The sequence below is a fragment of the Equus przewalskii genome, chromosome 19 (assembly GCF_037783145.1).
Source record: "Equus przewalskii isolate Varuska chromosome 19, EquPr2, whole genome shotgun sequence".
NCBI lineage: Eukaryota > Metazoa > Chordata > Mammalia > Perissodactyla > Equidae > Equus > Equus przewalskii.
The window spans coordinates 40,746,894-40,807,841 of record NC_091849.1 but is presented as its reverse complement, the minus strand read 5'-3'; the positions used below and the strand labels follow the sequence as shown (position 1 = coordinate 40,807,841).

Genomic DNA, 60,948 nt, shown 5'->3' with positions numbered 1-60,948 from the left:
TACTATTCTTTAGTTCTACAATACCTAATAAATTAATGCTGTTTAAAGGGCTATTTTACTCATGGAATTACTTCATCGCATTCTGATTAACACTTCCAGTAAGACCAGATATGTGATCAGCCCATAGATGACAGAAAAGATCTCCTCAGCAGGGTGGGAGGGCCAAAAGGGAAGGAAAAGAGACACCTGGACATTGCAAGTGTGACACTGTCCACAGAGATCACAATTTCAACATTATAAACACAACCTAGAACCCAGGGGATTCTAGACTCCTCAATATCCAAATCACTTTTTAGTGTTTTTATAAATTTATTTTAAAAAATAGTAATTGCAATGACATCAATGATCGATCACTTTGTACTCCCCCTACTGCTGGGGGAAAAGCCTTCTACATAGTTGAGTCCCAAAGGAAAATCAAAACATTATCATCAGGCACCCAATAGCCAGAAAATGCTGTGTTGGTCCAGTGGTATAAGACACTGACATGTTCCATGTATCAGTGCAATTAAAATATATACATTTACAATTATCCTGCAAAAAAAAAGCACTCAAGAAGTGAAAAAACGATGCATTAAACCAATTATTCACTCATCCATTCACTCTTTCTGCATCTGTGAAGTCATCACTTACAGTCACAATGACAAATGAATAAAAGAACTGGTAAAAATAAAGAAAAATTCCAAACCTCAACCACTCACTTTGTGTATTATGGTGTGCTAAAAGGGCCATAAGCTATCTGAAATGCAATGACAAAACGACAACTGAAGCATATCATTTCAAACAAAACAAAACTCAAACCTGATAAAAAAAAAAATCAACAATATGAGGTTGGTAATACTATGTACAAACTTACAGACACAAATAAATAACATTTTAGAACTGTTGTTGGCTTAAGTATTAGAAATTAGGTCTGAGGATTTCTTTCTGAACTCTGCATCTTAAAGACTTCTGAACGAAACAAGCGATATAAATTCCTTATTGTTTTTAGTAATCTATCATCTGAAAAATTTGGGGCTTACTGAATAAAACTAATATCTGAAACTCATGCAAAGAGCCAGAAGTTTCTAGTGAGCCTATCAAAGAGTCAGCCCCTCCTGACATCTGGAAGCCAAGACAGACAACTAGATTCCAGAGACTCAGGAGACACTTCACTTCCTTACACAGCTCTGTCCCTCTATTTCTAACATTACAATGATTTCCCTTTGTGATGTTTTTTTTTAGAAGGTTTAATTTCTTTTCCCTCTTAATACAATTAGAATGAAATCAAAGAAAGAGCCAATCTTTTCTCTTGGTATTTAAATGAAACGCAAATGTTCTTCAGAAGAATTAGGTTTTCCTTCTTTGTTTCCAGAGAAGGCAGCAACTCCTCCAAAATATCATCTTAGTTTTCCCAGGTTTAACATCTAGAAAAGAGAGAGATTTCTGAGGCACAACCCATTCTGGGAACTGTGGCCCAGTTCCTGACCCTGCAGGCATCTCTATTTCCAGTCTGCAATTTATCCCAGAACATGGATGCAATGTGAAAAGCCTTCTGCACAAGGCCTGTGGAGAAAAGGGGAAACAAATGGAAACTGGCACCAAAGAATCAGCTGCCATGGGAAGAATGAGAAAGTTTACTCTCTGGGGCCAGCACAAAGCGCTGCAAGATGAAGCCAACATCCTCCTCAGCTTCTAGCCAGTAACTTGGAATATGTCCAAGATAGCGTGAATGAACAGTGCTTTCCAGAAATTGTCGAGGACCAAATCTCAGGCTTCTCCCTTTCCATGCTTGTTTAAAGGTTATAGTATAAATGTAAATTATTCTCTTTTTCTTAATGATCCATCCCAGGCATCCGTCCACTGGAGAATCATGCTATATGACAACACATGGGTATGTATGTCACTCTCTCTCTTCTTCTAGACTGAAACACATATGAACCCTTCTATTGCCCAAATGCTGTCACAAAGCCTATGACTGAAGCTTTCTAGTTTAGCTCTCTTTAGGAGTTACTACAAATGTCCTCAGCACTTCAGCATAGAAATTGTTGTATAGTTTTGTTCTCTACTCAGGAAAGGCAGTTTCAAGGTTCAACACCCTCTACATTGTCTTAAAAGTAGCCACAGCAAGAACTATGGTCCAGATGACCTGTCAACAGATGGACAAGCAGACCACAACTTGTCAAGCTAAAAACAAGACTGAGCAATTTAAATTTTTAGTGCTTGAGTCTTTTATCATTCTATCCCCAGGGTTAGCTTTTCTTGGCCGGAGTCCAAAAATACCAACCTATCATCTGGGCAGACAGAGATTCTTCTCATTACCACAGATTAGATGAAAGTATCTCAGAGAATTTATTGTTTCCATATTGTGAGAGGGAACTTCCTTGCCTGGAAGCCATCTCTGAATACAAAGTGTCCATTCAGTTCCTCAGCCTGAGACCTCCCTTCAGAGGGATGGATGCTGCTTAGATTCCTCGGGAAGGAGTGGGCTGCGGCTTCCCTGATTGCAGTTTAGGTCGAGGAGGTTGTTCTCCCCTGCTGAGATGGCTGGCTGGCTTCACCAGTCAACATAAGTGCTGTGTGTGGTACTGCTAGGCTGGCATCGCTCCCTTGCATCATCCCAATCCATGAAATGTCATTGTCATCAACAGTCAGAAATAGGTCCTGACTGAAAGGGTGAGACAAAGGCTTGCAACTTCAGTTTGCCAGACATTGCTGCAATTATAATACTGAGCCACTTATTAAAAACGTAAGTGGTTTCTGTCCTGTAGAAAAGGGCAGAATGTGATCATCAGTGTCCCATCGGAAGAGTTGATCAATCTCCTGGAACAGTGGTGAGGAACATGACCTTGATCAGCTCCATCACATGGCCTGGGGTTAGGACACTCGGATGATTTGTGTCATTGCTTCTTCATCTGCTTGGTTTGGATCCTAGAGACAAAGAAAGCATAATAATGATTAACGTCCTTTGCAAAAGCAACAGGGACTTCTCACTACTTATCACCAAGGGAATACACACAACTTTGCTAAGTAAACCAAAGGCCTGTAATGCATCAAAGTCTGCATAAAAGGATTGAAGTGCAGCTCCATTACGGAAGAAGAGACAATAAACCTCATTCGTCAAAAGATTCCAAGTCTGGCTTGGCACTCCACAGTTGACAGTGTATCTCTCTCCTAAGAACCTGTAATGTGCTCTACCTTAAGGTTTAAGGGTCCCTAGGTGGCTAAGAAAAAGACCCAGAGAACTATGTCAGGCTATATTGTGTGGTATTATTTTCTGATCATATTTAAAATACTGAGCACTTAGCAGGGCTGGAAAGGGCACTGGAATTTATTTACTTTAATGCATTCATTTTGTAGAGAAACCTGAAGTATAGTGGGTAAAGTGATTTGCCTGGATTAGAGTTAAAAAAGTTAGTCAGGAGCCCAGCAAGGACTAACTGCTAAATCTCTTGGCTCCCATTTAATCTTTTCAATAAACTCCCCTGCTGCCTGTCACTTAAAATCTGCAGAGTAAAGACTAGGATCAGTCCTCGGAAGCTTTTTACAACACTCCACAATAAACTCCTTCAGTGCCTCCACACCAGGCCATGAAGCCTCAAATGGTGTGATCCAAAAGAAAAAGCTGAAAGATTTCTGGAGGTGGCAGGAGGGGAGCTGGGTCTTTTTTTTTTTTTTTTTGAGGAAGATTAGCCCTGAGCTAACTGCTGCCAATCCTCCTCTTTCTGCTGAGGAAGACTGGCTCTGAGCTAACATCCATGCCCATCTTCCTCCACTTTATATGTGGGACACCTCCCACAGCATGGCTTGCCAAGTGGTGCCATGTCCGTACCCAACTGGCGAACCCCGGGCTGCTGAAGTGGAACGTGTGCACTTAACCACTGTGCCACCGGGCCGGCCCTGGGAGCTGGGTCTTAATCAATGAGCAAAGACAATAACCAGCATTTACTGAGCTCTCACTAGGTACTAGGTACTGTGCTAAGTAGGTACCTAATGTGGCTTACTGCATGAAATCCCTACAGCATTCCTGTGAAGTATCAATAGCACCTCACTTTACAAGTGAAGAAACTGAGGCTAAAAGAGGCTAAGTAACTAGACATAGGGCTATCATTAGCACACAGAATTAGGAGTTCCTGGCACAATGCCCATAGATGGCACTCTACATCTATACACTGCATGGATAATGAGGAATATGAGAATAATGAGAAAGGAAGGGTTCTCAGACTACAAGGAGGAATAGCATTAAAGGAGGAGTTAGTGCTCACGTGTGAGGAAATCTACTCTGACTGTTGAGACGCGTGATGAGGCAAAGGTGCTTAGACAGTAAGAGATGAGGAACTAGCACGCCTCTTTGAGCAGGGGACTGATGTGATTGAAAAAGCATTATAGGGGCTGGTCTGGTGGCACAGCGGTTAAGCTCATGCGCTCTGCTTCGGCAACCCAGGCTTCACGTGTTCAGATCCCCGGGTGTGGACCTATGCACCACTATTGGGCCATGCTGTGGCAGGCATCCCACATATAAAGTAGAGGAAGATGGACACGGATATTGGCTCAGGGCCAAACTTCCTCAGCAAAAAGAGGAGGACTGGCGGTGGATGTTAACTCAGGGCTAATCTTCCTCCAAAAAAAGCATTATCTCATAAAGATCGATTTGGCAACAGTTCAGGTGGAATGTAATGGTCACACAGAATAAACTACCAGTAAATGGAAGGAATACATTAATTCAACAAACATTTACCGAGTGCTTGCTCTGGACTGGCATTACATTAAGTCCAATAAATACAATGGAAAACAAAACAATCCTCTACTGTCTACAAAGCTTAGGGTCTAGTGAAGGAGAGAAATACTGCACAATTACACAAATAAAACAATTCAATTATTATTGCACTCAAAAGAAAAGGAAGATGGGAGAAAATAATGGGGTAGAAGAGACCTACTCTAGATCCGGCTTCTCAGATTTAAACCAAGACCTAAAAGATAAGGAGATAGCTACGCAAAAAAGATGGAGTGAAAAGCTTTACAGATTGGCTATTTTAAAGACAAAGGTCCTATGGCAGAAGACAAACCAATGAACAGTATAGCAAGAGCATAAAGACCAAGGAGGAGGAAATGAAACAAGAGGGTGACAGGAGCTAGACCATGTGGAACCTTGCTGGCCATGGTAAACAATTTGGATTTTAGTCTAAGTGCAAATGAGAAAGGGTGCGGGTGGAAGGGGTTAAAGCAGGATGGTGATATGCCATGATATACATTTTTAAAAGATTACACAAAGATGTGGGGAATGGATGAGAGGGGCACAAGAATGAAAGAAGGGAGACCAGTAGACAGCTGTTAGATTAAGTGAAGCAAAAGAAGAGAGGATTAGACCAGGCTGACAGCAGTTGGGAGGGAAAAATGTAAACTGATTCAGATTATATTTTAGAGGTAAAACCAAGAGGATTTCTTCAGGAATTGAACAATTCCAGCTTTAATAACTGGGTGGATGGGCATGTCACTTGTTGCGATAAATGAATGGTCTATGTATAAAAAAATAAAATAAAAACCAAGTTTTATTTTGGATATATTGATTCAGAAATGCCGACAAGATACAATCAGTGGAATTGTATGTCCTAAGAACCACAGTAATATAGTAGTTAGAGTAAGTTCTGGAATTATACTGCCTGGGTTTGAATTTCAGTTGCACCATTTTATTAAGTATTCTACCTTAGGCAAACTACTTAACCTCTCTAAACCTCAGATTCAACTGTAAAATGGAAACAATAAATCTTAACTCATGGGGCTTGAGGCTGCTGTAAAGATTCAATGAAAAAAAAAAAGCTTATAAAAGTGCTAACATAATGGCCAGCACACAGCAGTTAGTGTTAGCTGCTGCTGCTAATATTATACTAAGAGACAATAAAATGTGTTCTTTGAAGATCAAGAAAAGCGAGAATTTCAAAGAATTAATAGGAATGAACTGGCAAACATCAGGAAGAGAAAAACGGCCACTGTATTAAAGACCTTTAGTGCTTGTAAGATGAAAGGGAATCTAAGAGACACAATGTCACACATTTCAGAGAATGTGATTGGTCCCTAGTGTGAAAATAGCAAGCCTTAGGTGAAGGCTTCCACCCAAGAAAATACAAGGCAATAAAGAGAAGAATGAAAGGTACAAGTCTTCTCACCTGCATGTGGGGACTATCCTTCTCCTTTGGAGAGAAAAATCGTCCACCTTCACCACGCTTCCGTGCCATGGCATGACGGTGCCGAGACTCATGCAGGTATTTCTAAAAGAAGAGAAATAAAACTACTAGGTAACTAGACAGTTATCTAATGCACAAATTCCATCCTCACAAGTTTGGGAAAACTGTGATCAAAGCCACCAGGGGTAATTATGACCTTGAGTTATGGAGAAAACACTAGATAGCAGCTAATCATAAGAATGTGAATGCTAAATGAATAATAAATAAAAAAAGATTCCCTGAAGGTATAGCAGAGATCACTACCTACCTCTCAATATACAGCCTCTCCTTCCCTTTAATAACAGACGAAATTTTAGTTGGCTAAATGGTTGTTCTGTAAATAAAATGCACTTCCTAGCCTTATTTCCAGGTTAAGTGTGGCCACATAATTCAATTTTAGCTAACGAGGTGTTTGGAACTTCTTGAAAGTTTCGTTAAAGCAGAGGTTCCCTTTGTTTCTACGCTGGAGCTCAAGCAGCCATATGGACTATAATAGCATTCGAAGAAAATTACAATAGTAAGACAGGAGGAGAATGAGTGCTGAGGATTGTGGAAATGTGCTACTAGCCCAGGCCAAATAATCTCTGAATTCCTTTTATGTAAAAAAAAAAAAAAAAAAGAGAAAAAGGAAATCTTATTTAAGCCACTGTTATTTTTTTGTTAGTGTAGTTGCAGCTGCATATAGCAATAACAAATGCTTACTTTTACAAAAGATTAGCAGCTATATAACTTCAATTCTTTGCAAGGTACTTAAGGAAACAAACCATATAAATAAAAAGTAACTTCAAAAGCAGAACCCTGCCCTTCTCTTCCTATATCCTTCCCGCTGTGTTTATACACACCCTTCTTTCCTTTGGAATTTTCCCTTCTGCCTCTAGTTTAGCCCGGGCTTGTCTCCTCTTAAGTATGCGGTGGTACTGCTTGGCATTCACATAGAGAGGCTCTTCTTCAAGCATCTCTGCCCCAGGCAGAGGGATTCTTTGGATAGCTGGCACAGACCCAGCACCAGGCACCATCTGTGTGAAGAGAACATCAGAGCATATGAAATATGAAATAGTGGCAATGAAGTCTGACATAGGAAACAGTTTCTTGGTCCCTGTTAATCTATTTTATTTTGAATGCTACAAAGAGTTAACTTTTACAGGGCATTTAGTTAATTTACACTGTAGGTGTGCATTTCAAACAAACATTCCAGATGATTATGTCATAGGGGTCCCAGAAGCCACTCTGAGAAACGACACAACCATGTCCAAATTCTTGTCCAGCCACAGCTCCATTTTCTAGGAATGTCTGCTGCCATCTAATGGTCAGGAACAGTAATCATAAGACAGTAAAACAGTACAGAGATAGGTACAGATTGACCAAGTGATTCCAAATGCCTATAGTCGCACAAATAATTTAATCAAATAGTTAACTTACTATATAATTCAATCCTAATTTTTCTAAACAAACAAAAACAAAGCGCGGTACTAAATGTACAAGGAAACAACAGGTTCCTGTGCCCCTCTCCCTTCCCAACTCTAACAACTATGAACGGCTATGTTGTTTCTTTTGGGAGCTTCCTCCACCTCTGCAGAAGCTTCTACTACTCATTCTTCCTTCATCCATCTTAGGTACTGTATACGGACATCCAATTTTGACTTTCACTCACACCACTCAACTCTCCTTCCCTATCATCCCTACATATTTATATCACACATTTTTTCGTTTCTCTATTGATTACAATCTTTCTGATTTTTAGCTTATTTTTTCTTTCATTCACTGTGGGTAACACATTTTCCATTTCCCAAAGATTAGTCTATCCCTCCCTTTGTTATTTGAATTCTAAGTAAGATCACGTAAAAGCACATATTTATGTCTGTTTATCCTCTGCTGTATCTCCAGCACCTAGAATAGTCCCTGGCACATAGTAGGTGCTTAGAATGAACTATGGTTCGTTGTAATGTTTATTGTAAAAGTAGATCTCTGTCAGTGCCCTAAGGATCAATCTCAATCCCATGAAGTCACTATTTATAATGAGAGATATCAAATTGCAAGTTTAAGAAATTTTCAAAGACAAAGAGATATATGGAAAAATAAATTACAGATAAGAACACTGAAGTGAAGAATCAATTTTCTTACCATGACCATCCCTCCTGAATTGACCACATTGCCTGCCACTGGTAGTGTCACAGTGACAGTCCCTTGCCCACTGCTGGTTGTGTTGGTGTTGGCTCCTGTCTGAACAATCTGTGCTCCTGCCAAACTGGCTGCTGGGATGGTGATCATGCCTGAAACAGGGACTGTAACTTTAAGAAAATAAAATATAAAACAAACAAAACACAGGTATACAGAAAGAAGGGAACACAGTTAGTCCCTCTTCCATCGGGCACACACTCATTCACCCTGGAAAAACATACTAAACAGCACAAGGGGAGAAAAAGCACTCTCCCACTCTCTGCCTGGTTTGCTGCATATAATTCAAGTAATCACAATCTTTGAAATTCCATTCACTGTCCGGGTTCCAGTTCTGAATAAATCTATCCTTGAAATGGACTTCCCTCGGCAATCCAGTGACAGTTTTCAACGGGTGGTGAGAAAATTCGGAGTCCTCCCCTTCTATGGATCAGTCTGACTATGACTATACCCACTGTTCCTCTACCTATGAACACCCTGCTTCGGGATGGAGACTTTATAAACTTATAATTTGTTTATCCCAAACTGACAATGAGTCAGCCAGCTTCAGGACTAAAACTTAAAACTAAATCAAGCATCCCGAGTCCCCAAACTATCAACAGCAGCACTTGAGGCTTTGTTTACCGCTCTCTGTTTGAGCTCCTGCCAGGGCTCAATCCACTTCAGGCCCTCTCCTGAGTCATGTGAGAGCATAGTTACTGCACTCACCGCATCGTGTATACTGCTAAATTTTCACCACAAGCCAAAACTTTAGTCAGGGAAACTAACTGAGATGTCCTTTCTAGATTTAACTGACAAATGCTTGCAAAAGCTCTCAAGTTCAGTTTGAGCCATCTCCTCCTCTCTGAAGTCCATTCTCCGCCCAAGCTAAACAGATCTCCTCTCTCCCTTGTTTATGCGAGATCTATTCCTAGAACATACCTCTATAAGGGGTCTGCACTGTATTTATTTGTTCACACGTGTCTCCCTTGTTATACCAGAGGCTCTCTGAGAAGAAAACACTTCTTTCTTAGCAAACTGCTACATACATAGTAGGCATGTAATAAGTCTTTTTATGATGATAGTGATAATAAATAATGAAGTGGCTCAGGAAAAAAACATAAGCAGCAACAACACTCCAAATGCCAACTTGACTTCTGATCTATTTCTCCTTTTAGCAATAAACTCACTCCATATTTCCAATCTTCTATTTAGAAACATTTCTTCCCAGAAAGGATTAAAATCTTTATAATCCCTAGCACTAGTCTTTTAACCACCACAGTAGGAACTCCTACAGATAGAATCAAAGTTGATCATGTACTGGTGACAAGGAACCATCAACGAAGACTTAGAAGAAATCTTTTTTGTTGTTCAAAAATATGTCATATAGAGGTGACTGCAAAATTTCTAAAGCAGTCATTTGCCCAAGAGATGAAAAAGATGCCCCCAAGTCCCACAGAAACGAACGGGCACACTTACCTTGCTGGAGAATGGTCCCGTCTGCATTAACTGGCTGATAGACAATGGTCTGCCCTTCAGCAGTCTGTGCCACTTGCTGCCCCTGAACAGCAATCTGCTGCTGTGTCTGCAGGAAATATATCATGACAAAAAAACTTAACAGATTCCAAAGACACCACAAAGAACAAGACCATGTAGGTTTTTTTAAAAAAAAACATTTTTCATGGCTTTCTTCCCCATTTCTACCACATGTGAAATATTTGGCTCAGCTGTCTGACCCTTCCAAGTCAGTTGTGTTGTGTTGTGTTATGTGTGTGTGTGTGTGTGGACAGAGGTAGTGGTTACCTGGGTCTGGCCAGCGGTGACAGCTGTCTGGGGCTGCTGGATGATGATCTGCTGGGTCTGGCCCTGCTGGCCCTGCACCTGCACAGCCTGCCCACCCTGGATCTGGATCTGTCCAGGTGGGACCAACTGTATCTGGGGGAGAGAGCACAGAGAAAGGTTAGTACCCTGCTGACACTGGTCTCTTTTGGCTCTGGACTGTTAGTTGCAAAATTCCTCTAGAAAGCAGGAGATGCTCTAATGAGGAAAAAAGACAGAAATTCTATTATGAATTAGAGATAACTTGTTTTCCATTTATGAAACAATGGAGGAATTTAATTTGACCACTAATAATATGAGCATACAATATCTGGATATTGGATGGTATTAAGGAATCAATGTCAGTTTTTTAAAAGATAGTGCTGGCATAGTTATCTATTTTTAAAAGCATGTTCATTTAAAAATACACTCAAGTGTTTTTTACTGATGAAATGATATAATATATATTCAAGACAATCCTTGACAGAGTAGGGGAATACAGATGAAACTATAAAGAAGACTGATAATGTGCCGATAACTGTTGAAGCTGAGTTATGGGGATTCATCATATCATTCTCTGTTTTTGTCTATGCTTGAACTTTTCTATATTAAAGTATTGAAAAAATTAAGTTATTTCTAATTTTTCTAAGCTGGGATTCTATAAATATGTATATATGGGATCCTTAAAACATACAGAAAAGTTGAAACTATCATATTAGACACCCCTGCAGTCACCATTTAGATTTAACAAATTAACTTTCTGCCCCATTTGCTTCATTTAACATTCTCTTCCTATCTAATAGGTAATCATTATAACTAAAACCATAACTTCCATCTTGTCAACTTCTCACCCTCTCTCACTCCCTCTGAGAGAAGACAGCTACCATGTTGTGAGCCACCCCATGGAGAAGCCCACATGACAAGGAACTGATGTCTCCAGCCAAGAGTCAGCAAGGACCTAAGGCCCACCAAGAGCCATGAAAGTGAGCTTGGAAATAGATCCTCCCCCAAAGAATCTTGCATTGACTGCAGCCCACAATGGCGTCAAGGGAGAACTGAGTCACATTCTTTAGCCATGCTGTGCCAGGATTCCGGACCCCCGAGGAAATGTTTATTGTTTTAAGCCATTAACTTTTGGGGTAATTTGTTATGCAGCAACAGATAACTAATACAATGTGTCAAATGATATTCCCCATAGGTTTTCCAACATCCTCACCAAAACCCAGTACTGTCATTAATGTTTCCTAGTCTTTTGTTGATTTAATTTGCATTTTCTTTTTGGTTCCTGGGTCTAGACAGCTAAACCTCAGACAGTAATTTTGAACAGAGAGTGATCCTGTGCTTTCCAAATCTATTTTCTTTCTTTTCTCTCGTTTAACAGCTATGGCTATTAGGAGGACCATCATAAACCTAACAAGAAACTTCAGAAAAATTTCTTAGAAATCTTCTGTAATTAAAAAAACTGCAACAACACTAACTGCTGGGTATACAGAATTCTCTTTTTTCATACAACAGCTACTGGACACGTTTTTTAAGATCAAAAGAGACAGCTTTTATAGGAACGTCCCACAGTTCAAAATTGCTATTATTTTATATACAAGTACACTCTCAAATACACAGCTACTAAACAGTTTTCCCTGACACCTCCCTCAATAGCTCTTTAATCAGTCATTCATTCATTTCATCACGAGACAATTTTGATCTGGGCATTGTTTCAACAGAACAGGGCGTTTGGAAGCAGAGAGGGTACTCTCACAGAGATGGATTTCTATAGCCAGGTTGCTTTCCACCCATGATTTCAACCTGGGAAGCCACTGGTCTGAAGAGAAGAGGACGTTACCACGGAGCTTACCAGCTGATAGGAAAAAGGCCTGCTGATGGAAGCGCAGGAATCAGGCCAGCGTGTTCCATGTCTCAGAGACACTCATGGATCCTCCTTTGTTAGGGGATAGTTTGCCTAAGTCTTTTTTTTTAAATTGTGGTAAAATACACAACACAAAATTTAGCATGTTAACCATTTTTAAGTGTTCAGTTCAGTGGTATTAAATACATTCATAATGTTGTACAATCATCACCAATATCCATCTCCATAACTCTCTTCATCTTGTGAAACTGAAACTCCATAGCCTTTGAACAGTACTCCCCCATTCGCTACCCTCTCCAGCCCCTGACAACCATAAGTCTACCCACTGTCTCTGATTTTGATTACTCTGCCTACCTTATATAAGTGGAATCACATAGTATGTCTTTTTGTAACTAGCTTATTTCATTTAGCATAATGTCCTCAAGGTTCATCAATGTTGTAGCATAGGTCAGGATTCCCTTCCTTTTAAAGGCTGAATTATATTCCATTGTATGTGTATCCACATATCTGTCAGGTTGCTTCCAAGTTTTAGCTATTGTGACTAATTCTGCTATAAACACAGGTGTAGAAATCTCTCTTCGAGATCCTGTTTTCAATTCTCTTGTGTATACCCAGAGTGGAACTGCTAGATCATAAGGTAATTTTGATTTTAATTTTTTGAGGAACTACCATATTGTTTTCCACAGTAGCTGCACAATTTTACATTCCCACCAACAGTGCAGAAGGTTCCAACTTCTCCACATCCTCTCCAACATTTGTTATTTTCTGTCTTTTTGTTAGTAGCCATCCTAATGGGTGTGAAGTGGTATCTCTATTATAGTTCTGATTTGCACTTCCCTGATGATTAGCAACGCTGAGCATCTTTTCATTTACTTATTGGCCATTTGTACATCATCTTTGGGGAAATAATCTGTTTAAGTCCTTTACCCATTTTTTTAAATTGGGTTGTTTGCTTTTTGTTGCTCAATTTCAGAAGTTCTCTATTATTTTTGATATTAACTCTATATCAGATACATGACTAGCAAATATTTCTCCCATTGTGTGGGTTGCCTTTACTCTGTTGATAGTATCTTTTGATGCACAAAATTTTTAAATTTTCATGAAGTCCAATTTACCTATCTTTTTCTTTTGTTGTCTGTGCCTTTAGGTGTCATATACAAGAAATCACTGCCAAATCCAATGTTGTGAAGCTTTTGCCCTATGTTTTCTTCTAAGACTTTTATAGTTTTAGGTCTTACATTTAAGCCTCAATCCATTCAGTTAATTTTTGTATATGGTGTTAGATAAGGATCCGATTTCATTCCTTTGCATGTGGGCTTTGGGTAGTACTTCTTTTTAAAATTGAGGTATAACTGACATAACACTATATTAGTTCCACGTATACAACATAATGATTCAATATTTGTATATATTGCAAAATGATCGCCACAGTAAGTCTAGTTAACATCTGTCACTATCCACAGTTACAAATTTTTTTTCTTGTGATGAGAACTCTTTCTGTGATAACTTTCAAGATCCACTCTTCTAGCTACTTTCAAAATATACAATACAGTATGATTAACTACAGTTACCATGCTTTACGTTACATTCCCATGACTTATTCCTTTTACAACTGGAAATTTGTAACTTTTGACCCCCCTCACCCATTTCACCCACCACCCCGCTCCTTGAGCAACCACCAATCTATTTTCTGTGAGCTTGGTTTTTGTTTTAGAGTCCACATATAAATTAGATCATTTGGTATTTATCTTTTTCCGACTTATTTCACTTAGCATAGTACCCTCAGGTCCATCCCATGTTGTCACAAATGGCAAGATTTCATTTTTTTTATGGCTGAATAACATTCCACTGTGTGTGTGTGTGCATGCACACAAGCCACATTTTCTTTATCCATTCATCCATCGATGGACATTTAGGTTGTTTCCATGTGTTGGAAACATTATTTACAATGCCACAATAAACAGGGGGGTGCACATATCTTTTCCAATTAGAGTTTTCATTTTCTTTGTATAAATACCCAGAAGTGGAATTGCTGAATGATACAGCAGTCCTATTTTTAAATTTTTGAGGAACCTCCATACTGTTGTCCATAGCGGCTGCACCAATTTACATTCCCACCAACAGTGCACAGTATTGACATATTAACAATATAAAGTTTACCAACCAACGAACATGGGATGTGTTTCTACTTACTTATGTCTTTAGTTTCTCTCAGTAAGGTTTTGTAGTTTTTATTATACCGGTCTTTCACCAACTTGGTTAATTTCTGAATATTTAATTCTTTTTGAGGCTATTATAAATGGAATTTTCTAAATTTCCTTTTCAGATTGTGGTTAATGTAGAGAAATGCAACTGATTTTTTGTTGACTTTTGTATCCTCCCAATTTGCTGAATTCATTTATTAGTTCTAAAAGGTTTTCTTGTGGAATCCTTAGGATTTTCTACATTTAAGATCATACCATCTGTGAACAGATATAATTTTACTTCTTCCTTTCCAATTTGGACGCTTATTATTTCTCATTCTTGCCTAACTGCTCTGGCTTGAACTTCCAGTACTATCTTGAATAGAAGTGGTAGAAGCAGACATCCTTGCCATGTTTCTGATGTTAGAGGAAACACTTTCAATCTTTCACCATTGAGTATGATGTTTGTTGCAGGTTCTTCATAAACAGCTTTTACTATGTTGAGGCAGTTCCCCTCTACTCCTAGTTTGCTGAGTGTTTTTATCATGAAATGGTATTAAATTTTGCCAGATGCTTTTTCTGCATCAATTCAGATAATCATGTGGTTTCCCTCCTTCATTTTGTTAATGCAGTGTATTACACGGTAGACTGATTTTTGTATGTTGAACAATCCTTGTAGTCCAGGAGTAAATCCCACTTGATCATGGGGTATAATCTTTTTAATATATAGTCTGAACTCAGTTTGCTAGTATTTTGTTGAGGATTTTTACATCAATGTCCTTAAAGGATATTGTAGTAGTTTTTTGTCTAGTTTTTTTTTCTTGTAGTATCTTTGCCTTGCTTTGGTATCAGGGTAATGCTGGCCTCAGAGAATGAGTTAGGAAGTGCTCCCTCTTTAATTTTTGGGAAAAGTTTGAGAAAGACTGGCATTAGTTCTTTAAACGTTTGATAAAACTGACAAGGGAAACCATGAGGGCTTTTATTTGATTACTGATTCAATCTCCCTCGTAGTTATAGGTCTATTCAGATCTTCTATTTCTTCCTGGGAGGTTTTGTGTTTCTTGGAATGTGTCCACTCATTTAGGTTATCCAATTTGTTGATATACAGTTGTTCAAAATACTCTCATAATCTTTTTTTATTTCTGTAGGATCAGTAGTAATGTCCCCATTTTCATTTCTCATTTTAGTAATTTGAGTCTTCTCTTTTTTTCTTAGTCCATGTAGCTAAGGGTTTGTCAATTTTGTTGCTCTTTTCAAAGACCAACTTTCAGTTTCTCTGACTTTTTCTCTATTGTTTTTCTATTTGTCTCTTCTCTAATTTTTATTACTTCCTTCCTTCAGCTAGCTTTGGGTTTAGTAGGTTCCTTTTCTAATTCTTCAAGTTGTAAAGTTAGGTTGTTGATTTGCAGTCTCTCTTGTTTTTTAATGTAAAAGCCTTCAGAGATATAAATTTCCCCCTTAACACTATTTATGCAGCATCCCATAAGTTCTGGTAGGTTGTTTACGTTTTAATTCATCTATAGGTATTTTTAAATTTCTCTTGTGATTTCTTCTTTGATCCACTGGTTATTTAAGAATGTGTTGTTTAATTTCCACAAGTTTGTGAACTTTCCAGTTTCATTCCTGTTGTTGATTTCTAACTTCATCCCATTGTGGTCAGAGAAGATACTTTATATGACATCTATCTTTTAAAGTCTATCGGGACTTAATTTGTACCTAAACATATGGTCTTATCCTGGAAAATGTGCCATGTGCACTTGGGAAGAAAACGTACGCTGTTGTTAGGTTGAGTATTCTGTACACCTGTGTCATATTTAACTGGTCTATTGTGCTGTTTAAGCCCTCTACTTCCTTACTTCTGTCCATTTATTGAGGGGGGGTACTGAAGTCTGCAACTACTGTTGTAGAGCTATTTCTCCCTTCAATTTCATCAGTTTTTGCTTTATATATTTTGCTGGTCTGTTATTAGGTGATAAAAGTTTATAACTGTGTATCTTCTTGTTGTATTGAACCTTTTATTAATACATAATGTCCTTCTTTGTCTCTTGTAAGCCTTTTTGATTTAAAGTCTCTTTTGTCAGATACCAGTACAGCCACCCCTGCTCTCTTTGTGCTGAGGAAGCCTGGCCCTGAGCTAACATCCGTGCCCATCCTCCTCTACTTTATATGTGGGACGCCTACCACAGCATGGCGTGCCAAGCGGTGCCATGTCCGCACCTGGGATCTGAACTGGCGAACCCTGGGCCACCGAGAAGGGGAATGTGCAAACTTAACCACTGCGCCACCAGGCCAGTCCCTATCCTTTCCCTTTCAATGTTTGTGTCTTTGGATCTAAAGTGAGTCTTTTGTAGACAGCAAATAGGTGGATCATATGTTTTCATCCTTTTTGTCAATCTCTGTCTTTTGATAGGAGAGTTTTAACCCATTTAATCTATTAAAGTAATTACTGATAAGGAAGGACTTACTTCTGACATTTTTCTATTTGTTTTCTATTATGCTTTACAGCTCTTTTGCCCCTCATTTCCTGCATTACTACATCTCTTTGTGTTTAGTTGATTTTTTGGTACTGAAAGTGTTTAAATTACTTTTTCATTTCCTTTTGTGATTATTCTATAGCTATTTTGTTAGTGATTATCATTAAGATTACATTTAACATCCTAAAGTTGTAACACTCTAATTTGAATTTATACCAGCCTAACTTCAATGATATACAAAACCTCTGCTCCTTTATAGCTTCGTCCTCACTCTTTTTGGTTGTTGTTGTCACAAAATTACATCTTTATACATTATGTGTCCCCAAACATAAATAATTCTTTCAGATGTCTTAGTGTCTTTAATATTGTATACAAAACAACATGTAGAGTTACAAGTCAACATTCCAATATTACTAGCTTTTAGACTAATAATTAAAAAAAATATTAGTCTCTTAAATCATGTATAAAAAAAGTGGAGTTAAAAACCATTGTTTACAATAACACTAGTTTTATGATTGCCCATGCGTTTACCTTTTGAGATTTTTATGCCTTCAGATGGCTTCAAGTTACCATCTAGTGTCCTTTTATCTCACTCAGAGGGACTCCCTCCAGCATTTCTCTCAGGGCAGATCTAGTCATAATAGCCTCTCTTAGCTTTTGTTTGTCTGGGAATCTCTTAATCTCTCCCTCACTCTTGAAGGACATTTTTGGTGAATATCGGATTCTTGGTTGACAATTATTTTCTATAAGCATCTTGAATATATCAGCCCACTGCCTTCTGGCCTCCAAAGCTTTCTGGTGAGCAATCCGCTGACATTAAGGATCTGTTGTAGGTGACAAGTTGCTTCTCTCTTGCTGCTTTCAAGATTCTCTGTTTAGTTCTGGCTTCTGAAAGTGTGATTATAATGTTTCCCGGTGTGGGTCTCTTTGAGTTCATTTTACCTGCAGTTTGTTGAGCTTCTTGGATGTTTATATTCATGTCTGTCATCAAATTTGGGAAGTTTTCAGCCATTATTTCTTCAAATATTCTCTCTGCCCCTTTCTCTCTTTCTTCTTATGGGACTCCCACAAATGCACATGGTGATCACTTGATGGTGTCCCACAGGTCCATTAGGCTCTGTTCACTTTTATTTAGTCTTTTTACTTTCTGTTCCTCAGTTTCCATAATTTCCATTGTCTTATCTTCAAGCTTGCTGATTCCTCCTTCTGTGTGCTCAAATTTGTCTGCCTTTGAATCCTTCTAGGCAGTTATTGTACTTTCCGGCTGTGGAATTTCGTTTTGGTTTCCTATCTCTTTATAGGTATTTCCACTTTGTTTGTACATTGCTTTCTTGACTTTTTCCACAATTTCCTTTAGTTCTTTGAGCATGTTTCTTTAGGACAGTTATCTTAAAGTGCTTGTCTAGTATATCTGTCTTTTTCAAGGACAGTTTCTGTTGATTAATTTTTCCTTTGAATGGGCTGTACTTCCCTGTTTCTTTGTTATGCCTTGTGATATTTGGTTGAAAACTAGACATTTGAATCAAATAATGTGGTAACTGTGGAAATCAGATTCTCCTCCTTCCCAGGATTTTCTCTTTTTTGGTTATTGTTCTAATTGTTGTAGGCTGTCTCTGTACCAAGAATCAGCCTGAGGTATAAACTTAGTATCTTCTCAGGTCTTTTCAGAGCCCACACCTTTCCCTGGACATGTACAGTCACTTTCTAATTTTCCCCATATATGCAGTTGCTTTTGAACATCCTTGTCTTTAGTATCTGGCTCCCAAAAGAGGAAAAAGAGAAAAAGATAGAAAGTGGGCTGGGGGAGGGGGAAGGGTACTGGCCTTTTAAATGCTCTGGAAGTCACTTTAGTTGGAGGTGGAGGAGCTTACAGTAACGGGGGAAGTGCAACAATGGTGGCTGCCCACCTCTGTCTACATCTCTGTGATCAGAAGCAGCAATCAGTGATCTCTGATATTTGGAGGACAGGGTTCATTTTGCCCACCCCAGTCCCTATAAGCTATGTGCAAGCTGTTCCAGGAACCACTGCACAGCTGCCTACCCAGGAGCTGGGTAGCTGCTACTGCGCTACCCATTGAAAATGACTGAAACTGACCTCAATTTCACATACAAGCTTTCTCGCAGAAGTTGCAAGCCTTCAATAGATTCTAGAGTTCCAAAACAGTTACATCAGATTCTGCCAGTGCAATTGTTGTCTAAGTGGGGAGACAGACTCCTGGGGATTCCTCATCCACAATCTTCCCCCGCATCCTCTGCCTCAGTCTTCTTAACTACTTTTTCCAAATACTAAGCTCATAGTTAGAAAGGTTTGGTACTTAGAAAGTGTTGGTAAATGAAGAAATAAGTAAATTTACTTGCTGATCTGAATCCATTTTCTTTTTGTGTTCTGGATAGCAAGGAATACCTATTACTGGTCATTAGGGTTTCCTCTTCCATCTATACATATTCTTTGCCCATTTTTCTACTGGACTGTTATTTTCACACCAACATATAAAAGTCCCTTCTGTATTCTGGATACAAACCCAGTTATGTGTGTTAAAAATATCTCTCCAAGTCTGCATCTTGTCTTTTACAAAACTTCATTTATGACACATTTTGATGTATACAAGTTTTTATTTTAAAGTAGTCAAATAAATTTGCTTTTTATGTCTTTAAGAAATCCTTCTCTACCCCACTGCATAAAGAAAATTCTATAAAGAGAATCTAAAAGTTTCCAAGTATGGTTTTTTACATTTAGATCTTTAATCTATCTAGCAAGTATTTTTGTATATAGTAAAAAGGTAGAGATCAATTTTCTTTATCATTCTTAAACCATTTCTTCACTGATATTTTATATTATATTTGTTATAGATCAACTTCCAATACTCTTGTATTTATGCCTGCACTCTCTAATCCAGTTCCACTATCTATATTAAACCAAGGATCTTAACCTAAAATTGTATGCAAGATTTTGCACATATCTGGACATCTGCACCTTTTCTAAGAAGAGGGCATAGGTTTCACTGGAATTCTAAAACAGGGAATGCAACTCAAAAAAGGTGAACAAGTACTGTTCTAAATGAAATAGTTATTCAAAAAACACTAATGAGAAGCCAACTCTTACAAAAAGGGGTTGAAATTTCAGCATGCTAAGGGAGGCTATGGAATCTTACCTAGAGGCTTTGTTATGTACGTTGACAAAAAATAGTTTTACCAGGATGGTTTGATTAGTTACAGTGCTACTTGGAAAGGAGGGAATAAAATAACCGTTTCAAACTCTCTTAAAGCCAAACAAAGAAACCTCCATAAAATCACAGAATTTAGAGCTGGAACAAACCCTATAAATCACCTGATATAAACTGGGTTTGTGGATGAGAAAACTACCAATTAAACGACTTAGCCAAGATCAGAAAGCTTGTTTAATGGCAAACCAGGGAATGAAAGTCACAGCACACTGTTCCTAGCACTATAGCCCACTGAGAGTGGAGAGGAAGGCGTGGCAAGGGGGGCTGGAGAGGAGGCAATGAGAGGATGGGCAGAAATGGAATAGCAGTGTGGAAGTGAAGAGAGCACACACTGAAAATGTATTTAAAGCCTCATACATTTATGCATGGAGAACTGTGGAAACTATTTTTAATCCTAACTACAACTCCATCTTGGCAAAAATATGCCAAGAGCCTTAAAAATGCTCTTACCTTTTGCTCAAGCAATCACTCTAGTCCAAAGAAATTACCCTAAGAATTAACTCAACTGAAAAATAAAGCTACCACACTCAAATACATTAAGTAATCTTACCTATAAAAGCAAAAAAACAAAACAAAACCAACACAACCCTAAATACACTTTGTAAAGTGTAAATTCTGATTCATCAAATTGATGATTATGTAGGAATTAAAAATAATAAAATCATGTGGAAATAAGTTAAATTTTAAAAAAAGAAAAGCAAAAAGAAAGTACATGCACGGCACAATTGTGCTCAAAAAGTACTCATAAAAATCACAAGGGAATAAGCAAGAATTAAAAATTTGATTTATCAAACAGTATGATATGGCTGATTTATTTCAACTGATATTAAATTCTTCCTGAAAAACTAAGACATTCATGTGATCATTCTAACTCTTAAAACAAAATATACATACATAGTAAAAAGTTAATAGTTCTTTCTCATCCCGATTTCCATGCTCATAAACATATACCCATGGGGGTTTGGCTATTAATTATGAAGAGGGAATCACACTTTACATATTTTTCTGCAATTTATTTTTCACCATTAACCGCCCCCATGGTTACTGTTCACCCTTTCCATCAATGACATAATACTCCATACATGAATATAGTATGACTTATTCAACCATTTCCTTATTCTTTTCTTATTAATAGACATTCAGGTTACAAAATATTTTTTTGTTAGTACAGTCCTGCAATAAATGTCTCTGTACATTTCTCCCTATGTATTGATGCTTTTCTTCCTATAGGAGAGAGTCTCAGAAATGAGCCAGGTAGATTGAAGGTTTATGTACTCAATAGTGAGATGGCTTTCCAAAATGACTTCAGAATCTGCAATTACCGAAATTAATGAGTGTTTCCTTTTCTCCAGACCCATTCTAGCACTGGATATAATCACTCAATTAAGTTTTTGCCAATTTATCCCTCTAATCCTAAAATTTGATGCCAAAGAGTTGTACATACTTTTAATCTCTTCTACATCTTTGTCTTGTTTACCTTTGTTTTATGTTTCTGAATCAGTCTTTCTAGTAGATTTATCTACCTACTTTACTGGTCTGTTTCAAGAATCAGCTTTTATTTACCCTATCTACATTTTTATTAGTTTTCTACTTCATTAATTTTAACATACTTTTTGTTCATTTTGTTCTTGTCCTAACTTCCTCAGGGAAATATCATTTATTTATTTTCAGTTCTTTTAAAATAAAGTATTTCAGGTTACAAATTTTACTCTAAAGTATAGCTTTTAGGTGTGTGCGATGGGTTTGGACTCAAATATTTTCTTTTTCATCACTTGCTAGATAATTCAAATTATAAATGACACAGAAAGAAATGAAAAGGATGACATTTCTGACCAAAAACAACAATCTCCAAAGCAGATTGTAAATTCCCTTCCCCTGTGCCTAAAAGTGCCACCCAAGGTCACACTAATGAAATACTTCTATGAAACAGATTTTCATCTCTATATATAATCTTTACATTGTTTCAAGATCTTGCCTAGTATCTCAGTCCTTACCAGAGATGTCCAATTTCTGTACAGTTCTGCTTTATATCACTGGTACTACAAAGGTGGAATATCAACTAAATGCAAATAGAGGGCAGGAAGCAATTAAATGCAATATCAATTGTCAAACAGTTTGTGACAAACTATTCTTTAAAATCTCTGTTCTGATATTCTGTCTAAACATTTTTTTTTTTTAATACTACTCACCTGCTGCAAACCCTGTGTCCCAGATACAGGTACTTGCATGATGGTTTGACCTTGTCCACCAGGGACAGCCTGGACCATGATGGGTTGGCCAGTTGATGTGATTAACTGGCCTCCACTGACCTGTACCATTAATGGCTGCCCCTGCACCTAGAATGAAATAAAATAAGAACAATGAAATAACATAATACATAACGTGTTTTTACCAAAAGACAATCACTGGAAGTATTATGCTGCCTCGCTAGAAGGGGAAAAGGTAGGAGAGACCCTAAGAAAATAAGTCTAGAGTCCTTGTCCTCAAGTTATCTTCTTCGAATATCTCTGATATCTTTAACTAAATGCCTGTTGAATACTTTAAGGTCAGATACAATGGCGTATACCCAGAGTCTTTGGGAAGTCTCAATATATATAAGGCATTTATCACCAAATACAGGCGATATCCATGAGAAGCATTTAATCAAAACATCAAGGCTATTTGCCTTTTTAGATCAATATCCAGGAATGAGCTCTAGTGAGGGCTGGAGAAGAGGCATGAGAGGGATAGGTGACGGTGGTTGAGCGCAAATTCTAAATAACCTGGAAGGAGTAAATCAAACTGTACTCAGCAAGGACTCCAGGAGGCTGGGCAGCAAATAGCTCTGGAAGCTTATGTAGAAGACCCTTTCACTCCAGTCTCTCAAGCATAAATGAAATGTACATCTTTTAGCCTCTTCACCTTACACTGGGAATTCTAGTCTCATGGTTGTTTAAAGAGCCCACTAGTAAAAACACCTAGAAATATTTTCTGGTCAGTTTGCAATCTCCATAGAGTAATTCCTCATACTGGACCCTGCAATATCTGTACAATTATTTTAAATTTAACAGAAGCAATGACAAATATGGAAATTACACAGAGCACTCAACTGTACCAAAAAACTCCCAACTTTCAAGCTACTATGAGTAAACAGAATACTCTAAAAGCCAGGACATTGTAAGTACTCTGTAACACCTTGAGTCGCAATACAAAAATATTTAGCTAACAGAATGCTTTCTGGAAGCAAAAACCCAAGCCACTTTAGAAGCGAAATGGAATGTTCAACAGAACAGCTACAAATCTGAAACTTTCACTTTCAGATTCTATCTTTGTTTTGGGGAATTATTTGTAACAGAACAAAAGAATATTTTTATGACTAAAATATTCATTTTTAATGACAGAGAAAATATCTTCAAATAATGGTAATTAGTTAAAATAAAAGATCAGTATGTCCTAGATGAGCATATTAGATATTAAGACTCCCTCCTTTCACCACCAACACCAATCTATCAGAATCTTCAGGAATATTCAAATCCTAGGCTTTGTTAAACTGTTCATTGAGAAATTCCACTTTACTTTTAAGGACTGTACAATCTCCCTTTCTCACGCTTTCTCCTTTCCTTACATGCCCATCCCAAATCAAATTCCGTTTGCTACACCAACGCTGGCATGTACTCTATCAGGAAAGATTTTTTAGAATCTTTATTGCATGAATAACTGAAAGAACTATTTTAAAATTCTCCAAAATAATGAGACCCCTAGAGGAAACGTTTCCATTATTTCCATAAAGTGTTTCTATTTCTTTTAAATAAAATCTCCCTAAGTGGGAAACATAAGTTTTAAGGCACAACTATTAATAATTTTCTGGCTATCCATCATCTTAACTTCTCCCCTCACTGACATGCTGTATGTGCACGTAATAAGCCATCTGAGACTCTAAGGAGCCCACTGTGTTTATAACATATGAATGATCACAAGGACACATGCATCAGACAAGAAGCCATACAGTTAAGAGCATGTTACATTCCCATTCCACAAGTGGTTAATGACAATACTGTTTTACATACCAATAAGATGAAGCAAGCATGTAAAACATGAATAACAAACTATTGAACTCTGAGATTTGAATATGGTTTGGGAGTACCTACAGGCTCAGCTTCTTTCAGCCTAATTTATCTTCAGAATTTGCTTTATAACATCATCAAACACTATGGGTGGCAGGTGTAGGGGTGGAGCTGAAAGGGTGAAGTGAAATGATTATAATAAAGGGTAGTTAACTGCAGGATGCTTAGAGCACTAGTAATAAAGTGAGATGCCAATTCTACATTCTACGTCCTACTTTGAGTCCTTTCCATTCAATGGAAGGAGAAAAAGGCACTCAAATCTTGCCAAGTTCTCAAAAATATGGTCATTTGAGTCAAAGTAACGTATAGACAGAGAAAAGACTAATGTTCCTACTCCTATTTTTATATAGGAACTGGCCAAAACACAACCCTAATTTAGGCTGTTTAAGCTCACGATACATAATGTTAGGGAACTGCATTAGTTAACTAAGAATTCCTATGGTTACTATAACACCTAAGGCTTAGAGAAGGCATATCCCACCTCTGTCCAACCAAGAGGTATGGGGTAATCTTTGCAGATTTAGTAATAAAACAGGTCACGGATTTCCAAGGAAAAGGTAGTGAAAAGGCAGCAGTTAAGAGACTGACAGATTCAGAGATTAGATAAACTTTGCCAAGGACAATGACTATTTTGCAGCTGAGCTGCCTTTTTAATAAAAATAAAACACAATCTAGCCTAGTTAACGTGCATATATTTTATTCATTATAATACAAATTTATGAAATTTTACCATGCAATCTGATTACAGAGTTTGAGCTCTAAAAAGGTTCTAATGCCACTTGTAAGAATTTCTTCCTGTCACTCATACCATTTCTTCCCCAGGCACTCCCAAAGAAACACACGAGCCAAATGAAGCTTTCAGAAAATTGATTCTGGGGTCACTATACAACTTGTCATGAAACATTAGAAACTGGCAGCTTATAAGCCTCAAAGACAAGTTAGCAGCATCAAAGACATGCAACTGACTTTGCCATTCCTCCTTGAGATCCTACTACAAACAGCACCAGACATGAGGAGAGGAGAAGTTCATGCAGTGCTTACAGAGAATCAGAGAGGGCACCACTACCTGGAGGGTCTGGACTTGCTGGCCTGAGGCGGATGCCACCTGGGCCTCAGTCTGCAACTGGACAGCAGTGACACCACCCTGCTGCTGAGAACAGGAACAGGAAGAGCTTGAAATGTGTCAGGAAGGAAATGTATAGTTCAAGACATGAGATCACCTTACCTCTTGTGGGACAGGGAGGGAGTCTTCTTTCAACAGTCCCACCCTACACAGGACTTTCAACCTGTACCGACTCCCTATACTGAAGCTGTTTTGTTGAAGGTAGTAGGACTAAAGATATTAGCCCTTTGTCCCCAGGTGGAACTCAAAACATTTCTATGACTCAAAAAACATCAAAATAGTTGTCATCATTAACACAAAAATTTTTAACGCAGTCCAACTCTCCAGAAATAGGCATTTGATCCTTCTGCTTATACAGTTATTTTAATGTTCTTTTTGTTTCCTCAAATGAGTTCACAAGAACAAAGTTATCAGGTTTTAACAGCCTTGAAGCTACAACGAAGAATTTCTGGGACTTAATGCAATCAGCAGAAAGAAAGAACAAGCAATCACTGTGAACCAAAATCATCTTCATGAGGTCACTGCGCTTCTACCTCAAATCTAAGATTACTTCTACTCAACTAGACTACTTTAGAAGCAACGTTTTCAGAGATTCAACCTAATTTTTCTATCTTCTAATGTTAAGTTCTGACAGACAAGACCACCCAGCAGGGCACTGGTGAATGGGCCCTTGTGGAGTCCTCTCTTCTAAGGCAGCTGAAGGGAGCTGCCAGAGCCGCGGCAGCTGCGTGGAAGGAAAAGTTAGCAAAGGAATTTAAGTCATTGATCTCGTTTACTCAAGAGTAGCTCCTTCCTTTGATTATTAGCTAGGAACAACCTGGCATCCAAACTTCCTTTGCCCTCCCTACTAACTACTTTTCTACATTATGTAAATTCCATTTTGGAAACAAAACATTCCCAACCTTGGCCTAAGGTCAGATTGATGCATAATAAATTTCTTTTCTTCTAGGGAAAAAAATAAGTGAAGTTTTACTAAAATAAAGCCAGGCAGAGAACATCAGAAAATGTAATCTGTGTATAACTCAGGAAACCAACCTATCTTAATTAAGAATAAACCAGCAGCAGGGAATTCCTTTCTAATACGCGCTTATCCATTAAGAGTGCCTGTCAACATGAATATTACCCTCAAGTTAAACCAGAGCTTTTCAGAGTAAGCACTGTGGTGGATCAAATCAGGGAACAGAGGATTTCTTGGAAGCTATCCTGGTCTGTTTATTGTGGCCAAAGCCTTACCAGATCACAAGCTAGCTTAATCAAGAAGAGAAACAACCAAATTGAATCCAGAAAAGAGAAAAACTCCAAATTTCCAGGTGAAAACAGAGTAGGTGTTTTGACTTTCAATAAGATAAGAGGGACAATTCACTATTAACCAGGCTCCCATGAAGAGCAAATTCTAAGTGGTCGTGGACTAGATAGAGTTCAGAACACACAGAACATGAGAGAAACCACAACAAATCCAATCTTCAACAAGTACTTCGGCACAAGTCATCAGACCCGTTCTTTGTAAGACGTGGTGCCTCTCAAACGATTCCCCAGTAGAGTGGTGCTGTTACCACTCCGCTAACGTAATGTTTAAAGAGGCTGAAATCATACCTGCTGCTGAATCTGTCCAGCCTGTACAACAATCTGCTCTGTTGAACTATTGCTGTTCGCTGTATACTGCTCCATGGTCCCTCCAAGGTAGAATCTCGTCCACAGTGAGTTTCACTCTGGAGATCTGAGAAGATTTCGAGATGCACCCCTATTAGAAAGTCAGGGAGGAAAACTAAAGTGAGATTGTCAACAAAGGCCCTGCCAGATGATTAACCTTGATAACTGATAGCTGTACTTGATTTTCAAGAAAGCAGAGGAAGTGAATAGAAAATGTTTACATTCAGTATCATTTTGAACTAGTATTACATGGCACAATCATGACAACAATATCACAATGCTATTGCATGTTCTAAAAATATTTTTAGTCATTTCTTATCAGCAACCTTACCTTTCAATACTATTAGAAACACACTTGCACGTTAGAAATACTCATTAAGCTACAATATCACTTTGTTACAAAGCCTAATTAATAGGATTTTCAAGTCTGCACGTGTATTTCAGAGAATAAACTGTCTCTTTAATTTATAACACACATTTACTGCTGGTCATACCAAACACGTTCTCTAGTCCACTACATACGGTAAGCAATTTAAAACTTCAAGATTTATGATTTACTAAATATATTATCTAGACCTGAAGTCAAACATTTTGCTTATCAAAATCTCCATTGGGGGGCCAGCCCCATGGCCAAGTGGTTAAGTTTGCACGCTCCACACTGGCGGCCCAGGGCTTTCTGGGTTCGGATCCTGGGCGCGGACATGGCACCACTCATCGGGCCATGTTGAGGCGGCGTCCCACATGCCACAACCAGAAGGACCTACAACTAGAATATACAACTAAGTACTGGGGGATTCGGGGAGAAAAAGCAAAAAAAAAAAAAAAAAAAAAAAAAAAAAAAACCCTCCATTAAATAGAGTTAAGAAAGCAAGCCATGGTGAGGGTTTAGGTTTACATTTTAATCCAGAGCAAGGAATAAAAAGGAATTATACTAATGGTAAAAATGATTATTTATAGACAAGCCATAAGGAAAAATTTTACATGATATATTAAGGCTATAATTTTTCTAAAAGGAACTTAAGTCTTCCCCATTCTTGAATTTGAATGCCTAATAATATCCCACCCTTTACTGTATAATTTTACCTTTTTTTTTTTTTACGATTAGCCTTGAGCTAACATCTGCTGCCAATCCTCCTCTTTTTGCTGAGGAAGACTGGCCCTAAGCTAACATCTGTGCCCATCTTCCTCTACTTTATATGTGGGATGCCTGCCACAGCATGACTTGACAAGCGGTGCATAGGTCCGTACCCAGGATCCGAACCAGTGAACCCCAGGCCACTGAAGCAGAACGTGTGAACTTAACCACTGCACCACCAGGCCAGCCCCTAATTTTAACTTTTTATTATGGCAATTTTCAAATACATACAAAAGTAGTGAGAACATTTTAATGAACCACCATAGCCATCACCCAACTTCAACAATTCTCAGTTCATGGTCGATCTTGTTTCACATATATCTCATCCACTTTCTACCTACCCCTGGATTATTTAGAAGCAAATCCAAGACCCTATTATTCCAAAAATCCATAAGTACTTGAGCTTCTATCTCTAAAGAGTAAAGACACTTTGGTCTTTATCATTTATCACAATGATACCGTGTCTCTACAATATCATTTCAAACATTAAAAAATGAGTAAGTCCTTACTGTCATCAAATATTCAGTCAATGTCTAAATTTACCCTTCTCATACGCTTTTTACAGCTGAAGATTCCTTTTTGAAATAAGGATACAATTAGATAAACTGAAGCAATGAGAACCTTAAAAGACAGACTTGATTAAAAAATGTAAAATTACATAAATTACCAAAGGTGGGGAAGGTATAGGTACATACAAACAAAATGTAAAGCAATCTCTGCCCCCAATTTTTCTCCAGGCCTTCATAAATTCTAAAATTTAAATGATAAAGTTACGTGAGCTAAAAGAGCTGCACATTACAGCAGCAAACAATGCACCACTTTCCATACATCCAACATGGTGGATGAGATTAATCGCTTGTAAGGTGTCCCAGTATGGTGTGAAAGGGATCAAAATATATTCAAGTGCATGTCCAAGTATTTAGGAAGTGTATTGATGCCTAAAATTCACTTTGAAGTGCATCAAAAAATAAGACGGATTGATGGATGAATGGCTGGAGAGATGGACAGATATCTGATAAGACAAGTATGGTGCAAAGTTAATGGTAGACTCTAGGTGATGAGTATACAAGTATTTATTGTAAAATTCTTTCAACTTTATGTTTGAAAATTCTTATACTAAAATGTTGGGGAGAAAAATAATAATAAAAATTAATCAAGCCTATTACTCATAACCAAAACATATGTAGTGTAAAAGAGCCATAAGTAAGTGACATCACAGCACAATGACCTGAGGCCATACAGTTCTTCAACTCACTACCCTCGCTGTAACGGAATGTTCACCAAGCAACCAAGCGAGTATCTAACTATAATTAGGATTTTCATATAAATTAGCCAAAGGGAGCAAATATGATCAGCAACACAAGTAAACTTGATAGTTATTTCTCATTGCATACTGACAAACTGGCTTTCTGATTTTTACACCAGTCTCTTCTCAATTGTTGGCTGAGTTGGCTCCTGAAGGATTCTGGAAACAGTATAGAAAGTGGGTTTTTCAGCCAGACAAAGTGGCTCTGTCAGAGAAGTACATGGTCTTCCCTAAACTCTATTTTGTCTCTAACTGTAGTGCATACAACACTTATGTTTTTAAAATAATCAAACTAAAGAATTAAAGATCATGATACAAGTGTATGGGATTCCATTTATGCGAAACCCTGAAAAGACAACAGTAATCTAGAGGCAGAAAGCAGATGAGCAGTTCCCTGGAACCGGAAAAGAGGGGAGAGGGGAAACTGAGAAGTTGATTGGAATAGAGCATTAAACTTTCTGGGGTGATGAAAATGTTTATTTTCATTGTGGTAGTGGTTGTGTAAGTGTATAAATATCTCAAAATGCATTAAAATGTACACTTAAAATGATTACCCTTGTATGTAAACTACATCTCAATAAAGTTGATTTAACAAATAAGGATCATGAAGGAAAGTCCTCAATATTTCAACATCTCCTCCACCCCAAAACCCCGCCTGCAGGAGATTATTTCCTTGACCACTAATTTCCAGAAATTTACATCTGGAAATGTAAATAAATGTCATTTACATGGGAATGACTAATAAATATATTGTCATGCAGATTTTCTTAACTAGTTCATCCTGGTAATACAAACGCTCCAATTTTAAAATATTCAAATCCACTATAGTTTGAAGGGTAAAAAAAGGAAGCAGCTTCAAATCTAATAGCAATTCTCACATGAACCAGGAGTTGTTCAGCTTGGAGCAGATACAGACTGCTAATGTTGAGCGAGGTATACAATTAGCTTTGTGAATCTCTATCTTCCCACTACTGTGAGCATCAGGTAGCAGAACTGCAATACAATCCACTATTCTTTCCTCAAGTGCTTCTCTGCCCAAGATTCTGACAAAATTAAGTTAGCCAGATTTAGTCTGCCTAGCTCTTGCTCCTAACTCTAAGTTTTGAATGTTTTTTCTCAAAGAGACAAAGTATGTGTTCTGGCTAGCATGAAAATTCCCTTCCCCTCCAACTCAAGGTGCAGAATGTGAAACGCAGCTAACCACTAGGAACCCATTCTATATGGCCCTACACACATTTTAAAGCTAAAACTTCCAGAAACTCAAGCATACACATGTGAAAACCTCCTCGAAATTACTGGATTTGACAATCACTACTCTAACTGAGCAAGTGGGGCCATCTTGTTACTCTAAATGGCCCCAGCCCCTCCTCCATGTGACTACTCGCTGCTCTGCACTACTCTAAAAAATTCACATCTTCTCCAGACTTATGGCCTCTGCTTACATATGTACTCCCCGATAGCTTGATAAATTAAAACTTTGTTCTATGAGTTTCTCTCCAGGAACAGGATGAGCACAGGTGGGAAACACACCTACAAGGCATCCGTCCCAGCTGACAGAAGAACGGAACAATCAAAGACCCTGGAGTCCATCATGCCTGAAGGAAACCCCCTGCTTCCTGCCCATTTTCCCTATCTACCTGCCTCAAGATTCTGTAATTTTTGAAGACGGTTGTTTTTGAGACATCAGTCTGCCATATTCCCGATTATAGCAGCTAATCGAATTAAAACTTCCTTTCTTGATCCCTAACTTGCGACTGATTGGCTCAGATCGCGGTGAGCAGAGCGATCCCACTGCTCGGTAACACTACCAGGTAAAGACTAGAACAGTAGCTTTCAAACTTTATTGACCATGATTCACATTTAAGAAACACATTTCGTGTCACAAATCACTACACACATAATATAAAAGTAACTGAAACAAAAGCTTCACAAATACTTATCTTTCTGTAACATGCACTCTGATATTTTCTATTCCATTACAAAAAATTACCAGCATTGGCCCACTAAACGGATTTCACAACTCAGCAAATGGGTCCTGATCTGTGTTTGATAAAAGACTAGAGCACAGAGTATGTCCGGTTTCCCTACTGTCTGAGACGTTTCTGGATTGGAGTTCCTAACTTGCTCCCTCTCTCCACTAACGACGTGCCAGACACTTTCCTGGAGGTTTTAGAAATAAAAAAAAAGATTCTGACTTCAAAGAGTCTTTAAGTTTAGTAAAGGAGTAAAAATGTACTAGAACTCTAAGAGAGAAAGGGAATATGAGAGTTTGGAGAACAGAGATGCCTTTGTGAGGACAGAGATTTCTTCCAGCTGGGGACAGAAAAATCAAGGAAGGCTTTAGGAAAACGTGGCATGTGACCTAGTCTTAAGCATGAGAATGGTTTATACCGTCTGTGCGATGAAGTGGGAGGGGGTCGAGTACTCCAAATGAAGAGAGTGCATAACAACAAGGATAGAAAAATTTCGGCATAGGAACAGCAGACTAAAAGGCCCCATGTCAAGAGAAAACCAGACGCTAGACTACTGTCTCTCAAAACTCCAGGCAAAGAAGTTCTTCTGCAGACAGATCGAGGCTCTAGGTGTTTAGCAAAAAAGTGACCAGACTCCAATAACCCTTTAGAAAGAAGTCTAGCAACAGTGTTTGGCGGTTTAAGTGACCAGACATACCCGTTTTTAAATACCAAGGTTAAAACATGCATTCCATAGACAAATCTAGGTGTTCTAAAAAATATCTAAGACATGCTGTTCTGTCTTTAATGTGGATAATGTAAGAATGAAATGAATTTTAAATCATTAAAAGCGAAAACAAAAACTGTCTCCAAAATTTTAGGAGTAGAAAGCACTGAACTAGTTTTCTGAAACCTACCAGTTGCAGGAGCTTAGTAAATGTGATTAGAAAAACGGGCACCATATACCGAAGCCAGCAACTGCACTAGGTGCTTCACTTGAGTCAAAACTTATAAAGTCCTGGGGGAAAAATCTTCCTTTCTTCCCCAAAAGAAGTCAGCCACTGTTATGGGGCAGACCCCACAAGTCAGAAACTCATTTTTCCAATCTCTGAAAGAAACCTCTAGATTTCTTCTGAATCTCCACAAAAATAAGTGGTTCTGAGAAATTCCTTATCAAGATATACAAATGCTTTTACCAACTCGGCTTTGCAGCCTAAACTCTCACCACTATGGCCCACTGCCCTATCCTATTTTCCCTCTTAAAGGCACAGCACGACTTGGTGCCTCTCCATATACGCTCTTTTCTCTGTCAGCAATGCTTTTCCATTCTGTCCTGTACAAAAATCCCATCAAGATTCAAGGCCAAACAAAAGTGTGGTGATGTTGAGCCTTCGCCGGAGGCTGTTGGTAGCGCACACATCAGTCCTTCACAGGAGTGGACTTGGCCGTTACTGCGCTAGCAGTCAGGAATTAATCAGTCGTTCGCCTGTCAATCTCCACCAGGCTGGGAAGGTTCTTACCTACCTCTACCTACTTCCTCCCCTGGACGCAGATCTGTGCCTGCTCCATACTAACCGCTGGAGACGTGGGTGTCAATGGAGATTTCCTTCCACCCTAATGAATACCCCACAACACTAAGTTCCTATAAACATCTGCCGAGAAAACGTTAACGTGGGATTAGAAAGTACATTCGAAAGAAATTAACCAAGAGATGGCTGCGGACTGAGCTAACGAGGCAAGCCTGACACGTGCAAAGAGACAGAGAGGTGAAAGAACAGTACATTCCCAAGAACGGGAAGGTTCACAAGACGAGCAGCAGATGAGACTAAGATGAAAAGCAACTTGTGCAGCCTTCGGGAAAAGGAATGCGCAGGGCTAACAGTCTTCGAGGACGAGGTTCCAGGCACCGAATGGCCGGGCCGTACAGCCCAGGCAAAAGAGGGAGAGCGCTGGGTTGGACTCCAGGACGGAGGTGTGCGGTGCTGGCCCGGGAGCGGGGCGGGGAGGAGAGGAAATGACGAGCCAAAAGGGGGTGGTAACGGCGCGGGGCCAGGGACCCAGGCCGAGAGCGCGGGAGGAGGGGCGGCGGGGCAGGGGAGTGGGCGCACGAACGGCTCCCTCCCCCGCCCGGGGGCCGGCGGAGCGCCCGGGGCCCCCCTCGCCCGCCGCACCTGGGGCCCTGCAGCCGCGGCGCGCATCCTCCCAGGCCTCCCGCCCGACCCCGGCGGGCTGCAGACGGACCCACCCGTCGCTCACGGAGGGCTGGGGGCGCGGGCCCCGCGGGGGAGACTTCCCGGCCCGAGGGCCCGAGCGGGGAAGGTGCAGGGGCGAGCCTAAGTGTGAGGCCGGAGACCGGGAGGAAACGGCTGAGGCCCCGGGCACGTGTGTTACCGGAGCGCAGGGGCGTTCCCGGCAAGCAAGCCCGCCACCCCGAGCCTGGGGCCTGAGACCCGGGGCCTAAGGGTCGGGCGGACGAGGACGCTGCCCCAACTGGCACAGGCACCCCGCAGGAGTCTGGACCCCGAGATGCCTGCCCTCGAGGGCACCATCCCCGCACGGGGCGGCCCCCTGCAGGCCTCGGCCGGGAGTGCCCCGGGCCGCTCGCAGCCTCCGGGCCGGGGCCACCGGCCGCCCCGCTCGGCGAGGCTCAGCTCGACTCCCCGGGCTCGACGGGCGCCTGGGCCTCTCCTGAGTGGTCAGCAAGACCCGCCAATCGGGGCGCTGGGGCCGGCTCTGGGCCGCTGGATATTGGCTCCTTACACTCACCGTGCCTCGCTCCCCCGGTTCGCTGCCCGCGCTGATTGGCTCCAGTACCGGACCCCGAAACCCAATCAGAGGCTCCAGCCGCCGCTGCCGCCGCCACTGCCGCTGCCTCGCAAAATGGCGAACCCGAACAAAGGGGAATCGGGCCTCCCTCCAACCGCCTCCGCGCAGGCGCCTCTGAGACCACGCCCCCTCGCCCCAACTCGGGGCTCGCCCCACACCCAGCAGGAGGAGCACTGCGCAGGCGTCCCCTGAGGCCACGCCCATTTCTCTGATTTGACACCACCTCAGGCCAAAGGAATACGCAGGCGCCTTCTAGAAGCGCCAGACCCTTCAACTCAAACACCGCCCTGAACATAGTACTACGCAGGCGCTAACTACCTCCTTTGCCAACTGCCCACCCCCTTCTATGCGGCCGCTGGAGACACACCCCTGGGGCTAACGCGCAAGCGCCGTTCTGCCCGCCTCGCGGTCAGCTATGTCGTTACGCATGTCCGGGCTGCGGCGGGAGACTCCGCGGTATTTACCGCCGGAAGTTCGGCGGCCACCACCAAAGAGTGCGGGTTCGGCTAGCTAGCTAGAGGGGCTCGTTTCCGCCCCGCTCCCGGGTGGTGGGCGGCCATCTTAGGCGCGTGCAATTAAAGGCTGTGGCGGGATTGGTTCCGTGTCTGGGCTCGTCCGCCGCTCCCCACCTACCAGGGACGGATCCGGAGCCCTTCCCCGCGGGGCGGGACTCCCAACGGCCGACTCCTTTCCAGGTGAAGGGTAACCGCGGGACGTTGGGGCTTTGGGCGAGCCTCCCGCTCCCTTCCACGGGACTCCAGGACAGGCTCCACGCCCTCGTTGACCCGCCCTGGGGTAGGAGACGGAGAATGGGAGGCTGCCTAGGCTCCCCCCACAGGAAGGAGGGGGCGAGCCCTCCCGGTCCCCTGCCTGCGGCTCGCTGGGCTGGACGGTCCCCCTGGCCCGTGCATCCCTCGTGGTGACTTAAGGGGACTGTGGCCAAGTTCTTCTTTTTTGCTTCTAGGCCAGACCCCCTGGGGAAATACTTTGGCGGGGTGCAGGGAATAGGCGATCGCCCTAAATCCGCCTGGCTCGGGCGGGAGAGACGAGGAAGGAGGCGTGTCCCTGGACCGTCCGGCCCCGCGCCGGTGCCGCGGGCCGCCCCGGAGAGCGCGAGAGCCGAGCCGGGCTTCCTCCCTCTTACTTGCCCCGGAGAGTGTTGCCTTCCTAGAGGCCGAACGAACTCGCCTTCAGCGATGAACGTTGGGAAAATGATGAATGTGTGTGGTCAGGGCAATCTGAATAGAGTATATATAGGCTGCCTGAGCATCTTTACTTCCTTTTCCCTTCTCGTAGCTGAAGATACCCTTACGATCTGGAAATAGCGACTCCGTATCATGGCCGGCAGCCCTAATGAAGATCCTGAAGGAAGCAGAGTGCGTAACGACTGTTAACTTATTGGTGAACTGAAATTCAGAATAATTGAGGTCAAAAGCATAAACACTTTTTAATTAAACCAGTAATTGAATTGCCTTTTTTCCCCCCTCTCTCTAGCTGATTTACTTCGGAAAGGCTAATACAATCCTAGGCAGAGACCGTCCATCTCTTTCCTTTTACACATGCTTTAATTCGTGGTAGTTAACTCCTTAAAGTAAATTCCGAGGATTTGGCTTTAAATCTTAAGGAGGGGCAGAGGCGGGGTAGTGGTGGGGGACACAGTAAAGCAAAGTGAAAGAAACAGCTTAGTATTTTTCTGTATCTAATAAAACGTTTTGTTCCCTTTTGCACGTTTTAGATCACTTACGTGAAAGGAGACCTTTTTGCATGCCCCAAAACAGACTCTTTAGCCCACTGTATCAGTGAGGATTGTCGAATGGGCGCTGGGATCGCTGTCCTCTTCAAGAAGAAATTTGGAGGAGTGCAGGAGCTCATAAGTCAACGTGAGTTGTGGAAACAGCTTAACTCCTGCGCCCTGGCTAGAGCATCTCTTGGTCTCCTGTTGTACTTTAATTATTAAATAAGACAATATACGTGCAAAGAAGGGGTTCCTGACCACTTAGGACTTTTAACTCTACAGACTGTTTCCTCTACAAAGATGGTCTCTAGTTTGGGTCCTTAACACACCAAATCTGAATTCTTGTAAAAGTTCTTAATCTCTTCCACCTCTGTCATAAAACTGTCCTGATAATATTACTCCACTTCTCTGAAACCTGAAGCGCTTAGCAAAGTCCACAGGTGTTAGCTTAGCATTCAAGACTCTCTCTTTATCTGCGTTGTACTTGTTCTTCAAAGAGGAGTTTGGAAACCTTCTCTTCTCTACAGGCTCGTCCCATCACTTTTCTACTGATAGTTTGAAACCAGAGATGCTATTCACATCGCACGTGGAGCTTCTGAAACAGTTGCTCAGAACACAGTCCAGGCTTACTGAGTCAGTCTCCACCGGTGATTCTGAGCCCAGCCTTTAAAAAAGCAATTTCTTGCTGCTTTCTATTGTAGTTATTTGTAGACATGACACCTTCTCTTGATTGAAAACTCTTTAATTGGGAACTTTTTTATACATCTATGTTCCAAAAAGATCATTTTCAAATGAACACACCTTTGGCAAGTAAAAAATGCTGTACATTCTAAAACATTTCAAGGCAATAGACGTTAGTTTTTTTAGTGAACAAATAAAGATGTATTTGAAAATAAAGGCAGGACAAAAGACGGGGTATGAGGAAAACGTGCTTAAGAAAGCTGGTAGTTCAGGAATACAGTATTTAGGAAGGTTGCTGGGGTGAAGTGTTCTCAGGAGACAGTAAAGATTTTTTTAAAATCTAAGAATGGAGACCAGTGTTTTGGTTTTCTTTTTTCTTTCTACTATTAAATAACTGTTTTTCTTAGAAAAGAAATCTGGAGAAGTGGCTGTTCTGAAGAGAGATGGGCGATATATATATTACTTGGTAAGACGGGGCCAATTCTCAGTACGTTCTAAGGATTGGTGAACAGATGGGCCGCACTGCAGTTGTGTTGATCGTGCTGTTCCATTCTAGTCAACCAAGGATGTCAAAACGCTTCTGATCTCCATCCACTGGTGGTGGCTGTTTGGAGCTCTGGGTTAGAAAGGAGCACGAGGCTGCATCCCAGCTCCATGGGAAAGAGTACTGTGATGCCCACCGAAGGCCTGTGTTCTAAGACGTGCAGAAATTAGGGATGCTTTCCGTACTTGAATTCCTTCCTAATCGTGGCAAGAGAGAAATAATAGTGTCTCAAGAGACAGCTTGTCCAGAGGGGTTCTTCCCTCATTCTTCCCCATCAAATGCAGTGCCGGGTAATCCTTAGCTCCTTTCCTGCCCGCTGCCTCAGTGGGATTTTCCCACCGTCCAAATGGTCTTCAGCCCCAGAAAGAGTGTAGCTTCTTGGTGTTGGTGCTGGGTGGCTTACGGCCAGTTCACTATAAGCCTAATTTGGACAGCATGCTGAGTGGGGACATGTTCTAGCCCCTTTGAATGCTGTCCTTAAGACCAACGTGACTTCTTGTTTGGAATGCTACCAGTTTCTCTGTTCTTTTCTAGAGAAACAAAAAGCAAGCAAGCACAGTTTCTAAATAAATAGACTTAACAGGAAATTTTCAGGTTGTATGGGTTCTTACAGATATGCAGCTTATCTCTTGGAAGTGGCACAAAGACTTTCACCCACCTTGCTTAAAAACCATAGATGATAGGCACAGCCTGCTAATCTCCTGGGCTTCTTGGGAGAAGGATAAGAGTATTACGTGGCAGTGTCTGGTTTTCTCAGGCCCTATGTAGTCGATTTTCCTGAGGGCCTCCGATAACTGGAAGGGACAGTGTGACATTTGTCATCCTTGCTCTAGACTATTCTGTAAAAATATACGTAATTGTCAGGATGTTGGGAGAGTGTGATGGCTTCTCTTGGGCTATCATTTTGGACTAATGGAAGTTTGAATTTGTTCTTTGTACTCAGATTACAAAGAAAAGGGCTTCGCACAAACCAACTTATGAAAACTTACAGAAGAGTTTAGAGGCTATGAAGTCCCATTGTCTGAAGAATGGAGTCACTGACCTCTCCATGCCCAGGCAAGGAAATCCACTGCCCTAAGTGAAGACTTAATTGATTGGTGGGGTTTACTGTCTTACACAAAGACAAATGACGTAAAAGCTTAACCGGGAATATAGACTTAAAGGTGGGCAGATTTCAAAACTTTTAAAAATCACCAATGAACCAGTTGTCAGGCCTTGGGCCAAGGCACACCCATTTCTTAGCCTGGGTTGAATGAATCAGGGTGATGAAAACACACGCCTGCCTCAGCCTGCTTAGTAGGGAGGAACCATCGTTCAGTCATGTTGGTTGAATCCAGGGCATCCTCTGTCTGAAGCGTAGCCTCTCTTCCTAAGGCAGTAGAAGCTAAAGAGCCAAGACCGAGAAATTGTGATTTCCCGCTGGGCCACTTCAGGGTCCCAAACCTGTTAGTCCTTTGTGAAGAAAGTTGCGAATTATCACTGTACTTTAAATTGCATACTTGTCTGTGGTCAGTGTGGGTTGTAGCCCGAGGATATGTCCTTGATGTAACATCTAAGACCCTAGCTGTTGGGAACTTAAGGGAATGACGTTGGGGGTTCAGTATCCCCTTTGCTTCCTTTCCAGGAAACAGGCTTGCAGTCACTGCTTCTCCTCTCTAGTTTTGAGTCAGTGCTGACCATGCATGCCAGTTTATTCTGAGCCCCAAGTTACTTATGAGTGTGGCTACAGGCTCCCTCATCGTACACTGGTCTTTAATATATTCATGGCTTATGTATCAAAAACTTTTCTTTTTTAATAACAATTTTCTGGGGGACCTAATTATCACATTGTATGAAATTAGCAATTTTGAGCCTTTCTTTTTTCTCTAGGGATGTTGAGGGTCAATAAAAACAAGGTGCCAGGTAGTAGAGTTTTGTGGGCTGATTGCAGCTTCTCACCAGGATGTTGCAAAGACCCAAATTGGAATCAGCGTGGCGTTTCTCGGCGTTCCATCTTGACTTCTTTTTGCAGAGCTCCTGTCCTTTATCCCTCTTCTCTCTTGTATCTTCCTTAACATTCCGTTATCGTAAGTGTATTTTAAAAACACCAACCTTTTCCCATCCACCCACAGCTAGTATTCATCAGTAGATATAGAGGGATAGTGAGTCTCATGTCACGGCAGGTATACGTTTTTAAATGTAGCTGAAATAATTGGAAAGTGGTACCTTATTAGGCAAAAGAGAAGTGATAGCTATAGGATGATAGAGCTGTCTAGGAACAGCCTTGGGTGACACAACAGGAATTTACTTCCAGACTCCCACCGTGGCTGCCTGTGGGTGTGAGGCCAGATAGTTGGTGTTTATGCTATGAAGAAGAGGGAAGGAGCGATTTCCTAGATGCCTTCATCACAACCAATGGAGATGTTTTGTCTTTTTCAGGATTGGGTGTGGTCTTGATCGTTTGCAATGGGAAAATGTATCCGCGATGATTGAGGAGGTGTTTGAGGCAACAGACATCAGAATTAACGTGTACACACTCTGAACAGAGGAGCATTTTGGATGTGTCCACGTTCTCCTGTGTCATCCCTGCTAGGACTGGGCAAACTGACCTTAGCATGGTCAGAGGAAAGTTTTGTGTGAAGTAGTCTGTGTCACAGGCCAGACTCGGGTTGCTGTATTCCCATGGTTCTGGGACTCTGAAGGAGGGATCGGTTGGGAAATGTTGCTCTGATTTTTTTTTTTCTGCAGGAAGGTGAGGAGTGGATGGCCTGATAATAGGCAGGGAAACATGCTGTTGGGCCTGACTCCCGTTTTGCTTCAGAATGCTACCTGATTTGTTTGGCTTGCCACTAGGTGGCAGCATTGATTCTACTCCTCTGGTGTTTAAGAGAAATTTCAGGAAGGATGAATAGTTCAGTTAATTTTGCATTGTTTGTCATTTGTGCATTTGGTAATGTCGTATGTCATCAAATTCATCCCAGGAGAGCATTATGGGTTTTGTTTAAATTACAAAAACGAGTTTTACGTTGTTAACAAGGAATTTGTGGTGACAAAAATGGAAAAATAAATATCTTTTTCTTGGGGCCCAATGAGGTTTTGTGCACGTGTCTGTGTTGTGTTGTTCTGGACTTGGGTGATGGAAGGATTTACCTGTCACTTAATTTGTAAGAGTTAGACAGAGGGTCCAGTGGAAAGAACAGCTAGGTGAGAAATAATAAGAATGGATAAGAGCTGTGGGTTAATATACTGGAAAGGCAGGTTTTTATAATCTCATGGTGAACTCTTCCTCCCTTCTGTCTACCACATAGTTTCTGTGACTGAGTCTGTCTGAATTCAATCATGAAACAAATTCAATAGTGTGTAATATGTGCAATGCCTGGCAAAGTGCTTAGTGCAGAGTAATGACTCAATAAATCAGTGGTTCACAATAAAATCCATATGAATCATAGAAAAAGAAAGCGTACTTCCTCCAAAAAAAATCTAATCTGGTAGTAGAAGGAGCTGGGCGATGGCCAGGTTTCTTTGTGTTTTTACACTCCAGAAGATTCTGATGTGCAGCCAGCTGGGATCAAGAATGGTAAATATTAGTCTCCTTTTCCTCCTAAGCTCTGAGCAGCACTTTGTCCACTCATGTTTTCATGGTGGGAGCATAAGGGTCCTGGATTTAGCCAGTGGTTCAGTGTAAGAGGCATTGGGAAAGCTAGTGGAGTTTTTTTTCCCCTTACTGTGGTGTTGAGTTAAAACAGCCAGACCTACTATTGATTTTCTCCCTAGAGTGAATCTAGGTCTGTCACAGGACTTGCTGCTTTCCCACGTATAAAAGAACTGTATTTTAGAAGGGGCTTGTTGAAACACCAGGAAAACACTTGTTAAATAGAATCTTTGTACTTTAGACTTGGGTTCTTATCACATTTCAGCCTGATATGAGGCAGAAGTTTCCAAAATTATTGCACTTTTGTGTATCCGTGGCACAGAAATTCTCCATGTTGCTGGAGAAGGGGCAGTGTAGGGGCAAGTTCTTTGTCAAGCTTTTAGGCTAAGGCTTTTCCTGGAGCTTTGCTTCTGTCCCCACCCATACAGTAAAGTTGAAAGGAAGAAAAGGAGAGAAAGTCTGTGTAAAACTGAAAATAAGAGTGGGGTGATAAGGAAACTTAGAATTCAAGTATTTTGCTTAAGTATGCAAATAAATCTTAACACTTGGCTCAAAACACTGGTTTTCTAAGCTTCTACATTAAACGGGTTAAGGGTTAATTTTTTTTCATAGAATATGAGCCTTGATGATTCCTTTAACAAAACCCCGTCTCCTGGAGGACTGGCTGTAAGTGGAACTCTGGGACTGGGCAGGGATGTGATAAAGTGGTTTGTCATTTGCAGATAGTCTTGGGGTCAAATTCCGATGACTTATCACACTTAAAGCCTGGGGAAAGGAGGCATTGCCTGATAATCAGAATGAACACATTATTCCTGGAAACCTGGTTAGCATTTGGCAAACACCCCAGAAATTCACATGTGAAGTTTTGCCTCTATATAAGACTCCAACAGACCTTTTAAGAAATGGGGCTTTTGATGTCATCCTGCCATCACTGAGTAGCACGTACTGACTACTCTTACATTCTGTGTATCTGAACGTTGCAATCCTGCTTCCCACTGTCTCCTCTCTAATCTAGAAGCTAATTGTGGGCTGGGCCCGGTGGCCGAGTGGTTAAAGTTCCCTGTGCTGTGCTTCAGCAGCCTGGGTTTGTGGGTTTGGATCCCGGGCGTAGACCTACTCCACTCACCAGCCACACTGTGGAGGCATCACACATACAAAAAAATGGAGGAAGATTGGCACAGATGTTAGCTCGGAGCTAATCTTCCTCAGCAAAAAAAGAGGAGGATTGGCAATAGATGTTAGCTCAGGGTAAATCTTCCTCAGTAAAAAAAGAAGCTAATTGCCTATTAATAGGCAATTAGGACATCGATAAGCAGATTTCCCATGCCTTTTGTTTCACCCTCAGTCACAGTTCTTGTTTTCAGAGAAGGGAAAAGGAATTCAAAAGTAATGTCAGAAGAAAATATTTTACGAAGGTCAAAACCAGGGTGGGAAGTCTGCATGGGAGAGCTGGCATCCTGTGTCGCCTAGAGAAGTCCTGGGTTAAGCCTCACCATACAAAGTCATGGCGTGGTTTATAGCCTGGGACATCCCTATTCCTGGGATTTGCTCACTGTCCATAATAACTTGTAAATGTGCAAGTTCCTCAAAAGACCTGGTCACACAAAAACCACACCACTTCTTTTATTAATGTTGCTGTTTTTCTTTCTTAAAAAAAAACAAAACCAACTTAACATAAAATGTGTTTTTGGACATTTTTCAAAGATTTGGCAGACCTTCAGTCTGAGGCTCTTTACCTTAAGCAGCCCATTTGGGGCAGAATTGGGACCTTCAGCCCCACGATGCCCAGTGCCCATATATGGTCGCCATTTCTCCTCTTGCAGCTCACTTTCCTCTTTCCCGAGAGCAGCCTTAGAGAGAGAGAGAGGCATGGCTTAAGTGATTTACAGCATGAGGAGTGTATATGAGGAGTGTATTTTGAGTCCTCGGAGGCCTTGCGCAGTAGGATTGGTTGGTGTCAAATGTTGTCCAGCTCCAAGTGGTGTTAGGAAGTCAGACATGTCCCGGATGGCCATACATGTCACTGCTGTCTCTTGGTGGCAGCAGGCAGACCTTAGTGAGAGAACAGAAAGCATGTTACCGAGAGCCCCACTGGCCCCAAACAATGACGAGTTTTCTTTTTGAGCTAGGGTTTCTGTGTGCCTTGCTCAACAAGTCCCTGAATTTCTCCTCTGTAGTCTCCTGTGCTTTCTAGTTTACCCAGAATTGGATTTGTTTCATTTTTTGGTGTGGTTCACACAGAAAGCCCCAGAAGAGATCTGCTTTAACTGTTCTCTTGAGTTAAGAGAACAGTTGGGATGGTTAAATCCTGTTCTGTCATTTTTAAAAGATGGAAGAAGAAATGTGAGGCAAGTTTTCTTTAACCAATGCCCATCTCTTGGGAGTATTTTAATTAAGAAGAATTGTTCTTTTTGGCTTTTAGATTATAACTCTACTTCATGCCAACATTTTTTTTTTTAACTTGGTACATTTTGACCTTTCCCTTCAGGAGCATGAGCAACTCAGTACATGGACGCATGTTCATGTGTCCAGATAATACAATTATGTACACTAATGGAAGGAGGCTTATAATGTGGCACATGTCCAATAAGATTTTATTTTAAAATAATTTGACTTAGAAATGGATTTTTCCCCTCACAGATTTATCTTTTACTTCTGTTTAGATTAGTATAAGATACAGCCCTCAATTAGCCAAAATTAAAAGCTCTTTTTAATCCCTCTTGAAATGCTTGATTTTTATAGCAAATTCAGCTACCTAGTTATTTGACTTAATGAGAAATAAACAACACACAGATCCCTGAGGACTTGCTAGTTAGGCAGCTAGAAGAAGTGGCCCCCGACTGTGAAATATGTTTAAGAAGAAAGCGTACTGGAGTTAAAATTAAGCTAGCAGTCATCATCCTATAGAGTCTATGTAGAGTTTATAATTACAGTGATAGTACCTACATTGACAAAATCGTCAAAGAATTTAAAAGTTAATTCTGTATTTCCAGAGGTCACCCTTAGAAATCTGTTTTTATTACTACTCACCACCACGCAGAGTGGTGTCTTCTTTTATGTGAAGGGAGTACCAACCATTGTCTCACTGAATTCAGTCAGTGGGTCCTACTCTTTGTAAGGAATGGCTGAAAATTGTGAGTTCGCAGATTGGCGAATGCTCAGCTTAAGAATCATCAGGCCCCCTGTGTGCATGCCCAATAGCAAACGCCTGCCACCGTCAAGATCTGGAACATCGATGTTTCCGAAACGTGTCTATGAAGTGACATCTTCTCTTGAGTATTAAGAGTAAGAGGCACCAAAAATCAATGGAATATCTTCATGGAAGCTGGCTGCATTCGTGTTTTATTAATATGTGAGTTGTTCCAGAATTAGAGCTGGATAAGAGGGTGATGGAGACCCTCTCTCTGTTGCTGGAGGATTTTGATCAGTAACTGAGCCCTTGTAAAGGGACTTTGTCATAGCATTTCTGTGGGAGCAAACTAGATCAGACCAAATTCAAAAAAGGATGGTGAAGGATCCTTTACCCTCTTTCCTGAGGGTAATTGGTCTGTTTCTGTAAGAGTCTAATTTACCCTCAGCAAGAGGCCAAATTGGCCTTAATTGTGTCCTAATTATTTGCTTAAATAGCTAATCTTTACTTCCTGTTCTCCGATCACCTCCTGATATCTGTAGGTGGCTACTTCTTAGCTGCCACCTAATGTATAAACATTGTTTTAACCCTTTAAACATTCCTGCATAGAAGAACTTGTTGCTGTATTATCCCCATTCCCACATTCAGCCTTCTGTGAGTTCTGCTGAGGTCTTCTCAACATAAGAAAAATGTTCTTGCATTGCACATTCACACAGCAATTATTGATCTCCCTCAAAGTGGAACCACTTGTTTGAAAAGATGAAAGCTGCTCTCGCCAAAAAAAATGTTGAATACAAATCTATTTTGGGAATTTCCAGAGTACCAAAAATGAAAAAAAGTGCTCCTGAAGAAATGAAAAATCTGCTTTTGAGAAAAATGGAATGATAAGATTACAAATGGTGGGAGCAGGGCATCTAGGAGGTGTCCAGGGCTTAGAAAGTCCAGACGCATGTACATGGGGGCATGCCCGGGGGATTGAACTATCTTCTCTGAGGTTGTTCGGGAACAGGTCCTTGCACCATCTAAATCCTCCTATGGACAGTCACTGTGTCATCAGAGCTTTCAGATATCTGTCATCCTTGAGCATTCCAAGTCATGGGGAAAGTTAGTTTGACATAAAAGGGTAGGAGGGAAAAGGATTTAGGGAGAACGATTTAAAGGAAAGAGAAGAGGAGACGGGATCTACTGAAATGTTTTTACAATGAACCCAAAGCAGAGAAATGAAATCCTTCCAGAGGAAAATCAAACATACTGCTCGTTCCACCTGACCTCAAGCCTTCCACCCAAGCCGACAGTTAGTGGAGCGATGGTGCCATGCATGACTCACGTGAGGCTGAGCCCGGTCGCCTATTTGAGGATGTCCGCCAGCTTCTCCTCGTAGTACAGGAAGTTCTCCTGAATGTCCTCCCAGGGCTCAAAGGTCTTGGATTCGCCCTCTTCTTGCTCCACAAAATTCTGCCAGACGTACTCGAAGTCCTGGGGCTTCATGATGCGCAGTCTGCAGCCGGCCTCCTTCAGCTTCTTCAGAGCCGCCTGGATCTCGGGCTCCTCCCACATGAAGAGTCGCCCCACCAGAATGAGCAGGCGCAGATTCTTGGTCTTGCTGAGGGTTTTGATAATGCGGTCAGCGCAGGCCGCGCAAGGGCTGGAGGACACGTACCAGGTGACGTTGTACCGCAGGGCCGGGTCAAAGGCCGGCATGATGGTGTTGAAGAAGGCTTCCTCCGCGTGGGCAGCGGCGTGCTCGTCCTCTAGGTAGCCCCGGGACGCCTGCACTTGGCCTCCCTTGCTCTGCGCCTCAACCACGTAGCAGAGGAAGGTCTTGTTCCTCCCAGAACTGTACTCCACATTCCGGAACTGAAACTTGAAGAAGTTGACAGGGAGCCGCTCCCTGTGGGTCAAGGAGACAAAGGGACAGGGAAGAAGGGAGAATGATGAGTTCTTGTTTCTACGACCAGCCTGGAGGAGGTAGCTCTCCAAGATCAGTACCTCAGACCTATATTCATGCTTACTATTAAAATGGGCCTTGCCTACGCTAACACCAGTGACAAAAAGTCATGAAAGAATCCAGAAGGGTTTATCTGGAGGAAAGGAGAGAATTTCGAGTGAGGTGTGTATTCTGGTCACCCCATTGGGAAGGGTCTCCAAACACTCCACCATCACTCCCAGCACACAACACACTCCTACATTTCTAAATCAGTCAATCTTTAACCCGGCTATACGTTAGAAACACCTAGAGACTCCACACACGTCAATGCCTGCACCCAACACCAAACCAATTAAATCAGAACATGTGGGGTGGGGGCAGGCATCAGCATTTTTTTCAAAAGCTCTCCAGATGATTCTAATATGTGGCCAGGTTTGAAAAGCACTGTGCAAATAGTAATTTTACCAAGTAGCAAGCTTGTAAAATTTCTCATGACAGCAAGACCAAGATTTTGCAAAACATTTGATGCTTTCATTTTTCCTCCTTGTCACTCATGTACATTGCATCTTAGGTATGGAATGGTCTACAACTTGCAGTCCCATGCTCTCCTGGTGACTTTTTCTCAGGTCTGTCTTTTCCCTCAAGTTGAAAGAAGGGTTGTTACATCACTATCCAAGAAACTTTATCTTTGAGGTCAGACTGTCTAAGGGCATCTTGATATGATTTAGCTTGTATATAGTATTGAGTCATTTCAAAATTGTAAAAGACTTGGCCTTTGCCCTCCAGATGCTTGTAATCTAGCAGCTAGATTGTAGCTAGACAGAGAAGATGTCGATAAGATAGCTGAGACTTCTAGTAGTCAGGTAGAGTGGAGGACGTATGATAAAGGTTCTCCTTGATTCAGGAGGTAAGAGAGAATTGTTACATGTTCTTAAGTAAAGAAAGGCACAATAAAATGATGTGCCCGGAACAGTGGCTTAAGCAGATAGAGTGAAGCTGGGGAAAAGCCTAAAATTTAGAAAGCCCCCTTGGTGTCTGAGGACACCAGACTTGGTGATGAATATGCCCAGTGGCTTCAAAGGGGAGGTGGATAATTAAGAAACGAAAGCAGCAGAAAAAGGCCAGGTTTTGGGAAAGCTTGGTAGTAATAAGAAGAAGAGAAAAAAGAAGAGGTGCTAGGGAGGGCATCACAGTTGAAGGTTGTTTTTATCTTTATGTGGACGTGTGTGTTTTTCTAAAATAGGGAAGATATGTGAAGGTTTGAAGGCCAAGAAGAATGAGGAGGCTGTCACAGGAGAGATTGACTATGTCAGAAGGAGAGGAGGGGCTGAGTACCAGCTGCAGAGGCTGAATGTTTTCTTTTTAAAAATGTAATCTCCGTGGCTGCCCCAGAAGATGCCCTATGGCAACCATTAACTCTGCTGTCGCTTCTCTACACCCCTCCCCTCTCCCCAGAGAGGTCACCCAACTCCCTGGGCTGCAGGGGAATCCCTGGTGTCCCAGGGCCTGGGCTCCTTAGGGCTAAGCAGCAGGTGCCAGAGAGTCGAGGAAACTTGAGCTGTCTCCCTGCAGTGCTCTGCTCGCTCCAGCACCACGTTTTTTCCACCCAACTTTCCATGCTCCTTGCTGTCAAGTTCAGTTTCCACTGTGGAGACGGATGTGTTTGAGGACCCAGCCCTGGGATTCCTTTGGGTACTATATTTAGCTCTCTAAGTCCCTCTGTCCCTGGTTGGATGTGTTTATTATTTACTTAACATTCTGGGAGAATGGATGGCCTGATGACTCCCTTCTCCTCTTTCACTCCTGCCGGGAATTCACGTATAGTGAGCTCTGCCCAGTAAAACTCACCCCACCAGACCACTCCTGAACTCTGCCCAGTTGCTAAATGCACCTTCACCTCCTGAAGTGGCTTTTGCCTCCTGAGAAGCACAGAGCTTACCCTTCTTGCCCAAACCCTATTTTGCTCTTTAAGACCTTTGGCCAGACCATCCCCCTCCCCAAGTCCAATCCAGAGCTACCTGTATGATAGATTCTCAGGTGGAACCCTTGGAAGTATTCATGGCTACTTGGTTGGCTTGGGGGCTTCAGCCAGAGCTGCCCATGTGGTCCCTCAGATTTCCTTCTGGAACCTCCAAAAGTATTGCTTCAACCTTGCCAAGTACCGCCCAGCCAAGAGTATGAATTTGGCCCAGCATGCAATCACAAGTTGGCTGGATGGTCTGAGACGGCTGCTTCTCTCAGCCCCTCTTAAGCTCTGATGTTTTTCCCTCCTCCTCTTTCCTAGGCAAGAGGAGAGGACCCAGAGAAACCTGAAACCCAAGGGAGAGAAAGAAAGTTGACCTCCCTATAAATATCAGTTTCCAACCCCTCCAGCCAGCAGCCCCAAGGTCTGCTCCATCCCTTGGCAGGGCCTCTGGACTACGTGCCTCGGAAAGGGAAGTGCTTTCAAGGGGCAAAGGGAAGTCACGGAAGGTCTAGGCTCCCAGTCTTCCGTTTGGGCTTGCTCAGAGACTGAGCTTACTTGGCTTCTCAATGGGCTTCTTGGTTTTCTAGAAGGAGCGTAAAGGTTGATTGAGGTTCTCTGGGACTCCCACAGGCTGAAACAGTCATGCCCTGGGGGGAAACCAGGAGAACAGAGGTGGTAGAAGTCTGAAATTTCTCCAGGGAGCTAGACAACATGGCCATCTCTGGTGATATTACAGAATCACAAAGTCAGTCAACACTGTTATGACCACTAGTGGAAGGAAGGAAATAGTGACATTAATATCCTGGATAATCACATCATCTTTTTTTTTTTTCTAGTAGCATGATATACCTGAGTAACATATTTACTTATATTGTAGCCCTTTACTCTCAACTCCAGCAGATATTTTACTGCTAAAGTGGAATGTGTGTGTGTGTGTGTGTGTGTTGCAGTGGTGATCAGGAGAGAGATACCAATGGTAGATTTCTTCACCTGGACTCAGTCACTTCTACAGGCACAGAAACCAACAGCATTATTCCTACTCCCTCCCCCTAGCCTTAGACAGCACCTCTTTAAGCACCAATTCCTGTACTTTTTGCAAACAAGGTCATTCACACTTCATCTGCTTAGAACCAGGCTGCTGGGCATCGCAATTCCCTTGGCAGGAAACCAAGAATCCTAAATCTAAAAGTTGAGAGGATGGTCTGCTTGATGGAGGGAGAAGGGAGGTGAGTAAATGTGATCATATATGTATTTTTCTCCTGTTCACATTAAGAAACATTTGCATTTCCTAAGCATACGTCTATACAGTGAAAGGAAGCCAACTGGAGGACAGTAGAAGCTGATCTAAGATTAAACATTTGCTCCAAAATAATCCATGGAATGGGACATCTTCTCACAGGGAACTGAGTGTTGACTGATCCAGCTTTCTTCTCTAGGCCTTTCATGACCTGCTTGAAAGAGGCAGAATTGCCCGTTTCAGCTTCCTTTTCCCTTTTTCAGACCACTTTCAAAGTGGATGCTAAGGAGTGGGCATAGCCAGAAGGAGGAGTGTGGATAAGCAGAGAGTTCTATCAGCCAGACTTCCTGGAGCTGAGTGCTTGCTCCAGATTTGCAGTTCTGGAAGGGAGTCTGCTGGCGGCCAGCCCTGAGCCCACCCCTTCTCCCTGGGAAGCACCATCTTCACACCTTCCAACAACGCTCCGTGGAGGCCAGGCGGCCAGAGTCAGTGGCTGTTTTCTATTCTTTATGGAGCACTCCTCCCCAGCACGCTCCAGGGTCCAGGGCAAGGAGTGAGGGGGTTGTGGCATTAACAGTGGTGTCGAAGGTCCCTCACTCCTTGCCCATCCCTTCTCCCCTGAACCCTGCCTCTTCTCTGTTCTTCACGTGGCTGAAGTAAACTACTGGGAGCTAAAGAAGTGGGTGAAAGGAGAATCACTGCCTGTGCCACTTATCTCTGTTCCATGATAACCGAGATAACGTGATAGCAGGTTTAGCTTTACGCACAAGCACACACAACACACCAGAGACAAAGACAAACACTCATTGAGGGGTCCTGCCAGGCAGAGCTGCAGTCACTCATCACGGGGGTGGAGGGATGAGGAGACGACGATTCTGGTGCCCAGAGCTTTCCTGTGGCTGCTGGTTCAGAGGAAGCAGGGACCAGCAAAGGTCCTTTAAGCCTGGCGCTCCTGGCCCTCCACACATCCCGAACGCCCCTCCTCAAGAGGCCCTCCCCCCTTAACTCCCCATCCGAGGCCTGGTGGAGAGCCCAACACGCTCCCTCATCAGTTCGTTCAGTTCTTCAACAAATATTTCTTGAGTACCTATTAGAAGCTGGTACTGTTCTTGGCGCTAGAGATAAAGCAGTTAAAAGGCAAAGTCCCTGTCCTCGTGGAGGTTAAATACTAGTGGGGAGAACGGGCAGTGAATAAACTATCCCTCTTCAGTAAATATTTGTTGAATATAAAAAGACTCCTCTTTATGGCTTTTTTAGACACAGTGTGGTGATTTGGAGTCAGACAGTCCTGGGGGTCACGCCCTACTCCATCCACTAACTTTGGGCAAATTACTCATCCCTCTGAGGCTTGGTTTCCTCATCTGAAAGAGTGATCAGCCTCTCAGGTTTGGGGCAGTGGTCGACGCTCAAGAAATTAAACCTAGTAGTGATGGATGGTGCCTTCTCCCGGCCTCACACCTCACCCCACAGAGCTTGGTCTTAAGCACTACCAAACCTTCTCTACTCTTCCTCTTGTTTTCAGAGGGTTCTCTCTTTCAGCGATGTGCTGGTTTTAACATCCAGCTTTCTGAAAGAAGAAAGCCCTGGTTTCTAACTTGTGTTGATTTCTGTAAACACTCCCACTACGGAGATTTCAAGAAACCAACATGAAGTCGCTGAATGCAGGGCTGGGAAGAGATGCACACAATCGACTCAGCCAGCATGAGCTGACTTGGGCACACCACCTCAGTTTTAGACCTTTTTCTAGCACTTTCCACTGCATTATTTTGTTAACGTTCTTAGGTCTGTTCTCTATCCTGAGTGCCCTATTCAAACCAGAATCACAACAAGCAGGGCGTCTCTCTCCTTATTATTGCCTGACTCCCTCCTTGCCTCACACTGTGTCCTGGAAAGCTGCTAGCTCTTCTGGTAGTTTGTGGCCCAAACTGAAGGAGTGGTGGGGATAGACCCATCCCCCGGGAGGGTCCAGCTGGGAGAGGAGCTGACCCCTTTGCCTCCGGGGCATCAGTAGAGAGAAGGGGAGGAAAGCTCTTCCCTCATCCTGTCCCTGCACAGACACTGCTGCACCTCTGGGCTATTTTAAGCCGTCTGTTTACCCGGAGGGGCCCAGGAGATAGAGCTCCACAGCTGTTACTTGTGGCCGGGAAACACTCAGGGCTCCACCTCCCTCCAGAGCGGCTCTCAGAGCACCCAGGAAGCTGCGCGCTGTGCCTCATTTCTCAGCCTTGGGCAATGGAAGCCTCTGAGCCTCGCTACCTCATAGATGGAGATGGGTGGAGCTCTGCATGGGAAACCTGGGACCCAGAGTGAATAAGGGACCAGTGGAAAGGACGCTTGGCTGGAGTCAGAAGACTTGCCACTTAGTGGTTCTGTGGCCTTGAACAAGTCACTCAATCTCCTTGATTGAGTCACTTAGCTTCCCCATCTGTCGTGTGGCAATAATGTGTCTCCCTCTCCTAGCATTGTGTGAAAGTATGCTGTAGTGAGAAAGCCCTGGACAAATTTAAGTGACATCAGGGGTTTTATCCTTTCAAACCCACCACCCTGAGACCCCAAGGCCTGTTCAACTCAACAGCCACAGTCTAACTCTGTTCTGGACCTGGCCTGCCCTGTGCTGGGGAGATCACGACACAGAGTGGAGTGTGTGCACGTGCCTGTGTGTGTGACCAAGGGCAGCCTGGACCAGCACGCTTAGGTGTCAGAAAAGGAATCGAGGACTTTCCTCACCTGGCGGCCTACACTCTCCCTCTGCCTATATTAATCTGTGCCCTGCTGCTCCTTCAGTCCTTTGAAAAAAGTGGCATTAGCTCTTTGGGCCAGGGCCTCTTACCTGAACTCTTGCCTCAGGAACTAGGATGCATTTTCTCTTAGGTTCTCTTAGAAATCCTAAAGTATCTGAGCTGCAAGGGATCTTAGGAATCAACTAGTGTCACTTCGTCATGTTACAAATGAAAAAACAGGCTGGGACTGGAAAACCCCTTGCCAAGCTTGAACAGCAGTCCAAATTGCCACCCAGGGCTCCTTCTGCCCCTTGACATCGCGCCTCCATTCTTCTGGAAGTTTCTGCTGGTGTGGCCCCTACTCTGCCTGTCTCATTGCTGGAGACTCCCAGGAAGAGAAACTTGGGGCTCCAGAAGGAAATGTGGCCCCACGTATCCCCGTCTTATTCTTTGCTCAGGAACTTAGCAGGGTCTTCTGCTCAGGGGACAGAGAGGGAAGAGGAGGAAAGCTACTTGGCTTCATGCCCACAGATGACATAATCTGGACAAGACAGAGGGCCCCTGTTTGTACCCCCCTCTTTGGAGCCTCTAGACCCTTCGCTCTGGGTCCTGGCTCCTCCGGGCTGTGGCTGAGGGTGTTGGAACCCCTTCTCTGCCCAGAAGCTCCTGGCCCTGGCCTGTGTTACCTGCACTGTAACTTCTCTGTTTCCCTGGGGGTGGGGGTGGAGGTGGACAGGCCCTGTGGAGATGCAGAAAAGATTCAACAAGAAAAACATTGCTTCTCACTCCGCCGTGGGAAAGGAGGGATCTGTGTCCCCTGTCTCAGGATCTTCTACTCCAGACAGAAGCTCTCAAGAAAGAGTGAGACATAGAGACAGAGGAGAGGCCCACGCAGAAGCAGAGAGGAGAGCTGAGGGGGAAGGTCCTTTGACTGGGGCCATATTTAAATGCATCAGTGTCATCCTACCTTCTTAGCAAACTCCCTGGGACTAAACAGCTTCTACTCAGAAAGGCAGCTGACGTCCCAATACCAGGAGGCCTGTGGGGGGGTGGTTCAGGCTCTGAGCTCCATGGAGCTCCTCCTACCTCCCTTGATTAGAGGGTCCAGGGTGTCACCCCGAGAAACCAAGAGATAGGCTGCGGGTCCCCTGCAGCCCCTACCCTGCACACCTGTGCACTCTCGAGGCTGCAGGATTGTGACCGTGACCCCTGCTGCTGCCCTCCTAGTTCCCCAGCCCGCCCCACCCCAGCACACTCTTCCAGGCAGGAGGACCCCGGCCCACACCCGGCTCTCACCCTGTGACGATCTCGAAGGGTGGCAGCTCGATCAGTTCCTTCAGCTTCTCAGGGTCGTCCAGGTCCTCCAGATCCTCGCCGTTCTGGGAGGTGGGCGCAGCGGCCTCAGGGGACTCTTCTTTCTGGGCCATGGAGAGGCTGTGGCTCAGGAGTCACTGAGAAAGGAGAGGTGGATGTTGGGGCCAGGGGCTGGCAGCAGAATCCCAAGCAGCTGTCAGCAGCTAAATCTGCCCGGGGATGACGGAAGGGGACCGGGCAGGCCAGGCTGACTGTGCTCACCCCCGGGCCCCAGGCTTTATAACCAGAGCCCTCCTGCCCCTCCCCCCGTCCTCTCTCTCTCTATCTTTTTTTAATTGAGTGACGGGTGGGTGCGGGCTGAGGGGAATGGAAAATCTGGCCATTAGTATCCCCTATTTATCAGTAGGCAAAGACAGGAAGCTGGCAGATGGGGATATCTTGGCCTGCTCTCCCTCCCCCCCAGCTCACACAATATTCATATTCTCCCCCTCCCTCATCTTATATCCTCCCCTTTGTTTCCCACTCAACTTTCCCAACTCCACTGGGGGGTTGTGGAAGGGGCCCCGGGCGGCCATCCTCTCAGAGGTTTAAGCAGGACGAGGCTTGTGCTGGAAGCGGGTGGTGGCAGCAAGGAGACCTAGGCCAGTTTGGTGGGGGAAACTTGGGATCAGGAGGGGAGGGTCCTGGGATGGCCCAGGTCAGAACTGCTGATCTAGAAAGAAACTGGGAGTTGTTCCTCAAAGGGAGCGGACGCCGATCTGCCTGTTACAGACACATAATGCCGTGTCAAATCGACTGGGAGCCTCCAATGGCAACAATGCTGTCATTTACTAAGCTTTGAGTTTTGGAAATAGGCCAGGCAGTGGGTTTAGTGGTTTACATGTGGAATTGGACTTAATGCTCTCACCAGCCCTGGGGGACAATGTGTGTTATCCTCATGTTACACGAAAGGAAACTGAGACTCATGGAAGGTTCAGGGCTTTGCTTAAGGTCATAGGCCCCTAAGAGGCAGAGCCAGGATTAAAACCCAGGCCTTTTTACTCAAGAGGCCAAACATTCAACCACCATGCTATGTTGCCTCTCAGTCAGTCCTTTATTCATTCAACAAACATTTATTGAGCATCTGATATATGCCAGGTGCTGTTGCAGGTACTGGGGAAATGGCAAAGAACAAAACAAATGAAAACCCCTGCCTCACAGAGCTTGGGAGAGTTGAACAACTAACAGGATAAGAAATATATGTGGTATGTTTGGTGGTGCTAAGTGCTAAGGGGAAAAGGCAGGGAAAGTGGACAGCGTGGCAAGGGATGGGGTTATGTTTTTATTAGGGTGGCTGGGGAAGGACTTTGAAAATGTGACAATTGGGAGAAGATCTGAAGGAGATGAGGGAAATAATCATGTGGCTATCTAAGGGGAAGGTGTTCCAAGAAGAGGAAGAGTAGGTGCAAAGGCCCTGAGGTGGGGGCATCCCTGGTCTATGTGAGGAACGAGCAAGGATACCTGTGTGACTAGAGCGATAAACAAGTGCTAAATAGGTGGGGGCCTCATGGGCATTACAAGGACCTTGGCTTTTTCTCTGAGTGATATGGGAAGCCACTGTCCTTGAACAGATGAGACACATGGTCCAATTTATATTTTTACGGGATCACCTATGCTGCTTTGTTGAGAATAGTCTAAAAGTGGGAAAGAACAGAAGCAGAGGGGCCAGTTAGAAGCCTGTTGAACCTAATGAGAGATGACTGGTGCCCCTAGAAAAATCCTTGAGCTGGAACAGCATCGAAAGATGGCCAGATGATTTTTCCAGTTCCCATGATGGCTTAGCAGGAGCCACAAGTTTTCAAGTTTGGGGCAGTGCAAACACTCTAGAACATTCTCAGGGCAATGGAAGGGTGGGGTCAGAGTCACCTACAGGTTGAAAGCAAGGAAGCTAAGAACACTGGGGACCTGGCCTGAACACAGCTCCCAGTGGCGTTGGGTGGGGCGGTGAGGAGGCAGGGTTCCCCTTCCGGGTCTGACTAGAGGGTAGGAGTCAGAGGGTTTGGCGGGTTTGGGGCTCTCTCCTCCAGAGAGTTCTGAGCAGCACGGGGCCCCGTGAGTAAGACGCCCAAGCATTTTGATTCACCTGGGACAGTCTTAGTTTATACCTACTGTCCAGGCCAAATTACTACTAGCGCCCCTTTCACTGCCCAAAGTGTCCTAGTGTAGACAATACACTATTTGGTCACCCTATCCATTGGGCGTATTACTAAGAGCATGCTTATCCAGAGATTGTTTTCTTCAGGCATTTTTCCAGGGGTGTAACACAGGGTGGTGGTAGTAGTGCCTGTGTCCACACAGAAAAGGCAGCGATAGCTGATCTGCAGCAAACAGACAGTATTATTATTATCATCGTCACACAAACACACGGCATTTAAATGCAAAGAGTTCACGTCATGCTTTTGTTTGATCAACGTTTGTCGAGGGCTCCTATGTGCCAGGCAAGAACACAGAGATGAGTGCGGTGCTGCCTGCCCCGGGACTCCCAGTCTTTATGACCTTTGGGGCATTCCTCAGGCACTCGAGCGTGCGTTATCTCAGTCAGTCCTCACACCAATCTCACACTGGCCGCCTTTTCCAAGTAAGGGACCTGTGGCTCAGCAAGGCGAAGCGCTGTGCACAAGGTCACGCGAGGATTTGAGTCCAGGTCTTCTGAGCCTACGTCGGCCTTATTTCCAGGGCTGCACCCGGCCAGCTCTGATGAATACATCTCTAACACGTTATCACCGTGTCCCTCTCCCGCTTCCGGTCACAGCTAAAGTGACGTGCTTGGGTCAGCTGAAGAAAACTAAAATGTCTGCGGGGGTGGGGAGAAGCAAGGAGGAGGATCCTTTTAATTCACTCTTCTCCCACAGGAAAGGCTTCCATCTTGAGGAAGCTTCTTATATTTTGGCTGTCTATAACCCTGCATTGGGAGGGGGAAAAAATCTATGTTCATATCCCCATCTCAACCCTTCACTCACTGTATGATCTTGGCCAAATCACTTAGCATCTCTGGGCCTCAGTTTCCCACCTGTGACACAGGCCAAGCTATTGCTCTCTATTCCAGGTTGGTCAGAGGGATGAGAATGAGGAAGCAGGGCTGGCTCCCGCAGACCCGCTGGGTGGAAATGAACAGTGCAGTGAACATTTTCGGACTCTGAGTCATGTTGGGAGATGGTGCAGAGGTGGTCCCAGGCTGGTCCTCTTTGAAGAGGTGACTCCTCACTCCCTCCACCCCGTCTAGTTTTTCCTTTGACACTTGGGAGAGTGCCTTGGGCCTTCCCCTGGACTAATGATTGACAGCTTCCTTTTCCACTGCTCCTTTCCAGCCTCCCCCTGCTGGCCCCCCATCCCCGGAGGCCCTCTGACTGCTCTGGCTATTTATGGCACCTCCTGGGGGCCTGAATTCCTGCTTGGTCCCTGGCTCTCCTTTCCAAGTCAGACCAGTTTCCCTGGCAGGCCCCAGAGTGCAGCAGCTAATCTGAGGGATCAGGTGTGGGGAGCCTGACTCCTCCCCCTGCAGCTGCCACTCTCCTCTTTTTAGGGCAGGTGTTCCCCATGGTAACACGTCTGGGTAAGTTTCTATCAGTACGCCCCTCCTGCAAAGGATGAAAATGGGAAATAAGGTATTTAGTTCAAGGTCACACAAGGAGTCAGTGGGGTGCTGGGATTTGAACCCAGGTCTATGAGCCTCCAAGCTCCATGTGTTATGCTGCCTGGAATTCATTGAGAGTTGACACTAGCACAGCCCTTACTGGGGGCCTGACGCTGCTCGAGCAAGTTCGTGTAAATTAACTTACTGCTCACAAGAATGTGGGGGTACTATTATCCTTATTCTATTGGTGAGGAAATTGAGACTAGAGAGGTTAAGTGACTTGCCCAAGGTCACACAGCTAATGAGAGCAGAGCTGTGTGCTTCCAGAGTCATGCTCCAACCTCTTTACCGTCTAATCCCTACTGCTGCCAGCACCCCTGAGGCCAGGCTCTGAGGGAGGAGGGGAGAGAAGGGGACTAGAGGAGAAGTTCTTGCAAGGAGATGGAGCTCTGGAAGCAACTGGTCTATGAGGGTGTGTGTGTGTGTTTAGGAATAGAGGCACCAGCCATCTGGTGAGTGGGGACAAAAACCACAAAGGGCATTCTCTCAATTTGTCTCTGCAGGCCACAGCCACCTTCTGTCAAGCGGCAGTGGCTGGACAGAGCTGGGTTAGGCCCAGGACACACTGCAGCCTGCCTCTCCCTGTCCCATTTCCCATGGTCATTTCAGAAAACATTCGGAGGTTTGTAGAAGGTGGCTGAGGAGGAGGGGACAGGGTCAGGCATGGCCGGATGCCGAGCTGCCCTCCCTGGGAAGGAGTGGAGAGGCCAGGAGGGGGGCTGGCGGAAAATAGAAACCTCACCAGGGGAAGGTTTAAATTCTCGCTCTGTGAAAGAAGACACCTCGGGAGCACGTCGATGGAGTGGGCGCTTTACGTGCAGGAACAGCTGGGACCCCAACAGCCCGTTGCCCCAGAGACCCAGCCTGGGTGTCCCCACCCCCGGTCACTACCGAGACGAGGTACACAAACAACAGGCCACGGGCACCAGACACCCCCTGGCGGGCGAGAGCCTGCACCCTCCAGCAACCGCTCTGTTGACATAAACACGGGGGTGTCCAGAGCCTTGGCTGGGTGGGGGGTGGGGGCTGGGGGCCTCCCAGAGTCTGAGACTGGTATCGGAGAAGGCACCAGAATCACAGGGCAGGCCAGGGGTTTCAGTCCTCTCCTGTGCGGGACGCAATGCTCGACTTGCATGCTGCCCCGGGGAAAATGGTGACACCTCGGACTTTAGTCCTGGTGGCTGCGGTCCTCTGTTCCAGCGGCCACTCCTGGTGCCGCCCAGCTCCCGCAGCTGGCACACTTGAGTCTTTGAGGAAAATGATCCGATAAGAATCAGGCACATTAAGGTGACTAATAGTGTTTCTTTTTTCTTTTTTGTTTTTTACCTGCATGAACTAAAATTTATTTTTATCATCACTTAACCGCTATTATATTTTGTTTTTTCATGGAGTTTTCTGATATTTCTGGTAATGGCATGACAATACAGATATTGCAAAGCACAGGGAAAAATTCCAAGAAAAGTACCTTTAGTTAAATAATGGCTATAGAGTATCTAGGTTCATACTTACATACATAGGCTATCCTAAGAGAGTCACAGATTTTTTGAAATGTGTACAAGGGTTTGATTTTTTCACTTGCTATATTGCCTTGTCTCACAAGAGGCACTAGTAATATAAACAAACTAATGGCTAAACTAACAATTATAGTTACCAGTAAATGAGAATGTGCTAGGCCCCTTACATTCATTATTGTATTATGACAATCAAACAAGATGAATGTTCATGACTTCACTTGAAAGATATGGAAACTAAACCTCAGAGATTTTAGGTGACTAATAGCGTTTCTTTTTGAAGGGGTGTTTGCAGGGCCAGAGAACCTACTGGGAGAAAGTGATAAACTTAACAATCAACTTTTGAGAGGAGAATTCTAGCCCTTCGAATGAGAAATGGGCTGGGTGGGGCAGTGGAGGGGATAGGAGCTTTTCTGGTCCTCCCTGGAGCAGATAATGTCTGGCTGGGCTGGGGGACCTTGACGATATGGACGCTAGAAGGACGAATGATGCTGAATAGACACGATTGAGGCTCCTGGTGTGACAAAGAGGGCTTTTCCTGGCCTGGACGCTGGAAGAGGGAGCCTAAGTGGGTGAAAGGTCCTTGAAAGCTAGGGAGGGGGAAGGGCCCTTGGTGGACTCTCCCCGAGGATAAAAGAAGGAGGTCCAGATCTGAGGGGTTCCGATCAAAGCCAGGCTCTGTTTGGACGGGTAACTTATGCACCACTAATTAGGATCAGCAATAAATCCTTAAAGCAGAAGGGTCGTAGGCTTCCACTGGGGCCTCACCTCTCCCTGCCCAGAGGGAGGAGGGGCCACAGATGCACAGAGAAAACACTTCCTGCACTCTGCTCCCCGGCCCCAGCCAGCCGACTAGCCCTCATCCACTGGCCAAACCCCTATCTGTCCGCCCTGTCGTGTCCCCCTGTATGTCTCCATTCTGCAGACACTGGCAAAGGAAGGAGGAGGGACTGGGATACAGCAGAACGACACATCCTGCCTCCTGGGGTTGCTGTTTACCTGGCACCACTCCCCACCTCTCCAGACATTGGGTGGGAGATCTGCACAGTCTGAGAAGAGCTTTTCTCTCCCCCGACCCACTGAGCAGATCGTGTCCAGACACCACTGCCCAAGGGCAGAGAAGCACACCCGCGATTTGGATGGTGGAATCCTGAGATATATCTGGCAAAGACAGGAGGCAGCTCCGACTCTATTTAGGCACAACCCTGGGTAACAAGAGCGGAAGGCAGTGTGTGCTCAGGACTAGGAGGTGGGGCAGAGGAGGGCCAAGAGGCCCAGGCAGGTGGGGAGACGGCAGGATTAGAGGCTCCCGTCCAGGGACCAGGGAGCCGGTGCAGAGGAGGATTTTAAGGATGATTTTGGGGTCAGAGGATGAGAGTTTAGGGTTGGGATCCTGCCCTTTCCGGCTGTTTCTGCACAAAGCCAGGAAGCCCTTTGGTTTGGCTCAGGCCATGTCAGACGGTCATGCTATTCCAGGGCTTGGGGCACTGCCCAAATCAAGCTTCCTTCTAGGGTCAAGTACCCAAAACTAGAGGCATCTGGACCCCTGGGTTGTGGCATCAGTTCACCTGGGGAGGTCAAAGTCACACGACAGGCACGGTGCATCTTGGAGGGTCAGTTTAACTTCTAGAATTAGTTGGCAAGGTGAATAAGATTGGTAGAAAGTATTTATAATGCCCTTATGAGATGATGATGATAATGACAGATACTTCTGGAGTGTTCACTTGCCCAAGGTCACACAGCGATAGTGCAGCCGGGATAAGAACCCGTGCAGTGTGCTGCCAAGCCCATCCTTAGTCAGTATTTATGGGTTATGTTTATACGTTTAAAACAGTTACATGTATAAATGGTGTTATACATTCAACCAAAAGCAGCCTTTAATAATTTGATTGAGGTGAAGACAAAATCCACATGAATATATAAGATAAAGAGCCAGTCATTGTGTGCATGTGGCGCTGGTCAGGCTAGCCCACAGACCTGGAGGGAGGCCCCTGCTCTCCTGGCTCTTCAGGAGTTTGGGAAGAACTGTGGGGTCTTGGAGCAGGGCGGGGCTCTGACTGTAGTGTGACTCGGACCCTGCCTGCTTCTTGAACAGGCTGCTCCAGGGCTCCCCTCCTACAACAGCTAACATTTCTTAAGCACTTCTTCTGTGCCAGACTCCTTTTTACTCATTTATTCCTCCCAACAATTCTATGAGGTCCCCATTTTACAGATGAGGAAAATGAAGCACAGACAGTGACGTAAGTTGCACCCAGTTAGCAATTAATAAACGAAAGGATCCATGCCCAGGTTGGTCTGTCTCCAGGGCCAGAACTGCAAGCCACTGCACCCCATGGCTCTCATGCCCCTAGATGAGCTGATCCCGTGGGCCTGGAGCAGGCCTGGAGTCCAGGCCTTCGACAAGTGCCCCAGGAGGTCACGGGCCACGCTTTGGGAAGCACTGCCCTACGGCTGCTGTTCTCAATCTGGCTGCACATTAGAACCACCTGAGAAGTTTCAAAAACTACTAATGCCCTTCCTTCTCCTGAAGAGAGGTTTTTTCAGTTGGTCCAGAGCAGGGTGCAGGTGTTGGTGGGATGCTGGTCATCATTTTCTTTCAATGGGACAATGTGTTCATTTATTCAGTCAATCAATCGGCAAAGATGTGTGAACACCTACTGTGCCCTGCTGTGTGCAGTGGGTGGGGATACACAGGTGGGTGGGACACTGTGTGTGCCCTCCAGGAGCGCAGGTGCCTGCCTGCCTCGCTGGGCAGAGCGCGCCCTTAGGACGAGGGGAGGATGCAGACCCACCTGCTTGCTCCCGCTTGATGAGCTCCAGAAAGAGCCAGTCTCCTTTGTAGTGTCCTGAAGCTGCTTCTTGCCCCCGCC

General features: G+C 43.5%; 3 protein-coding genes and 1 long non-coding RNA gene across 36 annotated transcripts in view; 2 read left to right on the top strand and 2 right to left on the bottom strand.

Moving 5' to 3' along the window:
- Positions 1-289: 289 nt before the first annotated feature.
- Positions 290-34,101, bottom strand: NFYA (nuclear transcription factor Y subunit alpha). 31 transcript variants are annotated; one of them, XM_070584559.1, is made up of 10 exons: positions 33,950-34,101; positions 26,734-26,881; positions 25,084-25,164; positions 22,104-22,250; positions 10,155-10,286; positions 9,831-9,936; positions 8,319-8,485; positions 7,040-7,213; positions 6,141-6,242; positions 290-2,907 (listed from the first exon to the last, which is right to left on the bottom strand). In XM_070584559.1, exons 2-10 carry the CDS (start codon positions 26,806-26,808, stop codon positions 2,854-2,856), a joined length of 1,038 nt encoding a protein of 345 aa, XP_070440660.1. In that variant the 5' UTR covers positions 26,809-26,881; positions 33,950-34,101; the 3' UTR covers positions 290-2,853. The 31 variants fall into 31 exon arrangements, with proteins under 31 accessions (XP_070440660.1, XP_008525308.1, XP_008525306.1 ...); XM_008527086.2 differs by having other exon boundaries at positions 25,081-25,164; positions 33,950-34,098; XM_008527084.2 differs by having other exon boundaries at positions 25,081-25,167; positions 33,950-34,089.
- Positions 32,474-40,037, top strand: OARD1 (O-acyl-ADP-ribose deacylase 1). 3 transcript variants are annotated; one of them, XM_070584579.1, is made up of 6 exons: positions 32,474-33,155; positions 35,306-35,385; positions 35,745-35,889; positions 36,833-36,891; positions 37,913-38,025; positions 39,388-40,037. In XM_070584579.1, the coding sequence occupies exons 2-6, from the start codon at positions 35,347-35,349 to the stop codon at positions 39,488-39,490; spliced, it is 459 nt and encodes a 152-aa protein (XP_070440680.1). In that variant the 5' UTR covers positions 32,474-33,155; positions 35,306-35,346; the 3' UTR covers positions 39,491-40,037. The 3 variants fall into 3 exon arrangements, with proteins under 3 accessions (XP_070440680.1, XP_008525313.1, XP_008525314.1); XM_008527091.2 differs by lacking the exon at positions 32,474-33,155 and adding an exon at positions 34,401-34,704; XM_008527092.2 differs by lacking the exon at positions 32,474-33,155 and adding an exon at positions 34,564-34,804.
- Positions 40,038-42,198: 2,161 nt separating this feature from the next.
- On the bottom strand, positions 42,199-53,687 carry APOBEC2 (apolipoprotein B mRNA editing enzyme catalytic subunit 2). The gene is made up of 3 exons (XM_070584576.1): positions 52,877-53,687; positions 45,058-45,621; positions 42,199-42,652 (listed from the first exon to the last, which is right to left on the bottom strand). Exons 1-2 carry the CDS (start codon positions 53,005-53,007, stop codon positions 45,078-45,080), a joined length of 675 nt encoding a protein of 224 aa, XP_070440677.1. The 5' UTR covers positions 53,008-53,687; the 3' UTR covers positions 42,199-42,652; positions 45,058-45,077.
- A 3,919-nt stretch (positions 53,688-57,606) lies between these two features.
- LOC139077328 (uncharacterized) overlaps positions 57,607-60,948 on the top strand; it is a 6,735-nt gene continuing 3,393 nt past the window's right edge. The window contains exon 1 of the long non-coding RNA XR_011529733.1: positions 57,607-57,854. This is a non-coding gene — a long non-coding RNA (uncharacterized lncRNA). The remainder of the gene's footprint in view (positions 57,855-60,948) is intronic.

What these genes read in the sequence shown, in the direction of transcription:
- NFYA (XM_008527084.2), bottom strand. Translation starts at nt 26,808, where the DNA reads ATGGAGCAGTATACAGCGAACAGCAATAGTTCAACAGAGCAGATTGTT. An exon ending in CGGGACCATTCTCCAGCAAG is followed by an intron (nt 8,486 to 9,830) that starts GTAAGTGTGCCC and finishes ATTTTCTTAAAG; the next exon opens with TTACAGTCCCTGTTTCAGGC. An exon ending in AAATTCCAAAGGAAAGAAGG is followed by an intron (nt 6,243 to 7,039) that starts GTGTGTATAAAC and finishes CTCTTCTTTTAG; the next exon opens with AAATACCTGCATGAGTCTCG.
- OARD1 (XM_070584579.1), top strand. Translation starts at nt 35,347, where the DNA reads ATGGCCGGCAGCCCTAATGAAGATCCTGAAGGAAGCAGA. An exon ending in GCAGGAGCTCATAAGTCAAC is followed by an intron (nt 35,890 to 36,832) that starts GTGAGTTGTGGA and finishes TGTTTTTCTTAG; the next exon opens with AAAAGAAATCTGGAGAAGTG. An exon ending in ACTGACCTCTCCATGCCCAG is followed by an intron (nt 38,026 to 39,387) that starts GCAAGGAAATCC and finishes TGTCTTTTTCAG; the next exon opens with GATTGGGTGTGGTCTTGATC.
- APOBEC2 (XM_070584576.1), bottom strand. Translation starts at nt 53,007, where the DNA reads ATGGCCCAGAAAGAAGAGTCCCCTGAGGCCGCTGCGCCCACCTCCCAG. An exon ending in CCCTTCGAGATCGTCACAGG is followed by an intron (nt 45,622 to 52,876) that starts GTGAGAGCCGGG and finishes CTTGACCCACAG; the next exon opens with GGAGCGGCTCCCTGTCAACT.